Source organism: Camelus bactrianus, chromosome 13, assembly GCF_048773025.1.
Source record: "Camelus bactrianus isolate YW-2024 breed Bactrian camel chromosome 13, ASM4877302v1, whole genome shotgun sequence".
In the NCBI taxonomy this organism is placed as follows: Eukaryota; Metazoa; Chordata; class Mammalia; order Artiodactyla; family Camelidae; genus Camelus; species Camelus bactrianus.
In genome coordinates, this window is record NC_133551.1 from 57,377,623 (window position 1) to 57,438,162 (window position 60,540).

At 56.4% G+C, this 60,540-nt stretch overlaps 1 protein-coding gene across 12 annotated transcripts; it reads left to right on the plus strand.

The window, feature by feature from the left end:
* Positions 1-19,878: 19,878 nt before the first annotated feature.
* Positions 19,879-56,214, plus strand: ADGRB2 (adhesion G protein-coupled receptor B2). 12 transcript variants are annotated; one of them, XM_074376974.1, is made up of 31 exons: positions 19,879-20,317; positions 27,076-27,886; positions 38,639-38,722; positions 38,975-39,139; positions 40,315-40,479; positions 41,095-41,259; positions 41,355-41,522; positions 41,597-41,698; positions 41,851-41,957; positions 42,732-42,926; positions 43,100-43,168; positions 43,246-43,354; positions 43,678-44,008; positions 44,383-44,488; positions 44,682-44,725; positions 44,998-45,124; positions 45,564-45,667; positions 45,777-45,879; positions 46,579-46,729; positions 46,909-46,978; positions 47,373-47,439; positions 47,568-47,653; positions 47,957-48,055; positions 50,138-50,309; positions 50,557-50,652; positions 51,013-51,052; positions 51,730-52,349; positions 54,752-54,787; positions 55,053-55,151; positions 55,251-55,307; positions 55,721-56,214. In XM_074376974.1, exons 2-31 carry the CDS (start codon positions 27,091-27,093, stop codon positions 55,904-55,906), a joined length of 4,719 nt encoding a protein of 1,572 aa, XP_074233075.1. In that variant the 5' UTR covers positions 19,879-20,317; positions 27,076-27,090; the 3' UTR covers positions 55,907-56,214. The 12 variants fall into 12 exon arrangements, with proteins under 12 accessions (XP_074233075.1, XP_074233068.1, XP_074233070.1 ...); XM_074376967.1 differs by lacking the exon at positions 19,879-20,317 and adding an exon at positions 23,089-23,315 and having other exon boundaries at positions 55,056-55,151; XM_074376966.1 differs by lacking the exon at positions 19,879-20,317 and adding an exon at positions 23,090-23,315.
* The last annotated feature ends 4,326 nt before the right edge of the window (positions 56,215-60,540 follow it).

Here is a 60,540-nt window from a genome sequence, read left to right on the forward strand (position 1 = left end):
TGTCATGATGTGTGCATGGGTGTATGTGCCTGTGTCCAGCAGATCTGTGACTACACACGAGGGTTTCTGATTTCACATGCGATGCACTGCCAGTGCCCTTGTCTGGGTAACTGTGTGACTGTACCTCAGAGAGGCTGTATGTGTGTCCTATCTCTGTGTTGGAGCAGGTTCTGCGGGAATTCTCTATGGGATGCTTCCCAGAAAGCCTGTGAGTTCTGATGATCCCAGGGCCCACCTCCAGGTGCCGGGTCTCAAGGACAATCAAGCATCCTCTAGGACTCCTTGTGGGGGGCTTGGTTTCCCTTGCAGGGCTCCAGCCCCTCTAGTGGGACTTAGCACCATTGGGCCTCACTCAGGTAGAGGGAGAGAAATGAGAACAGTTTCTAAAGGAATGGACTCAGAGGTTAATGCCTCCTGATTGAAAAGCAAGCCAGGAGTTCCCTGAGAATGGACATCTTCCTCTCAGGGCCACAACTCCAGGGCCTGAGCCCTTCCCACTCCTGCCCCCACCATGGAAAACCTCCAGAACCAAGACTCATGCACTCAGTCCACAGTCTGGGACATAACACCATCACACACAGAAACCCCAGACCACCAGGATACAGTCATGCAGACACAAACATAGAGAGTCGTGAATATAAACACATAAAATCCTACTCAACTGTTGCCCCCAGACCTAGCTGCCCGTGCACAGTCCCCGTGCACACAGAAAATCACACACGCAGTGATGCCCACACACACCTGCACTCCCACAGGCCCGCACACCCATCACTCTCTGAGATGAGCTTAGTGCCAAGCCCGAGGGCCCAAAGGGGCGTCCTGCCACAGGTCCCCCTACTTCCCCCATCACTAGCCTGACCAGATGGCAGAGGCCGCCAGGCCTCAGGAGAGTTCTTCATCACCGCTAACCTGCCAGCTGACAGGCGGGTGCACTGAGGCCTGGCTCTGCCAGAGGGGGGCACGGGTGTAAATAAGGGGGTAATGAAGCTCACCAACACCCCCCCCACCGAGACCTGGATGTGCCCTTCCCCAGGGCCTCTCATTTTTGAGCAGGGAGAAGCTTCTGAGCCACCCACACACCCTCAGACTTCCACAGGACACAGAACACCTGGATACAGGCAGTGTCTGGCACCCCACCTTAGCACCCACTGCCAGACACCCCCTCTCCAGGCCCGGGTGTGAACTACTCACCAGAGGACTGACCTTACAGAGAACCTGGCCAGGCCCCTCAGCCCCTTCTCTGCCTCCCATCGTCTAGTGAAAGCAGACAGGAAACAGATCTGAGGGCCCCCAAAGCCAAAATATCTGCCTGTCAGGCTTTCCTTCTGTCAGTAAACGCAGCCTTCTGTTTGACTTTTATTCATTCAATCTTTGTCATTTGTTTATTTGTTCATTCACTCATTCATTTATTCAACCAGTAAGGACATTAAACAGATCATTACTCTCAGTCTGATGACCTGGCTGCCCTCCTGGTATCCTAGGGGTGCAGTAGCTGGGGAGGGAGAAAAGGGGGGATCTGGGCTCTGAGGGAGGAGAGCGGGGAAAGGAAGAGGGATTCCCATCTCCTACTTCTTCAGTCTCTCAAAGTGAAAGAAAAGGTGCTGCTTCTGCAGCTGGAGGGAAAAAAGCCAAGTCCCAGGGTAATAGATAACAATAGCGAACACTTACAGGCTCCTACTCTGTGCCAGGCATCTTTCTAAGCGCGTTACATGAATTAACTCAGTTCATCCTCAGAACAACTCTATGAGGCAGTTACTATTATTAACCTGACCTGGGGGGCACAGGGAGGTTAAGTAATTTCCCAAGGTCAAACAGCTTGTCAGAGCCACCCCAAGTGTCTAAAGAGCCTAGGGTGAGAATACAAAAGGTCTCTAGCGCTCCACCAGTTCCCCTCCTCCTCCATCCCTGGGCTCCCCGCAGCAGCAGGAGGGGCCTTGTGTGCATGTCTGTTGACACCCTGACACTCCGGTCCCTGCCTGCCTCACTCCTGGCAAATAGCCTCGCTTCTTCCAGCTGTCAGGCTTGAGGAGAAAGGCGATGGAAAGAGGCTACCAGGCCCTGGCAACTGGCTTAGGGCTGTCTGGGGAGAGAATTCTGGGGTCCTGGGTTGGGGTCTGGTCTAGAAGGGGGCTACAGTTCAAGGTGGGTTACAACCCTGTGGGCCTGTGGACCTTCCAGTTCTTCACCCCGTGCAGAAGAGGGCCACAGGGGGGTCATCTAAAGTGAGGGGCCCAGGGTAAGGGCTTCTGTTGTCTAGGTCTGAGAGTATTGGGGCTAGTAAGTGGCAGATCCAGGATATGATCCCAGGCTTTCCAGCTTGAGTCAGCTTTTAACAGACTGAGGGGGCCCAGGGGGACAGGTGACTCACAGGAGGGGCTGATGTTGCTGAGTTCTACTTCCCCATCCCCTACTTCCAACCCCAGCTCTGCCCCAACCAAATTCAGGTCCTTCCTACCCTGAGAATCCTCTGTGCCCTGCTCCATCTGGCTGCAGAGCTCTCAAGGATGACTTAATTCTCAATGGTATGGCTCCTCCCACCCAATTTCCATTGACACCCCTGCCCCTCCTGCAGCAGGGATTAGGGAAGGAGTGGAGGCTCCTGGGATTGAATGGGGACTGGAAACATCAACACATCCAGCTCCCTGCCTCTGTTTCCCTGGCCCCAGGATTCCTGCCAGGTCTCCAGAGGCTTTTTCCCATAATTACCCAGGCTAGGAATTTCAATCTCTGGTGCCAGCCAGGCCCTTGTTATGCAAATATAGGCAAATGAGATGCAAACGGAGCAGTTCCAGATTAACAGAGAAATCCCCAGCAGCTGGAGGAGTCACCATAAAGTCAGCTCACTCGAGCTTCCCCAAGCTCCCCGCCTCCGGTTTCTGTCCACCTGGGTCTGTCTGGTCACTCCCGTTACCACTCTAATGCCTCTCTTAGGGGGCTATATGCTCAGACACAAGGAGGGTCTGGACAAGAGGGGACACCAAGGCCCAGGCCCTCCATCACGTTTCCAGCTGAGAGCTCTGCCCTCTCCCCACTTCTAGAAGATCCAGGCAGGGGTGGCAGTTAGGGGCGGGGTGGTGAGTAGGGCTGGGAGAGAGGGAGAACTCTGGTTGACCTGGAGAAGAGAGAATTCACACACACACATACACACGGGCACACAGAGTTGAAGGTGAGAGTCGCCCCTAAGATGTACACGCATATGCACTAGGTCAGACACAAGCCTCACAGGTGCCACCACACACATCTGGCCTACCTCCTCCATCCCCCGACTGACCATAAATCAAGCCACAGACATCAACAGGCTGCAGTACGAGGGTGGGCTGTGTGCCCATTCCTGGGGCCTGGAGGTTAAAGGAGAGTGCTGGTGGAAGGACATGGGTCTGTGTGAAGACAGAAGGGAGAAGATCCTGTCCAGGGCATCTCCCTGGCAAAGGAGGCTGGGAGCATGTGGAGGTCTTGGCCTGAGCAGTGCCCACCTAAATCCCCCCAGGGGCAGGACCAAGGCTGGTGGCAGTGCCTGAGGGGACCCTGGCCTGCCAGCAGGTCCAACCAGCCCAGACCCAACTTCTAAAAATAAGAGTCGAGAATCTAAGCCCCTGGTTGGTTCTGCAGGAGCCTGTTGCCTTGGCAACGCCTTCTCAGAGGCCCTCCCTCCCGGCTGCCCCGTTTGGCTGCTGGTGTTTTTGCCAGTCCCCTATGCTGGCCCCTCTGTCCCATCCTCCTGGGGAGGGAGGAGGGGGTGTGGGGCTGGGGATGGAATAGCCGGGAGGCCCGTGGGGGCTGCAGCTGAGCACAATAGCCTGAGCGTGAGACCCATCTGGGGCTGACTCTGTTGGAGGCTGTCTGACTGTGGGTGTGTGGCTGTGTGTGCGACAGGACCCGTGTCTGACAGCCTACGTCAGGCTGTGTCTCCGTGCATCTCTCAGTATCCCTGCAGGCAACTGTGCTCTCTCTCCAGGGATCCAGGCCCCTGTGTGCAGCGGTGTGTAACTGGGTCCTGAGGGAAGTCCTGGCCTTGGCCTTTCGGTGCCTGCCCCTGCCCATGGCCCCCTGCCTCCTCCCCATGGGCTTCTCCTTAACCCTGACCACCCCCACTTTCCGGAGGGGGTGCAGCAGGCCGGGAGCACACAGGCACAGGGGCTCCCAGCGTGAGCCAGAGGTGGGGAGTGGTGACCATACCACGGTCAGCTTCTTCTAAGGTCTGCAGACAAATATCAAATAAGCTTCAAATCTGCCCCTTGGGGGGAAATGGGGGAGAAATCCACTCCTAAATCTCTGAGTACATGCATGTGTATGTGTGTGCTACAAGTCACTGTCAGAGGCAGAGCCTCCCCTCCCCCGCCCTGCCTCCCCTCTCCAATTAATCTCCAAGTCCTGTCAAATCTCCTCATAATCACTGCTCCAGCTTGCCCCTCCTCTCTTCCTCTTCGCCACCACCACCTAGCTCAGGCCAACCCTCTCTCTCACTCAGATGATGCAACAGACTCTGAATGGCTCTCTTGAGTTCCCAGGTGCTACACCTTACCTCACCCTATCTCCCATGCTCCATCCCCTCTGTAGACTCTGTGGCCACAATGAAGATCTTTCTAAAACACAACTCAGATTTTGTTATGTTACATCCCCTGCTTCAGACCATCCACTTTATTCTCAGGGCAAAGCGCCAGCTCCTCAACCTGGTCTTGTAGGCCTTCCCCAGTCTAGTCTGTGCTCACTGACTGGGTTTATCTATTGCCCCTTCACTGAGCTACACAAGCTACTAAGAGTTTCCAGAAGAGGTCAGGATCCCTCTTGCCTCTGTGCCTTTGCACATCATGTTTCCCAGCCTAGAACCAATCCTCCCTCCTTTGGATAAAACTTACTCATCCTGAGACTCAGCACAGGCATCACCTCCAGCAGGAAGCCTTCCCTGACTGCCCCCAGGCTGGGTTAAGGAGCCTTTCTGTTTTCATGACATCCTGAGCTGCCCCCCAGTGCTCACACATTCTGTACATATTTCTAATGATTTCCCCTCCTCTCACATTTTGTAGAAGATTTAGAAGAAACAGAAAAGTATTATTGAAATAAAAAATCACCCATAATCCTCTCAGATTAACTCTGTTTATTTCCTTGCAGATTTTCTTTAAATGAATTATTTTCTTTATAAAATTAAGAATATCCTATATGTGTAGTTTCTTCTCCTGTTTTGTTTTACTTATCATTATATAGTGAGCTTTTTCCCAGGTTATTAAAAATTCTTCAAGAACATGACTTTTAATGGTTGCATAATACTCTTATATATGGATATATCATAATTTATTTAACCAACCTTCTATTGCTAGACATTTATGTTGGTTGTGATTTTTCACAGTTATAAATAATGGTAATAAGCATCCTTATGTGTGGTTCTTTTTCAATGTCTTTGGTTATTTCTTGGATTGAGTTCCTAAAAGTAGATTAACAGGACCAAGGGGTCTGTCTGTTTTAAAAGCTCTTGACACCACAGCCCGATGGACTCTGTCCTTCCATCAGTGCAGTCTGAGAGTGCCCTGGATTTCAGTTCTCATCAACAATGGTGCTGTCTTTAAAAAAAAAAAAAAAAAAAAGCTGTATTAATTTCATTAGGTAAAACTGCATTGTATTGTTTTAATTTGCATGTCTTTGATTACTGGTGAGGATAAACCTATTGTATCTCCTCTTTTGTGTCATGCACAGATCACACAGAGCTATAATTATATTTTTACATCCTGCCTCTCCCTTACCAACCTCAGCTCCTAGGGCAGAGGCTGTTTGGGTCCAATTCTCTGTAGCAGGAGCAGGGACAGAGGAGGTGTTCCCAGAGTACTGGATGGATTGAATTGAAGACAGTGTCTTCAGCCTAAGCTTTGACATTGGACAGACCTGGAGTCAAGCTTAGATCAGAGGATTGAACTTGGACAACTTACTTCGCCTTCCTGGGCCTCAGTTTCCGCATACATTAAGTGGGTTTGTGTGAGTATTAAACATGATGAAGTATATGAAGAGGCATACAAAGGCCTGTGAGCAGTGGATAGTATTTGAGTTCTGCTCATGTTCACGTTCAGGGAGTTGGCTTTGCCAAGGGAGGAAGGAATGTGCAGGTACAGCTAACTTCCTTCTCAGAGACAAGATGGTACCCAGATGCCTCTTGATCCAGAGGTGGGCAGGGAGCTCAGACCAAACAGTCTGGGCAAGACTGGGAAGGGCCGCGGCAGCAGTCAGGCCTGAGTTCAAGTCCAGCTGAGACCCCCTGGTTTGTGTTCTTGTGTAAGTCTGAGAGGGGAATTGCTGGTTCTGTTCACATCCGGCAGGGTTTGTGCATTGTGGGCTGTTACCTATATCATTGCCTGGTGTGGTTTAATCACCATCACCAGAGAGGGAGAGCACCTCTGCCCTGGTGGCCCAGCATCTCTTCCTGAGATTGGCCCTCTGCCACAAGGAGTATCTTAGACACAAGCCCTGGCTCGGGGAACCCTCACCCATTCTGGCGCAGGACATGTTCCAAGACAGACATGCACAATTTCTCTGAACATTACCAGCCTAATGATACTGTCACTTGGAGTCTGGAAATGAGGAGAAATCGGCTTTTTCTCAGTAATTAACGTGAGTGATGGGCCTTGAGATGGAGTGGCAACCCCCCAAGTGAGAGCCAAGCTCTCAGGGAAGACAGCCAGGTCATCCCCTTGCTTCTCGGAAGGTTTGTGTTTCATTGCTAACCTCTGTTGGGTCTCCCTTAGATAGGCCAACACCCCCCCTCCCCAAACACAGACATTTTCCCTTTGTCATCCCTTTAGGGATCACTTTAGGGGCTGAGCCTTGATGGTAAGGAGGTTCCTCCTTGAGTCTGCCCATAGTCCTTCACACTGCAGTTCAGCTTGCTGTGCCATTGCCCTCCTGAGAGCTGCCTTTATTTTGCGGGGGGGGGTGGGGGGGGGTGGGTATCCTTGGCTTAGTAAGGGATTTTTTTATCTCATTTGTTGAAAGCAGAGGTGAAAACACCTGTGTAAGAGTGGGTTGAAGTGAGGTACTCCAGGCTTTGTAAGGGTGTTCAGGAAAAAAACCTGGAGGGATGGGGACAGCGCTTGGCTGTAGCAGACGGGAGGGCTGAAAGCTGACTCAGCTTTCCTTTCTAAGTGAAGCATCACCAGATTCATGAATATCTCTCTGGGTCCCTGCCTCAGTTTTCCCACCAGCCTCAGGGAAACATGTTTTTATCCCATCCCTTTGTCTTCTTTATTTGCCTTCTTTAAATCAGCTCCAGGATCTGCTCATGAGCAGCTCCAAGTCCAGTGGGACAGGCAGATGCTGAAATCAACAGCTCTGAAACAGAGTTTACAGTGTCACAGAAGGAGGATGAGGTTACAGAGGGGGCCCAGAGGAGAGAATTGGTGCTTCCTGGAGGAATCTGGGAGGTAGAGGAGGGGGCTGGGAAAGATGCATTTGGTAGCAAGAAAGGGGTGTTGGAAGGGCAATCCAGGCAAAGTGAACAGCATGGTCAATGGCTGGGAGGTAAGAGGGTAAGAGAGAGCCTGGCATGATCAGGAAATCAGGTCTAGATCCTGGGATGCAAGGTGGATGTGGAGGCAGGAAGAGAGGGAAATCTGGGAGGTCTGCAGGGGTCAGATGGTAAAAGGCAGTGAACGCTGAGGTAGGGAATCTGAACTTTATCCTGAGAGCACTGGGGAGCCATTGAGGGTTTAAGTAAAGGAGGAATATGGTGGGATTTATTCCTTTGGGTGATCACTTAGAGAAAATATGGACAGGGGATGAGGGATAGGACTGGCAGCTACTGCTACAGTGTCCGTGGTCCTGGAGGGCAGTGGGTTCCAGAGATGTTAAGAGGGGACATCAGATGGGACCCCCTAGCAGCTGTAGGTGAGATGGGTGGTTGCTGGTGGTCCAAGGTCAGAAACCCAAGGGAGTCTCAGCACAGTCTCCTCCTCCCAACCTGAGCTTCCAGTGGCTCCCGAGGCCCCAGGAGAATGTTTCAATTCCCTGGAGTGGCATTCCTGGCCTGGCCCTACCTAGCTCTGCGGCCTCATCTCCCCCACCACCCAGTGCTCTGACCCAGCTGGTTTCTCCATTAGCCATGAGCTCACATGACCCATTCCAGCATCTAAGTCTTTGTTCATGTTCATTACTGTCCCCTTCCTAACTCTTCCCCCTTCCCTGCCTCCCCAAATCCTCCCCACCTCCTCATTGAAGGAGGTCCTGTCTGCCTCTGTTCCCCTCTGTCCCCATAACCCATCTTCCCTCCCTTCCTCTATACCCTTCACTTAGCAAAGACCTGGGCAGACCATGTCATCGGCATAAACAGCAACTCAAAGATCCTTAAAGGAGAACTGTAGGCTTTGGCTCAGTTCAGGGTAGAGAGCTGGCTCCCACTCTGCGGGGCACTCTGACGGGGCCAGGCTGGGTGAGCAGTCTTGTCTGCAGCTACCTCTTGTCGGCCAATGGAGTTGTCGTTATTGCTCCAAATTAGGCACCAATTTGCCCGTGTAATTGTTTGCTAATTGGCATGAAATCCTAATGTAATTAGTTGGACCCCTTTTTGGGGAGCCTAGGGAGCCAGAGGCAGTGGGGGGCCACTGGAGCAGGGAGGGTCTAGGAGGCTGGGGAAATGTGTCTGAGAGAGGAGGCCCTGGACTGACATTAGGACTGAGACAAGGAAAGGTAGAGATTGCAGAATCTCCATCTCTCTGGAAAAGATGGTCTGGCAAAGATGCTGAAACCAGTTCATGCCAGCTTATGAGAGCCCATTGTTAAATGTTTAGGAATTTTGCCAACCAGTTGACTTCATGTTGGTCATTGAAATTGGCCATCATGGGAGGATTTACACCACGGAAATTGGCAAATGCTGCAAATCATGGTTACGCCTCCCTACTCCCTACCCAGAGCCAGTTGAACAGTTACCAGCACACCACTGAAACCATCTGAAATGTGATGGAAGAGCCGCAGAGATTCTAATCGTGTTAGGGCTGGAGGGTCCCTCCAAATCCCAACGCAAGGGGAAACTGAGGCTGAGAGGCCACCTAGGAAGTCTGTGACCCACCAGACTCTCAGTCTGGGCTCCCCTACTCCCCAGGACTGATAAACCTAAGAGGGCGGCAGAGTTGCTTGAGGATTCAGCATCCAGAGAGAAGAAGGAAGCACTAAAAGTGGACAGGTTGACTCTCATGGCCAGGAGAGAGCAGAGGGACCCCAGGGGACCGTAGAAGTTCATGTTGAAAGGGGCTCCTATCAACAATCTAGCCTGTTTCTTTGGCTCTCTCCCAGGTAGCAGGGTAGTTTGGTAAATTGAGGAGTACCAGGCAGGGTTGGGAGGAGGGGAGGCTAGTACCAGGACATTGTGGGGATGCCATTTTAGTTATGGCCCCCTATCCCCCACTGTCCATCCCTGGCAACCAGTCTCCCCAAAATTGACTCTCACACCTCAGGTTGCTCCCCATTCTCCTCCCTGCAGTCTGTCCTTAATCTCTTTTACTGTATCAGCTCCCAAGGTTCCATTTTCTCTAATCCCTATCTTTACCCAAATCTCTCCTGTTTCCTGGTCACTGTCCCCGGATGTCCTGAAGGCACCTTGATGCAGCGTGTCCAAAATAGAAATCATCGACTTCTCACAATCTTTCCCCACCTGAGTAAATGGCATGCTCCCCCTCGGGGCCTTTGCACTTGCAATTCCCCGTATTTGGACAGCTCTTCCTCCAAATATACGTCACATCCTTCAGGTCTCAGCTCAGTTGTCACCTTCCCAAAGCTCCTTCCCTGACTTCCTTACCGCAGGTCGCCCCCATTTTCCTCTATCTCTCTTATCCCCTCACCCGATACTATTTTCCTTCTTTGTACTTACCAACACTCACATTCCATGTATTTATGCTTTTGTGTCTGCTCCCACTCCCCCAGGAGAAGAGAAACTCCACATAAGCACAACAGTATGTGGTCAGGTTCTAGAAGTTCCTTGAGGTTCTAGATTGTATCCATTTAACCCGCTCAGTGCCAGCCTCAGTGCCAGGTAAGCTCTCAATAAATATTTATTGAATGAATGAATGATGGAATGAGCCTCTAACCTCTAACCAGTCACCTTCTCCAGTCCTTACTCCTCAAATCCACTTTCCAGTTGCCCTGCTGTCTTTCCTTAAACAGACTTGACTATGATTCTTTCCTGTCCAACATTCTCCTTAGATCTCTGTTGCTTTCAGAATAAATCCTACTTCTAGTTTAGCTTACAAGGCCCTCAGTGATGTATTTCCAGTCAAACCTCCAGCTTCACACATCCTCCCCCAAACATAACCATGTGCATGCGTGCACACACAGGCACAAAGCCATGCACAGGGCCTGGATATACTATTTTTGCTTATTTATAAGGCTCCCTCGGCCCTTAGGTGGTCCTCTGCTTCCTCTGATTCATTTATTTCTTTTCCTCACTTGGTCAATAGTGTTTTTGGAGCTTGGTGCCAGGCGCCTTGCTGAGCCTTACTGAGAGGAGTCAGCCTCCTCAAAATGCCCCCCATCTGTCAGGGAAGGAGAACCTGAAATCATCATCTCATCTCTAGTTCTCCTTTTTTGTCCTTTGGGCATCTTGACATCACCTCCCTGTGCCCAGTCAGGCCCCTGGAGGGTCCCCATGAGGAGGCAGCCTCTGGCTCTTGCCTGCCTCTGGCTATGGAACCACACATTATGGGAATGACCAGGAGTAACTAGATTTAGGGTCTTTACAGCCCTTCTTCCCTGCGGCTTCTGGAAGATAGGATGCAGGGTGAACCCTCACCATCAGGGCCCAACGTAGGGCCCGACAGAGTGACGGGAACATGGAATGATTCAGGCAGCCCTTCTTCTCTAGGACTCCTGAGCATCAGCCCTCTTCACCCCACAGGGTCTAAAACCCAGGGAGGGTTGAGGTTGTTCAAGTGAGTGAAATGTACACACAGACTTGCCTGTCTCTGGGTTTGCACCAGCAGGCCTGCCCTCTGAGCCTCGTGTCAGAGGCCTGTTTCACACTGCTGTCTGTGTTAGGCCTGCTTGGGAATGTACCCAGATTTGCCTGAGTTAGGGCTCATGTGCGCATGTGCCTGTTAGGAGCATGCACGCCTCGGGACCCAGGCGGTGACAGTCCGGCGGTCCTTCCTGCGCTCTAGCTTGAGTCTCCAGTGCCACAGGTCGGTGAAGATCTCATAGCCGTGCAGGTCCATTGCCCAAGACAGATGAGCTGCCCCCACGCCCTCAGAAGAGCGCAAGCGTGAAACGCCCTTCGGGCTAACCGCTCATCCTCCCCGGCCATTGCCTCCAAGAGCCCATTGAGTGCCCGTGGGTCAGCGAGCCGGGCCGGCGGGCCCGGGGAGCAGAGGGGCGGGGCTTGACTGGGGCTGGCGGCGACCCGGGGTCTCTGTGAGCAGAGGGCCCTTCCCTCAGCCTCCTGCGCACGCCCAGAGAAGCCCAGCGGCGGCGCGGAGGACACACAGGGCGCTCTCACGGACAGCCACTCCTGCACCCTCGCACAGACACACTGACATTCACGGGCGCCAACACCGGCGGAGACACAATGACACAGACACTCAAGCGCACAAACGCACAGACACGATCGCAGCCTCTCGAAGGGTCTGGACGCGGCACACACCAACAGACATCTTCCTACAAACACCACCTCCCCACCCAGGCTCACGGGGCAAACGCTCGTCCATATGTGTGCGCACACACACTGACACACCCTCAGTGACATAGCCAGCGAGCACCCAGACGCACTGGCACATTCACAGACACACGCAGGACCGGGAACACGGACACACACAGACACGCTTTGGCGGACTGGTCCTGGAAACACACACTCGCAGAGGACAGCCCTTGCCCACAGCGCGCACAGACACGCGACACGCTTTAGTGTACGCTCACGCAATGATGGAGACCCCGACACTGGGGCTCCCCGCCACTCGCTCGCAGCCCATGCCGGGCTCGCCTGGGCCCCACAGAGGCCCAGTCACAAAGCACGTCCACCCAAACACACGCCACCCACGCAGGCGAGCGTGAGCGGGCACACCAGCACCGCACACTCAACCACACAACGCAGACGCACTTGGGTCCCAGCTGCCTTTGAAATTCAAATCCGCGCTGCTTCACGCTGCTCTGGGACCATGCGATCCGATCCGGCACCCCGGCCTCCGCCGCCGCAGCCGCTGGCTCTGGACTCGTTACCGCCGCCCATCCCGGAGCGGAAATTAAGATTCATTTCAGGGGAGACCTGGGCGGGGCGCGGGGCACATGGCAGCCTCGGCGGGAGTGAGCAGAGGGGTGCGGGGCACCGGAGGAGAAGGAGCCCCTGCTCCTTTAGCTAGGTGACCTTGACCCGGTAGCCGGCAGTTTCTGGGTTCCCTCAGAAGGGCCCCTTCCTCCAAAAGGCAGGTGCAGAGGTGACCAAGTTGGTTGGGAGTGGGAGCACACCAGGATTTCAGCCTGGGAGTGTGTGTGTCCCTGGGGGCTTCCTGGAAAGAAGGAGTTCAAAAAATCTCCAAAGATAAGAATCACTATGTCAGGAGTACAGATCTGTAGACACACACAACACACTAATCCACATCCCTCATCTAGACACTATATATAACACCTAGGCCCACAACCGCCCACAGACACACACCAAATAGTATCACACACACACACAGGCCCCCTGGGGAATTGAAGGCCTGCCAACAGCCTCAAGCACACACAGAAACACACACCACAGGCTGGCACAGACATGGGACAAACACCACTACATGGACACACACAGGCCTGCAAATTTCACACACCCTGACTCACATGCCACCCTAAGGCACAGACACACATAGGCCTGAAAACACTTTCCCCTATACACACACATACACAGGCTCAAACACACTCTGAACACAAAGAAACACCACATACCCTGATCACACACAAACTCCAACTCCAAACACTGCCCTATCAATGTTCCCCACCTTCATCCAGACACTGAATAGATACACAAACCCCAGTGTCACACACCCGTGTGCATTCGATACCGTACGTATACCCACACAGAAAAATCAGTGCACCAAAACGCTACGCACCCTGCATACAAATACACGTGCACACATATACACACGCAGCAGAGATCCCCAGAGCCAGGCCAATGCCTCTGACGCACAAGGCCTAGGCAGACACACACAAAATCTGCACACAGTCACACCGTATACACACACAGACTCTTCTCCCCACGCAGTGACGCACACAACCACCCACACGTGTACCGGAGCTCAGCCCCACTCACTCCCACTCTGACATGCAGAACACTGGCTCAGCTATGCACCCCAGGGCCTCTTCCCTCCAATAGCAACTCAGGAGCCTTCTCCCTCCTCCTCTTCCTCCCCACCATCCCCTACCCCAGCCACAGGCCTTGCCTGCAAGCCTGAGACCCCCAGAGGTCAGAGCTGCCGGGGTTGGCCCTGAGACAGGCCCAGCCCCTCACCCGGCAGTGATTGCTTTACTGCCAGCCCAAGGTGATGTATGTTCCAGCAAAAGGGGTGTTCTCCTGGGGTGTGTCTGTGCATGGTGGCGTCAGTGGGGACTGCAGTCATGCCTGCCAGGGAAGTGTGTAGGTGTCAGCGGTCCTCTGCCATGTCCTTCCCAACATCCTCTGTGACTCTGGTGGCCTCCCCCAGATCTACGTGTCCAGCTTCAGCCTCTCCTTTCAGGGACCAGGCCCTGGGAGTTGGACCCCCTCAGATCTCTCACCCTGAGGGAGCTGGGCTTCTCTGGAAGATCAATTCTAATCCTGAAATAAATTATCTTCTGTAGTTGGTGCTTGGTCTGTCCTCTAGGGAGATGCAAGGAGGACAAGGATGAAGCAGGATGAAGGCAGGGCCTTAGGGACTGAGGGGAGGCCCAGGGTTGATCCCTGCCTCTCTCTAAGCCACAGTGTCCTCGTCTATGAAATTGGGGTAACCATACCCATTTGACGGGTTGTTCTAGGGGCTAATTGTGACAATAAGTTAAAAATAGCCACTGCAGTGTTAGGCCCACAGAGGGGTTCCATGGGATGGGCTGGTCCTTCTGGACCCCCTGCTTGCCCTGCTTGTGTGTCCAGCTTGGCACAAGCCCAGTACAGCAGGATTCAGGTGCCACAGAGCTCCCCTCGGGGATGGCGAGAAAACCTGGAGCATCTCAGATGGTGGGAACTCAATGACCCTCCAACTACCAGTATGCCCCATGCCTGCCAATGCCCCTGAGGGATTCTCGCCCACCCCCACCCTGGGGCAGGAAGCTGGGGTCCACTCTTCTCAGGCATCTCCACCCCTGCCTGTCCACCAGCCTGCATGTATGGATACGGGGTATGGTGCTGTCATTTCTGGGTGTCTGAAGTAGTTGCTGGGGCACCTTGCCCTTAAGGCCCACAGCAGGGCACAGGGGAGTGTGGGATTAGACCTCAGGGAGAATTTTCCAGGAGGAGTGCTTGGGCTGCCCCCTGTCAACCCGGAGGGATTGTGTCTGACCTCAGCCTAGAGCAAGAGGCAACAGGACTGATAGATGAGCCAGACAGGTCCCTGCTGCACCAAAAAAATGGAGGGTGTTATGTTCTGGGGTTGGGTATGTGTGGTTCATTATATGCCTGTGTGCCCCAGGCAAGTGTACATATGTCTGTGGGCCAGTGACTGTGTAAGTGTGTAGATATGCATCTCTGTATGTGCATGTATGTTTACACAGACCAGGATGGCAGAAAAGGAAGAGGTGCTTCCAAATAAGAGAAGTGGATCCGGAACCAGTTTCTCTGAAGGGAACATACACGCACACTGTCCCAGGCACACCTTGGCTCTGGCTGCCTCCTTCACTTCAGTAATCTCAGCAGATTAGAACCCAGCTGGTATGGGGTGGGGGAGGGGACACTGGGAAGGCCTCAAGGTCAAGGCCCCATTCTGAGTCATCTCCCTGTCTCCAGGACCTGGAACAGCCCACAGCCCCTGGTATGTCTGAAAGGGGCTCACATTCATGCAGACGACAGCTCTCTGTGTCTGGCATTGTGTGAGGCACTTCGTCTTTATCACCTCATGTGACTCACATCAGCTCTGCTAGGTTGGGAACATTTCCATTTTACAGAAGAGAAAACTGAGGTTTGGAGAACATAAATGACTTGTCCAAGGTCACACAACCAGGGAGGAACAGAGGCAGAAGTCCAGATCTGTGTGATCCCAGGGCCTGAACTCTTCCTGGTTCATCACATGGGAAACCTAGAACACTGTTTTATTGGACAGACATTGATTGAGGATCACAGACTGGAAGCTCTGTGAGGGCAGGGTCTGTGCTTGTCCTGTCACCATTCATTTCACTCAACAAACAGTTATTGAATACCTACTGTGTACATCGTGCTTCGTGCCAGGGGATCCAATGGTGAATGGATAGACAAAGTCCCTGCATTTACAGAACTCATAGTCCAGTAGGGGAAACAATTAACGTACATGGAAATAGACAACCTATTTCAGGGTAATGAGTGCTAGGAAGAAAACACAACAAGGCCATGGGATGCAGCGACTGGAGCAGGGGGTTGGTTGGGGTAGGGCTGCTTTAGAAGTGTCATCAGGGGAGGCCTCCTAGAAGAGGTGATATTGGAACTGAGATTTTCCGGATGAGAAGGAGTCAGCCACTGGAAGTGCTGCGGGAAGATGAGTTTGGAGTTTTCCAAGAATAGCAAAGAGATGAGCATAGTGTGGGGGTGGGGTGGGGTAGTGGAGCTGGCTCTGGAGAGGCTGGTAAGGGCCAGGCCCTGCAGGGCCTGGAAGGTCATGGTGCTAAGTGCAGTGGGAAGCCATTGGAGGCCTGAAGAAAGGGTGCTCTGATTTACATGTTAAAAAGATAGCTCAGTGGGCTCCAGAAGAATGGATTGGGATGGGGAAGTAGCAGTGAGAGCCTGGAGATTAAATAAGGGAGAGTCCAGGTGCCAGATGTTGCTGCCTTGGACCCTGGTATTGGCAGTAGGGATGTGAAAAGTGAATAGATTTGGGATATTTTGGGAAGTAGAAGCCTTGGGACTTTCTCATGGCCTGGATCGCAGTGCCTAGAACATAGTAAACACTCAATAGATGTTTGCTGAAGAAGTGAGTGAAGGCACCTTGTTGGTGCCAGGCTCTGTGGACACCCTCCAGTATGACGTGTATGAAGATCACCCACGTTACTGTTGACAAAAATACTAATTAATTAGTAATAAAATAATTATTTGTAAAAGGCCCTTCTCAGAAGAACCCTAAAGTTCTTCTCTATCCTCTGTCCCAGGGGCCAGAGAATGCAGGCACTGCCCCGAGGGCTGTACACAAACCAGGCATTGACCTTCTGGGAAGATTTAGCAAGGGAGCCATTAATCCTCCCTTTTCCCCCTAATCCATTGCACCAAGAAAATGACAAACACCCAGCCTGGGTGGCCACAGGCTCCTTACACATTTGGCATCTGCAGCAGGAAGGATGGAAGCTAGACATGCAGGCCTTCCTGCAGGCAGAGCAGGCCGGCCAGTCCATCTTTTCAGGATATCCCACCAGGATCAGTGACATCCAGAGCACTGAGGCATTTGTCGTATGAGCTCTAGGGCAGACCCTGGTGGAAGATTGTCACATGGATTTGAGTATCTTTGGGGAAATGTTATGAACTTCTGATATGTGTCTGGGGTAGGAGTGGGGGGCTGGAAGGAGACTTGGTATCCAGAGCTATGGGTTGCTGTAGGTGCCTGGCTGGGTGGCTAAAGGGCAGGGGCTGAGGGAAGGGTGCTCCTAGGTCCCACTGGCTGGAAAGAAACCTGTCCAGGCTCTGGGCCAAATAAATCATTGGGAAAGGAAGAAGAACATTTTCTCATCTGTTTAAAGGGCAATGAAGCATAGCGGTGGCTGGCCCAGCGGGAGGCAGGGCTGAGGCCAAGCGGGTAAGGCTGGGGCTGCTCCCCTCCTCAACCCACTAGCTTCTCCTGTGCTGCCCCTCTAAGGGCTGTGCTGCCTCCCGACTGGGCCACTGTTGGTGCTTACTGTTGACAAAAACATGAATTAATTGGTAATAAAATAACTATTTGTAAAAGGCCCTTCTCAGGGGCATAGCTCTTGCTAATCTCTGTTATCCTACTGGGGCCTAGGTGAGATCATTTATACCATTTCACAGATAAGGAAACAGAGGTTCAGAAAGCTGAAGGGACTTTCTTGAGGTCCCCTAGCTTGGCAGTATGAGAGCGGTTAGAGAGCCTGACATCATGGTAGGATTGGTCCCTTCCATCACATCAGCGGTCCCAGAAGGGGCCCCGAGGGGACTCAAGGGCTGGAGTCATTGTCCTCGTCCAGTCTGTGGGGTGGAGGCCGGCAGGAGATGTTTCTTTACTCTGCACAAACCCTCTGCACTCAAGTTCTGGCTGGTGCCCCTTGCCTTGCCCAGGTTTTGCCCCAGGCTCCCTGGAGGCCTCTCCTGGGGCTAAGACTTGTTCTTCCCACCCCCGCCTGGGCTGTCAGAGAAGTAATTTCTCTTCAACCAGCTGGATTTGAATATGGAAACGATTTGTAATTACTCCAAGCCCTCCTGGGCGGCATTATCAGCAGAGTGAGTCTGGAAGGGCAGGGGCTCCTGGGAAAGGAGGTGGGGAAACCCTGGTGCAGGGAGGCACCTCGGGGAGAGCCTTCCAGAGGTTCGCCCTAATATATAGCCTGCTTCTGCACAACCCCTGGGAAGGCCTGCTCTCTCCACCCAGCTCCCACAGCCCCTCCTGCCTTGCTGATCTCCCCACCCTGCCCCAGGGAGCTCCCAGGTATGGGGTACCATCTCTGTCAGTCCCTTACTCTGTCTGACCACCTGTCTTTTCTAGGGCACACATTTTTGTGGCTGAAAGAAAGAAGTCTGGGGGCTATCAGGGAACAGAGAAAACAGACAAAACCTTGCTGTCTAACCGGAGCCAGCCCTCCCATTACCCTGCACCCAGCTGGATCCTGCAGGGAGGGGGAGGACCTCAGGGATCCAGCTGTATCACATCTGCAAGAGACCTTTCTTTGGATGCTGGGTCTCTAGTATGTTGATGTTATGAATATTCATAGAGAGGAAGGCAGGCTCCCTGTAAGGAGTGGAAGGGGCTGGACCGTGGAGGACAGGGTCCTGGAGGCTTCTGAGGGCCTGTCTTTCCATCCTTGTGGGTATCCCATGTCCCGACCACTCATGTCCTGACCTCTCTCCCCACCTTTGCCCATCTCCTTAAGACCTCAATCCCAGCAATCCCACTGCCCCTCACAATGCCTAAGGAAGGAGGCCTGGGATCTCGCACTGCCCTTGGGGTGGCTCTCAATACACCATGCAGATGGTAAGGCCCACCTGACTTGGCTTTCACAGCAGTGGCTGAGCCCTGGCAGGGGTGTGCTTGAGGGTGCCCAGTAAGAATTCAAGAGTGCCTAACAGTGCTAGGCCCAAGGCATAGGCCTCCTTGGGCTCCAGCTGGGAAAGGAAAGGTGCCAGCCCTCCTCCCTGCCTCATAGTCTCATAAATTCCCTTAAGGTGACGGGTGAGATTCCTTCATCACCCCTTATTACCTCCTTCCATTAAAGTCGATAATCTCCCACAATCACTCACGACAAATGTCACTGAGACTGCTGGAGAGGGGAAAGATAGAAGGGAGGAACAGGGGGCTTTTTTTCTGGTACTGCCCCTGGGGAGCCTTGCGTCTTATCCTGCCCTGTCTCCAGGGAGACACAACTCAAGGGGCTTCAGTGGAGAGATGGGAGTGGGATTGGTTGGACTGGGGGCTTCTTTGCTCCCCAGATTTGGCTCCTTCCTGGTCAGAAAAACCTTCAAAAAGTAGAGTTCCTGAAACCATCCCACCCTCACTGCAAAGCTGCCCCCTGCTGGCTCCTCCTCGGACCATAGCCGTCTGATTAACCCACTTGTCTTTGGCAGAAGTGGTGCGTCCCTGGACTGCCCACCTTCCTGGTGGCAACATGCCCAGGCCACAAGCCTCCCGACCAGGGCCCTGAACGATGGGCATCGCCCTGAATACCGCCTTTACCATGTGGGCTCTGGCCCCACCCAACCGTCCCTGGGCGCACCGCCGGATGGGGAGGGGGCGGGTCTCTACCTCTCTGCCGCTTCTACACAAACAGATGCAACATGGGGGCGCCCCTGGCACAGGGAAAGGCACTTGTGGGACTAGACAGGCACTCAGGAAAACATGTAACACACTGCACACGTGTAGCATCCTCGTGCCTAGGGATATGCAACGTTGCTGAGTTTACACGAGAGTATGCACCAAACATACCACACTGCAGTGTACATTTGTGGCTCCCACATACAAGTGACGCACAGCATTCAGCACATATGTGGCACTTGTAAGCTTGCACACATATAGCATTCCTACCCACAGGAACAAGCAACATGCATTCAGGACCTGAGCACATGTTATCGCACTGTTCATGTGTGTAGCAGTTGCATGCACAGAGCCAGGCAACAATGCAGTGCACACATAGGGCACCTGTATGCAAAAGCATATGCAAAGTTCAGCGCACACGAGTGGCACCTGCATGCACGGGGATATGCAATTTGCAGTGCACATGGGGGAGGGGGCAAATGCTTCAGCCCTCAGGGCCGGGGAGACCCTGGCTGAGCGAGATGCCTTCAGCCTGGGGTATCGCTGGAGGGGTGCCGCGGATCGCTTCATCCTGCGGTCCAGGAAGCCGAAGGCGGGGCGGGGGCTTACCCGGGGCTTCTCCCGCGCCGGCGCCTGGGGCCCAGGGCGGGGAGGGGGAGGGTGTGCTTGGCTCGGCTGGCGCTGCTCCCCCTTTAACAGGAGGCGGCGCGCATCGCCCCCGCCCCCCGCCCCTTCTCCCGCGGCTCCTCGCGCCCGGCCCGGCGCGCGCCCCCTCCCGGGCCCGGCCCGCGCAGGCGCCGCGTCCCCCCTCGGCCGTCACTCGGCCCGGCGCGCGCTGCGGGCAGCGGCCGGAGCGGCCGGAGACACCCGGTTCGGCGGCGGCGGCGGCATTTGGAGACAGAGGAGGATGCGGCGTCGGCTTTTAGAGCCCGGGGCTGCGGCCGCCGCCCGCGAATAGGAGGCGGCGCGCGGCGCGGGCGGTGCTCGGGGCGGGGGAGCAGGGAGCGGGGGGTGGGGGGCGGCGTGGCGAAGAGGCGGCGGCAGGAGCCCGCGCCCGGCCCGGCGCCCGCCCGCCCCGCGCTGCTCCGCGGAGCCTTTTCTGCACCCGCCGCTTCCCGGAGCGGGAGCTTCGGCCCTCCGCGCGGCTGCAGCGAGCTGCCCCGCGCCCGGCCAAGCCCCCGCCTTAGGGATGGCAAACTTGCGCCCCGTGGCCGCCTCCGCCAGCGCCGGCCCCCGCTCCTGCTGCTGACGGCGCCCAGGTGAGTGCTTGGCCCCAGACCCCGGCGCGGTCCCGAGTTTCCGCACCAGTCCAGACTGGGGGCGCTCCCCTCGCCTACCTCTGCTGAATTCTCCCCCGCCCGAACTGAGTTCGTTCGGTATCTACCCACTCCTATCTCTTTGGGAACTTACAAGCCTGGGGCCAAGGTCCCCCTCATCTCTTGTGAGTCCTTTTTCTGCCTCCCTTCCCCTTCCCCATCTCTGCCAAAGCCCCTCGCCCTCCCCCGGTCCTGACCCAGACCTACCTCCATCGCTGTCTCGAGTCTCTCCCCATCTAAGCCTGGATCCCGGGGTGCGCCCCCATTCTTGATTAGAGCCCCTCTCTCCAACCTGCAGCTCGACTGTGTCTCTCCCTTGAATCCTCCCCCATCCTCGTCTGGATGCCGGACCCTGCTCCTCCCCTCCACTTCATTTCTGCACGGAGTCCTTTCTGTCCCTATCCATGTCTGCCCATAGTTACTGCCTTTCCCCTGCGCCGGTTCCCCGACCATGCTTCCCCTCTTACTTCTGTCCTGATTGCCCCCTCCCCCATATCTGCCCGGTGTCCCGCTATCCCTCGCCAATCTCTGCTGCAAGTCCCCTCCCCCTCTGCCTGGACCTGGGGCCTTGCCCCCCATGTCTGCTCCGAGCCCCTTCCTCTCCATCAGAGATCTCTACGGGCCCCGCATCCTTGGTTCCCTTGTCCATCTTTGGTCGGAGTCTCTCTATCCATCCCCCATCCTTCTCCTCCCACCCCCGGGGCATGGAGCCGGGCACCAAACGCACCCTCCCGCAGCTCCGGGGGCAAGCATTTTTTTGGGGGGGGCGGGTTGTAGGTGGTGGAGTTGGCGGCCACTCCCGCAGTCAGCTCCGTCCGAGGGAAGTCCTCCGCGCCACGGCGGGTGCAGAGCGGGCGAAGGGTCTGGTGCCTGCGGGGGGAGGGGCTCCCGGGCCGAGAGATGCTGCCCGCTTGCCCGCCTCACCAGCTGCTGGCCGGGCCCCTGGGTGTCCTCTGGCGCCCCCTGCCCGCAGCCCTGGACCCGCCGCCCCTTTTCCTCCGGCGGGCAGCTCCAGGTTTCCGCAGCGCACCCGGAGCAGCAGCGGTGGCTGCGGGACTGGCGCTGGGAAGTCCCTGGGGAGAGGAGGTTGGTGGGCGAGGCCGGGTGCCCTCTCGTGCTAACAGTGCCAGAACAGTTCCTGGTTGTCTGGCCATATGCTCTGGGGATGGGATGTGGGGTGGGATGGAGAGTTTAACCCAGCAGCAATTCAGGAGCCCTTTGAGCTATCGGGCACAGACCAGCAGGACTGACCCCTGGATTTGAGATGGTCTATCTGGGCTTGTTTGGGCTTCGGTGGGTGTCCCCAGGGAGCCTCTATTTGTCTCCGCCAGGGCAGTACACACTAGGTGGAGGCTGGGGGCAAAGGTGGGCTCTGTCTGGCTTGGGCTTGGAGTAGGCAGTGAGGGAGTCCACCTGGCCCTGGGACAGAGCAGGAACCTAGGGATCATCCCCTGAGCCACATGGGGGAGGGTCAGTGTGGACTTTGTGCAGGGGATGCCCTGGTGGTGGTGTGGGGGCATAAGGGAGGATCTTCCCTGGACTAAGATTGGCAGAGAGAATTCCCCCTCTTCTTCCCTTTTCTGCCTTCTCTTTTCCTTCTCCTCCCCTCCTCCCCCCATCACTCTTCAGGAAGGGATAGGTCCAGACTGGGATGTGTGTGTGATAGGCATTTGTATAACCCAAAGTGAGTTCCCAGCTTGTCTCTTGTCATCTTCCCTCCCTCCCAACCCCCAGGTCATGGAGCTGAGTAAGTAGCTAGGGACTCGGCTTTTGGTTGGATGACCTGGGTTCAAAAGCTCTGTGACCTGGGCAAGCTACAGAACCTTTTTGAGCCTTAGTTGGCCCTCTATAAAATGGGTCAGTGGTAATAGCCTTACATCACTTCTGGGAGAAATGATACTAGATTGTATAGTGTCTGGCACCTAGTAATGCTTAACAGTGATAGGTGTGTTGGGCTGTTTCTCAAGGCCAACGTCAGGCCCCTTTCCACTCCACTCCTAATCCCAGGGTAGAAGTGCAGAATGGGTTTTAGTGACATCACTCCAACCTCCAGGATAATAAAGCTAGAAGATAGACAGGCCCATATGGGTCTCAACACCCCACTAGACTCCTCTGGGATCAGCTCTGGCCAGAGGATCATCGGTGAAAGGCCAAGGCCTCTGAGGTCCTGGTTCAAGTGTAGAGGCTAGGGAGGTGGAGGAACCCAAGTCAAGTCCCCAAAGGTAGACTCCCTTTTAGGGGGGCCTACATGGAAACTCAGTCACAGAGGATCACATGGGGCACAAGGGAGCCTCTACCTCCTCACAGGAGAGATGCCATCAGGAACTTTCTAGGGCAATTAGTGCTCCAAGTCAGAATTAGGGGGTGATCTGACCAGAGGGCCCCAAGAGTTTGAAGAAACCTCGCTTTGGAGGACAAGGAGGAGAGGGGGGCCTGAATCTGTGACTTTCTGCCAAGCTGGGAGTCCTCTGGGCGGTGTCGCTGGGCCTGGGCCCCACTCGGGAGTGGTAGCCTCCCAGCCTCCCAGCCTCCTGCCAGCCGGGGCAGCCCTGACATTGGGGAACAAAAGCTTTCGGTTCCTGTAGCAACGGCGGCTCCAGCTGCTGCAAAGTTCCGGGGAGGCGGGCGGAGGGCGGCTGAGTCACCGCCCCCTCCCCCCGCCACCCGCGCGGCACCGCCCCCGGGGGCTGGGGGCCGCCCCTCGTCCTGCTCCTTGTGGTGGGAGGGTGGCCCCCACCCCTCGGGCCAGCCCACCAGCTCCAGAGGCCGGATGGAGGGTGTGCGCCCTCTTGGGTGCCAGAGCTCCAGCAGAGGGGGATCCTTGAGGACCCTGCCCCCACGGCTGGTGCTAGGGCAGGGGACCCGGAGGCCCCGCGTGGGGGGTCCCTGGCCGTGCATTGGCCTGGGCTTGACCGCACAGCGAGAGCCCAGGAGGCAGAGGGTGAGTGACGGGTGGGCGAATTGGAGCTGCCAGGTGGATAAACGCGACGGATGTGCTCACCGCCGCGCCCCCTCCCCCAGCCGCGGCCCCTCCCCAGTCTGAATGCCAGGCTCCTGGCTCTAGGCCGCCCAGTGCCCCTGCTTCCAGCCTGCCAGGAGGATGGGGTCATTCTCTGCGATCCCCGGAGACCCAGCTCTTGCCCTGAAGTGCCCCTCCCCACCGCTTGACGACCCATGCTCCCTCCCATCCCAGTCTTGTCTTGGCCTTTCCAGCTGCTAGAAAGCCTCGGATTCCCTCGTTGGTGCAGAAAGGAACCCCAGGCCTGTGGGGTCTGGGATGAAGTGGTCCCCAGTGTGCTTGGGCAGAGGGTGGGATTCTCAGATTTGCCAGGGGCAGGGGGCATGCGGTGAAGGGAGCCCATGGCTGGAGGAGGGGATCCCTGAGACCCTGAGATTACTCCAAGCAGCTTGTCACCTGTCTCATCCCAGAGAGGTCCTGAGGGAGGCGGCCTTCTGATTATCCTCCGCATCAACCTCCTGACTGAGGTTCTTCCTCAGAGCTGAGCTCCATACCCCTCCTGTCCAGCTCTGTGCCTGGAGGGGTTTGTGGTCTTCCTGGGCTTGCAGGTAGCAAAGCTACCCTGAGGTTTAACCCAAAGAGCCTTCAGAGGCAGCACCCTCCACCGCAGCAGGAAAGAGGAGAGACTGTGAAGTTCTGAGAAGAAGGGGGAGAGGATGGTGTGAGGGCTCTCCCTGTGCCAGGCCCTGTGCTGGGAGCTCACCAGGAGGCTGAATGGGAAGGTATTTGTAATCCTGAGGGCAGGGATTGTGTCACCTCTCCACAGAGGGGGAAACTGAGGCTCATGGAGGCTACTCACTGCTAGTAACCACTTGAACTTCCTGTGAAGCAGGGATCCTTCCAGGTCCCTTCCCAAGGAGGTGCTCTCTGACCACCTGGAATTGGGCTCTTTGCCTTATTTTGTGGATGGATAGTGATCTAAAAGGGAGTCCCTAAAACATCTTATGTCACAGGAAGAACAATGAGGTTCACACATACCCAAGGTGAAATACCAGAATTGGTGTGAAGGGGATGTCTGAAGGAGACTGAATGGAAGAGGGGACTTGGATAGAATTTAGAGGTGGCTCAGTCCTGAATAAGTCAGGTTGTGGCTCTGGAGGATGTGGACCTAATGCGTCTTGATGGGTTGGAGCGATAGAGTAGGGAGCAGTGGAAACTCAGGAGGTGGGGCTGGGAGCCTGAGCCCTCAGTTTCAGGAATACAGAGGAAGGAGCAATGGGTGAGATCCTGCCTGATACTTGGCTGTCATATGCTGAGCTTCAAAGAACCAAACACCAGTGTGTGCTCACACTAGAGAGTACGTTTGCACTTGTGCGCGTGTGTACGAGTGTCTGGCACTTGACAGCCTTGTACACGTGAGTATGTGCACTCTGTGTGCATTGAATTTACTCACCTGTGGTTTACACCGATCTCTGTGCATGTCTGTGTGCATGTGTATCTCTTCACATGCAGGACACCTGGCTACACACGCATCTGTGCATCCATGCTTCTGTATGCATGTGTGCAGGGCCCAGGAATATCCAAGCCCACACGTGTTGGTGTGTTTGTGCTTGGAGAGTCCCTGCCTGCTCTTAAGTGAGGGAGGTGAGGCCACTTTTAATGAGCCCCCACCTCCCCTCCGCTGAGCTACAGCCATGGCCTGAATTTTTCAGCCTGCTTAAAAATAACTGGGGGCAGCGGGGGGATTGGATGTCACTCATCATCAGTGGCTGGCTTCGCTGGTGCCACACCAGGTTGGGCAGGCTGAATGGTTTGGGACAGGGAGGATGTGGGGTGGGGCAGGCCAGGGGTCTGGTCCCTTTTTCAGCTCTGGGAGGGTGGGCAGTGGAGACACCCCATCCCGGTTTCTGCTGAATAAATTCCAGGCGGGTCTTTGGAGGATGGGGTGGGGTGGCTTCTCCCCAGAAAGTGGGCCTGCCTTGAGCCTACCTCCGCACCCCACTGTGGCCCAGAAGGGGCAAGTGCGCATCTGTAATTGGGGTTAGGCCTGGCTCAGAGTGGCAGCATGTGGGATCTGGGACAGTGAGGAACTCCCTGGATGCTACAACGGGATTGGAGTTCTGGGGTTCTCATTTCCTGTCCCCCGACCTCCAGCCACTATTTAGATTCCTGAACAGCCATGGGAAACCTGTCCCCTGGGTCCCTGGCTTCAGGGGAGCTGTGTCTTGGGACAATCTCACCACACCTGAGAATTATCCTCTGTTTGTGATTCAGTTCCCAGAGCTAATAGCTTGTCCATCTGGTCTGAAGCCTGAGTAGCAAGGAAGGGGACAGTGCAGAAGGCTATGGGTGGAAGATGGAGAAAGCGGGCTGGGGCCTCAGGTCCTGGACTCCAGTCCTAGCTTGGTTTCTCTGGGGTGATCTTGGGCAGCTTGCTTCCCCTCTTGGAGCCTCATCTTTTCTTCTTTAATATGGAACAACGAGGCTCTAGGGACCCGTCCAGTGCTGTGAGTGATGCTTTGGACATGGAAGAGGCAGGCACTCCTGGGGGCAGGGCTGGAAGTGGGGCTGAACCAGCCCAGGCGCAGAACTCTGCTCTCTGGGCAGCTGGGGTGGAGGATGTGCAGGCTATGGGAAGTGGCTCTGCCCTGGCCAGGTGGGTGGGAGGGCACCTGCAGTCCCCCCTCCCCCATTCCGTGTCCACTCTGGCCTGACTGCCTTGTGTGTCCGTCAGCATAGGGCTTGGGTCCCAGTTGCCCTCCCATACCTGGCGTACATTCACACCTGCTGGGAGCTCAGCTCAGTGCTTTGGGGGCAGGTAGAAATCAATAGACGCTGATCTCCAATCTTAGGAGCTTGAAGACTCATGAGATGACTGAGCTAGCCCTAGGGAGATAGCAAGGGATAGAGATCACAATTGGGTGATGCAGACTTTCCTGCTGTGGGGGCTGTGGGAACTAAGAGCAGGGAGATGGCTTGGTAGCCTCCCCGGAGGGATTGCAGGCCCTGAGCCAGGCCTTGGAGGATAATCCCATGGTGGGAGTAGAAGAGGGTTAGAGGGGAACAGCCGCACCCATTTTGCAGATGTCTGACCCCCTCGTTTCCACCAGGAAAGCCACAGCAGCAATAATCATCACGTTCATACTCACGATGCCCTCCTGTGGGCGTGGTTCAGGTTGGGCGCAGTCCCTGGCACACGCAGGCGGTAACTCCTCCCCTTTCTCTCCCACTCAGTTAAGCAAGTGAGTGAGAATGACATTGTTCCGGGAATAACTTGAATTGCTCTGATTTATAAAAAAGCAAATCATCGTCAAACATCGCTGCTTTGACGATTACTGCTGGGTTATGTGTGACATGCCTTGCAGCTGATCACGACACATGGCGACTGAGAGCAACAGCTCTGGAGAATACAAGTTGGGTGGTGGGGATGGGGCTGGATCTGAACGTCAGGCCGAGATGTTTGCAGTTGATGGGACTGACAGAGGAACCACAGAATAATAATCACAACTGATGTGTCTTTTAAGAGCTTACAAGATTCCAGACACTCTCCTGAGTGCCTTCATTTAACAAGAAAGGAAATTGAGGCTCAGGGAGGTCAAGTCCCTTGTCTAAGATCACACTGGTGGACCTGGGTGACTTATCACGGTCTTAACCACGGGCCCGTGACCTGCGGCTAGCCACAGGAGATTCAGAGCCCATGTTGGCTGTGCTTGGGGCCACTGACCACTGTCTCTCTCCACAGGGCAAGGGACATAGGATGACCCCAGCCTGTCCCCTCTTACTATCTGTGATTCTGTCCCTGCACCTGGCCGCCGCCTTCGACCCTGCCCCCAGCGCCTGCTCCGCCCTGGCCTCGGGCGTGCTCTACGGGGCCTTCTCACTGCAGGACCTCTTTCCTACCATCGCCTCGGGCTGCTCCTGGACCCTGGAGAACCCAGACCCGACCAAGTACTCCCTCTATCTGCGCTTCAACCGCCAGGAGCAGGTGTGCGCCCACTTTGCCCCCCGCTTGCTGCCCCTGGACCACTACCTGGTCAACTTTACCTGCCTCCGGCCCAGCCCCGAAGAAGCAGTGACCCAGGCAGAGTCAGAGCTGGGGCGGCCGGAGGAAGAGGAGGAGGCAGCGGGGTTGGAGCTGTGCGGCGGCTCGGGTCCCTTTACCTTCCTGCACTTCGACAAGAACTTCGTGCAGCTGTGCCTGTCAGCCGAGCCCTCGGAGGCCCCACGCCTGCTGGCGCCCGCTGCCCTGGCCTTCCGCTTTGTTGAGGTCTTGCTCATCAACAACAACAACTCTAGCCAGTTCACCTGCGGCGTGCTCTGCCGTTGGAGCGAGGAGTGCGGCCGTGCTGCTGGCAGGGCCTGTGGCTTCGCCCAGCCAGGCTGCAGCTGCCCTGGGGAGGCGGGGGCTGGCCCTGCTACCACCACGCCTCCAGGTCCTCCTGCTGCCCACACCCTGTCCAATGCACTGGTGCCTGGGGGCCCAGCCCCACCTGCTGAGGCCGATTTGCACTCGGGGAGCAGCAATGACCTGTTCACAACAGAGATGAGATATGGTGAGTATGAGCAGGGCCTGGGACTGGTAGGTGTGTCCAGAGGGCTGATGGTGCCCATCTTGGCGGGTCCTGGGGCGTTCAGGTAGTTGTCCACCCATGTCTCCTCTGGGTCCAGCCTGGTCCAGGTGTTGGGGTCACCAAAGTGGATTGGGGTTAGATCTCACTCTTGTGAAGGGTTTGCAGTCTTGAGTGGATGAATAGGGGCATAGATCAGACAATGCAGCATGGTAAAGCCAGGGAGGGGACCCCTAACTGGACAGTCAGGGAAGGAAGTAATACAGGAGCAGAGATCAGAAGGACAAGTGGAAGTGAACCAAACCAAAGGAGTGGTGAGGGCAATCCAGGCAGAGGGAGCAGTATTTACAAAGGCCCAAAGCTGGGAATGACTGTGGCAGGCCCTGGCACTGCAATTGACAAGTTTGCCTGGAGGCTGGAGGAGGCAGGGAGCAGGGATGTCTTCTGCCCACACGGGTCAGTGATTTTTGGCTATGGCCCCAGGGTCAGGGCAGAGGGAGGCGCAGAAGAATGTGCCTGGGTGAAGAGGCCTGAGCTTCGAGGCTGCTTTAGAGGGCTGGCCTGGCTCAGCTCCCAGTGTCCCCTGTGTCCCCACTCTGGACCCACGTCTTCTTCTGGGACCAAGGCTGCCAGCTGCTAGAGCTTCCTGCTGACTGGGCGAAAGCTCTCCGAGCCCTTGAGTCCTGCCTGCTCCTGCTCCCACCCCAGCTCCCTCAGCCATGGCCACCTTCTGCCGACCCTCCTTCCTGCAGCTTCAAGACTCCAACGCCCTCAACTGGGTCCTACATGCCTGCTGAATAGGGCTGGGCCAGGGACTGGCCAGTGGGCCTAGGACATAGGGGTGGTAGGGAGGCAGATCTGGGATCTGGTTTCTAGCTCTGGTACTAACAGGGAGTTCCTGCCCCTCTCTGGGCTTCAGTTTCTCCATTTGGGATACTAGGTGCTGGCCTACCATCATGAGGTTGTCACACGGGAATGGAAGTCAGAAGGGGCATCTGGATCTGACAGAGTGTTTACAGGGGATATTGTGTGAGGGCTGCTGGGGTATTGGAGGCATATGATCTGTTCCCATGCCTCTTGGGAGTTGGGAGCTGCCTTTGTTACCTTGAGTAGATCCTTTTTTTTAATATATCAGTTTTTTCATCTGTAAAATGGGAAGACACCCCTGATTTAATTAGAAGGGGTGTTTATCATGCCAGTGGCTTCTCCCAATGCTTTGGGGGAAGAGCTTCTTGGTCTCCCCCATGAGACATCTGGCATCTTGCCCACCCATGGCAACTGCCCAGTGGCCTTGCTCTGGCTTCTCCCCTAGGCCAGCTTGGCCTCTAACAGCGGTCGATGAAGCTGTCCGAGTGACAGCCAGGCCGTGGGCAGGGTACGGGCCCTGGAGGCTGGCCTGGGATTTAGTGCCTGCAGGAAGAAATTGAATTTTGCTTCTTTGTCGAACATCGGTGGAGAGTGCCAGGCGTATATCAGGTGGTTTATGGTTCTTCCTGCCTGGCCACAACTGCCTGTCACTCTGTGGGGGCCTTCCCCATTGTGCTCGGCAGAGGGCTGGTTCTTTTGTCTGGCTTTCCCTGCAGTCCATCGGCCCAGTGGTCTGCAGTGGATGGAGCAAGGCTCTGCCCTCCTGGGCGGGCACCATCTGGGCAGGCTGCCATGTGGAGCACAGAGCCAGGAGCAGCCAGCTGGGCTTGGCTGAAGCCGGAAGCAGGAGTTGGTTGGGAGCCGGGGTGTCTTTAGGGGTCAGAGGGGGCTGGTGACAGGAAGGGCACCATCGTCCCACTGTCATCAGAGCCTCTGCAGGGGCCTCTGGGACTGAGGGTGGGTGGACATTGGATGCCGGTTGTCCCTGGCCAAGGGGCCTGGTATCTTCTCTGAGCAGGAAGCCCTGGGCTCCCAGCTCATGCCCCTTGTCCTGCTTGGCATGTTTCCTGGCTGCTCCATGGGGTTGCCTGCAGGGAGGGCTCTTGTGGGGCATTGTGGGGTGATGTGGCATCACAAGTGGGCTCACAGGGTGCACTGGTGCCCAGAACTGGGCTGGCACAGCCCTTCCTCTCCTGTGGCAGGCAAGAGGCTTTTCCTCTTTGCCACTTCTTCCCTCTGCCCAGCCTCTCAGGGGCAAGAGTTGACAGGCACACAACTCAGTTTGTTCCACGCAGCGCGTGGCATCTGAGGGCCAGTGGCATCATCAGGGCCTGAACACTTTGCCTGGTGGCAGCACCACCTTGGCCAAACCCTGGGCCTCACCTCCATGCTTCCCTCTACCTCCTCCCCACTGGGCCAGTTGGACACATGTACCAGCTGCAGGAGAACTGGCTGGCACATGGAGCTGCCAGATTGAGAACAAGATTGGTGGGATGGTGGTGAACAGGAAGAGTGAGGCCCTTGTCCCAGCCCCTCTGCCAGGCACTGGGACAGCGGAGTCAGGCTCACCTCTGGGACATCCTGGGTAGGACCAATGGCAAGGCCAGGCAGGGTGGAGCTGGGTTGGTACTGGCAGAGTGGTGAGGCTGGGAGCAGAGTGCCCTGGCCCGCCTCAGAGCTGAGTGTGTTTGACAAGAGGGTACAGGCCCCTGTTAATTTCACACAAACTGCTTTTGATAGATCTCTTGTTATTTTTGGTGAGTTGAGCCATAAATTTGTGCCATCTTGCTGCTGCAATCTGTTAAGTGGGGGGAGAGGAAGAAAGGGAAGGCAGGCAGGAAAGAGCTCGATGGAGGACGGGCACGGAGGCTGGCTGAGGCCGGGGTAGGGGGGTAGTTGTGGAAGTGGGATCAGCTGCAGAGCCCCGCTCCTGGGGGCTGGTCGCCAACCTGCAGTTCCTGCCCACCGACCCTCTGGTCCTGAGATGTGGCTGTGTGGGGTGACACCTGGGAGAAAGTCTTTCACTCTTACAGCCTCCTTCCTCCTTTGCCACACTCCCTGCGTCCTCCTCAGGGGCACTGTCCCACCCTTGGCTGGTTGCTGCTTAGCCACCCTCCCTGTCATCTAGGCTCCATTTGGGAGGCCTGACCACCAGTTGAGTCTGGGGTCCCCTGAGTGTCAGGCCTGGGAGGCAAGAGTGGGTTCAGATCCCTCCTCTGCCACTGCGGCTGCATGACTTGGACAAGGCGCTGGCCCAGTGGTTCCTCCTGATCTCTCTGGGTGTCACTCCCCTGATTCAGCCCCCAGTGACTCTCCACTGTGGCCCAGACTCCTGGGCCTGGCATTTCAGCCCCACCCCTGACCCAGCTGCTACCTGCTTTCTCTCTGATTCTCTCTTACTCTCTCAACCCGGGCTCATCACTGGCCCCGGAACCCCCTGCTTTCTGGCTTCCCTGCCTTTGCTTGGGCTGTTTCCCTCACCTGGAATGCCCTTCACCCCAGTTTATCCTTTGCCCCATCCTTCCAAGCATAACTCAAGTCCTGTCTCCTTTAGGAAGCTGCCTCTCACCTGCTCAACCCAGTCCTAGATTGGCTTTCTCTTCCTTGCCCAGGCCCTGCCAGCTTCCTCTGGCCAGCTTGGTCTGGGGCAGGAAGCAGAGCCCTATCTGCCTGTATGGGACTCAGACATTGGGGAGGCAAGGCCTCTCTGAGTGGGGTCGTGGGGAGACCTAGCTCATGTGGTACATTTCCTGGAAGATCCTTCCAGCCCATATCTATGCTGCCAGAAATCTGTGTGCTCCATCACAGGATGGAGAGTGAGTGGGGCACAGACTCCCCCAGACATCTGAGTGGGGATCGAGTCCCATCCCATCCATCACACATGTCTTCATGTCTTTATCAGAGTGGAGCTGGTGCCAGGCCTTGGACCGGCTCCGAGTGAATGAGATCTGAGGTGAATCAGACACACCTTCTGCTGTCTGGTCGGAGAGAGTGACCACTAGTGTACAGTGGTGGTCAAGGCCACAGGCTGAAGTCCAGCCCTGGGTTCAATCCCTGACACCACCACTGACTAGCTATGTGACCATGGGCAAGTTTGCTCCCCCCAATTTCATCACCTATAAAAGGGGGATAGCAGAGCTCTTCTGCAGAGTAATGATGAGGATTAAGCAAAAGAAGGTGGGTAAGTGCTTGGCACTGTACCTGGCACGTGGTAAATCCCTAATAAATAGTTGTGTGTTGTCATAATTTCATGTGATAGGTATGATGTGCATAAGCCAGATGTCAAGGGAGGAGGAAGAGTGAGGGATTAAACCACAAAGAAGGTGATTCTGAGTTGGGTTTTGAGGAGTAAATAGGAATTCACTAGCCTGTGAATCTTTTCTTTAAAGCAAATTGCTTTTTAAATTGTACGTATTAAAAAGAAATTTCATATCGTCAATGGAAAAAGAGTTTCACTTGTCTGAAATAGACGATAACCAGAAAAACAACCACACTGAAAACAGTGATATTATTAAATTCTAGCTAGAAGCTCATCTCTCCTGTTAGAAAGAGAAGTTAGCACGTGATGGGGGTATGTTAAAGTCTCAGACTGCACAGAAACCTTCTTTCTCATGCATTTGGAAGGATTAAAAGGAAGGTGGCCATATACTTTATCATCTGAACCAGAACATTTTCGAGATTATAATTACATCAAGGTGGCAGGCGCAAACTGCACTATCACAGGCAGACTGGCAAATAGTCACTCTATTAAAGAGAGACCTGGAAAGGGGATCACTTCCTCAGACCACGGCCTAGTGTTGTTTCATGGCACGTTTGTGAGCCTCCCCAGATCATTTCCTGGTGCAAGGGGAAGGGCTTTCTAGGTAGAGGAAACAGCCTGTGCTGGGGCATAGAGTGTGAACATGCTGGGTGCAGGGAGCTGTAGCAGACTGACGTCTACTAGAAAGTAGCCCCAGAGGTGGGAGATGGGCCCGAGGCTCTGACTGCTGCCCCCAAACGCTGGGACCTCACCCTGTTGGCCAAGGGCTTTCAGACAGCGAGAAGTTGGCATCGTGGGGGAGGCAGAATGAGTCAGATGTGGTCCCTGCTCTCTAGGAGCTCCTGGCCACATGTTGGAGGTGGCAGGGACCCAGCTAGCTCTGTTGGGAGGCTGGGCAGATAGGCCAGTAGCTCTGGGAGGAAGTCATCAGAGGGGGACTGGCATCCTAGCTGGGGGTACCTAGTTGATTTGGACTGCAGAGGTAGAGCCTGGAATTTACAAGAGCCACCTTCCTCTGCCCCTGTCCCACTGGGATCCTAACGCACTACTGAGGGTGAGAGCCAAGGAGGGACATGACAGAAGTGTTTCAAGGGGATCGTTTGATGCTTGGGGCTCTGGGGCCCGCATTAGGGAGGACGCAGAGGGACCAAGGAAGGGAGGACTGCTTTGTAAATTGCACTGCTCTCTCTCCGTGGAAGTGATGATTATCGTGGTTATTTTTAACACATTCACGACAAAGGAGGCTGAGGGGGCTGGACTGTGTAGAGTTTAGGGGGCAGGTTCTGCAGAGCATGGCATAGCAGGTGTGTGCAGTTCTGCTCAGTTGGCGGAGCGCCTGTGCCCACCCAGTGCCAGGGGTGAGACTAGAGGCCCTGTGTGGTTGGGGTGGAGGAACCCTCAGGGATATTTGGCCCATGTTTGCTAAATGCCCATCTTGTGTCTGGCTGCTCAGAGTGGGGCCATCTGTGCTAGAAGTTCAAGGGAGACTGAGACCCTCCCTCAGGACCCAGGAGAGGGATGAGCCCAGGAGACTCACAGCTGCAGCAGGAGAAGGAACCCACACACCCAAACCTCTGTGCAGTCAGCCTAGGGAGGCTTCCTGGAGGGGGTGGCACTTGACGTCTAGAAGATTTTGGCAGGCAGATTGAGGCTGAGGAAGGGCATTCCAGGAGGAGGGGACACCATTAGCAGATGAGTGGCGGGAAGAAAGCATTTGCATGTTCAGTGGATAATGACAGGGGTGGCAGCCCCTTTTCATTGAGAACTTATTATGCTCCAGGTGGACCATATCTCTCATCTTTTATTCTCATGATGAACCTGTGGTAGGAAGCGTCATCTCTATTTTCAGTTGGACATTTTGAAACTCAGAGAGGTGAGGCGACTTGCCCAAGGACACACAGCAAGACTGTACAGACTTGGAAATCAAAACAACATCTGTCTGGCTCTCAGATCTGTGTCCTTCCCATTGGCCCACGTGGCCTCCCAGTGTGCTTGGCTGCCTGGTTGGGAGAGGGAACCAGGACTGAACAGGTCAGCAGGGGCTAGGGCATGCCAGGCTCAGAGGTTTACACTGTGGCTGTAGCAGTGGGGAGCCACTGAAGTTTCCTCAGCAGAGCGTATGTGGCTGGAGCTGGGCCCCAGGGGATCACTTTGGAGGCTGCAGAGAATCAGTCTTACCTGGGGAAGAGGGGGGAGTAGATGTGCAAAGGAACAATGGGAGAGTGGTGAGAAAACAGGATAATAGAGGCAAGTATTGGGGGGCTTTGGTGGGCAAGGGAGTAACTTGAGATCCCGTGGGAAATAGGAAAGGCATCTGTGAGGAGGTCGCAGTTGAGCTGCATTTTGTCAGAAGTGGCACAGTTCAGTGGAAAGAGCACAGTCTTCGGAATCAGGCAGGCCAGGGTTCGAATCCTACATTGGCCTTTCTCCAGGATAAGCCCTTGGAACCTGTACCTCATTAGTGAAATGGGAGAGCCCATCCTAGGGGGGATTAAATGAGGCAATGTGGAGCACGCAGTGACTGGCATGTGGGATTTGTGTATGAAATGTTACCTTCTTCAAAACAAAACAAAACAGAACAATTAAGAGATCATCCAGGGCTGAGTGGGGAAGCGGGTCCCAGGCAGCAGCCAGGTGGGAAGGCTGGTGGCTTGTAGGACTGTGAGCATCAGAACCCCTCATCCAGTCAGCTTACGGTGCTCACTGGGCAGGACGCTTGGGACCTGGGGGTGCTTACACCCCTTCCTGGACCCTTCCTTGTCCTCTTGGCCTAGCTTCCTCTCACAGTCCCGCTGCTCTGGGCCCAGAGCTGCCTGGGGCCTGCACGTGGTGTATGCTGAGTAATTGTTTGTCTCAGTAGGTGACGTCTCTGGTCTCAGGTGTCGTCGTCCCCCCAGGGAGAACTGTCTTTCACCGGTGGGCAAATACATTGCTGGTCTCTCCTCTGAGGGAGGCAGGGTTGGGAGGAAGGGAGGGTAGTCAGTGCAGGCCCCAGCTATGTGGCCTTGGGCTTGTCCCTTCCCCTCTCTGGCCCAGCCCAGGAGGCTAGAAGAGGACTCGAGAGCTGGACCTGGGACATGGGGTGGATTCTAGAAACCACTGACACCACCTCTGGTGATATTGTGGGGCTGGCCAGCAAAAGTAGAGGGCGTGGGTATCACAGGAAGCAATGTGGGTCCACGACTACCAAGTCAGGCTGGTCTCTCCCACGGCTGTGTTTGATGGGGTTACTGAATGCCAGGCTCTGGGATGGAGTGTGGGGTGCCACAGACAGTAGTAATGGCCAAGATGCCAAAAAGAAGCTGGATGAGAAGACTCCTGGCTAGATATGCAACAAGTCCAATGGCATCTCCAGCATGTTTAATAAATTGGTGTCAGACTTGGGGATGGTCTAGGTGGAGGGCTGCAGGGCAGAGCTGATACTCTAGTGACCCCCAAGGGGTAGGGGGAAGCTAGGAGCAGTGTGTTCATTGGTGTTTATTGATGTTTCTCCCAGCCAGATTCTGTGCCTGTGTCCACCATGGTCAGGGAAATGGTTCACACACAGCTTTCCTTCAAAAAGGGCTCTTGGGTGAGGGGAAGTTCAGACACTCAGAAGATGGACTCATCTGTGGTTAGAGGGTACATACCAGAACGGGTAGCCAACTCTGCTAGGGGAGTGAGGGATAAGGAAGACTTATATACAAGAGGTCATTTGAAGTGGGGTTTGAAGGTTAACTAGGAGTTTTCCAGGCAAAGAAGGTGGGGAACAAGACGATTTGAGAGATGATGACCCTATTTTGGACATGCTGAGTTTGAGGGCTTCCGTCAGGGGACCTGTTCAGGAGGCAGGAAGCTATACAGAAGAGTAAAGCATGGGGCATGGGCCTGGGGACAATGACTTGGGAGCAGCCATTCAGGGGGGATTAGTGAAGCCTAAGGGAGAGGGTGTTATACTGTGAAAACAGGATAAAGTGTGGATACCAGATCGGGGAAGCAGCAGGAGGATAGACAGTCAAGGAGGCGGGGGACAGAGGAGCCAGAGAGGTAGGAGGAAACCAAGAGAGCCAGGGAGGGGAGGGTTTCAAGGCCGGAGAGTCCGCAGGGCCTAGTGCTGCTGAGGGGTCAAGCAGGACGAGGCCTGCAAAGTGTCCCTAGGATTTAGCAACAAGGAGGGCACTGATGACTCTGTCAAGAGCAGTTTCAGCAGAAAGATGTGGTCAGAAGCCAGACTGCAGTGGATTACCAGGCGAAGTGACCATTTGAGCTGGGACGTGAGTGGCAGGTAAGAAATGGGAGTGCCAGCTGTGGACCACTGAGGGTTGGTGAAGAGAAGCTGAGGGCAGTAGCCAGAGAAGGCAGGAGGGTCAAGGGAGAGTGCCCCTCCAGACCAGAAGAGGCCCAGATTTGTTCACAGGCTGCCCGAGGAGAGGAGAATGCTGACAAAGCACTGAGGGGAGAAAGGATGATGGATGGAGGTCTCCTGAGAAGGCAGGAGGGCTCAGATGCAGGACCAGGCTGAGGGGCTGGCCCTTCTGAGGAGAAGGGCTACAGGAAAGTGTGGGGTAGGGGAGGTGGGGCGAGAAGTTGGGGGGCTCCCATGCCATGGCCTCCGCTTTCTCTGTAAAGGAGCTCCTCACAGAGAGGGAGTAGGCAGAGATGGGCTTGAGGGGAGAAGGCAAGATCTGGCCCCATGCACCCAACGGATGTGCGGCCCTGAATCTATGGTGGTGCCAGTGGGCACAGCTGTAGATTTCTTCAGCAGCCTGGGTGTGGACGTGGAGAAGGCGGTTTGTCATAGGGCTCTGGGGCTGGGGACTGGCTGAGCGGGTGTGGTAGAAGGGCTGGGTTGAGGGGGTTCAGGAGCTGCCAGGTGTGGCACCAGCAACTCTGTGGTCCTGATACAGGTAGGGCCCAAAGTGAGGCCAAGGGGAAGGGGGATGGCACATGCTGTTCAAAGGGAGGGGGCCCAGGGGACTGAAGGGTGATGGCATGTGAGGGTGCAGAAGGGGTGCAGGTGGTGAGGGGAGGGGAGATGGTGAAAAGAAGCCAGATAGTTACTGCCTTCTGAGCATCCCCACATCCAAGCAGGGCACTGAGGGCTTCATGGCTTCTAGTCAGGGAATCCTCAAGTCAGCCCTCAGGGTAGCGGGTTTTCTGAGTATTGGTCTACAGAGGTCAGAAAACAGGATCAGAGAGGCAAAGACACTGGCCCAAGGTCACACAGCTGTCCACACCCCAGTTGGGACCAGGGTTGCCTGACACTGAAGCTGTCTGGGGTTGGGGGGAGGGAGCCTAGGTTTCAGAGATGGTGGAGAAGTTTTGAGTATGATGAAGATCAGGTCCTGGGACTGGTGGCTGAAGTGGAGGGAGGCCTCAGGAATGGATGAGACAGAAGCTGGGCTGAAGGGCAGCTCAGGGCCCCCCTGGACAGCAGGTTTGCTCAGAGTGGTCACTCTTCATCCTAGTCAAGAAGAGCTTTCTCTCAGACGCAGAGCCTAGACTGGGCGGCAGGGGCCAGGAAGAGGATAGGCTGGATTCCTTCAAACACAGAGTTCCTGTTCAGTGCTGGCCTGGCTTTCAGAAATGGGAGAGAGCCTAGGGGTCGGGGAGAGGAGTACCTTCTAGTCTGAAAGCAGCATGGGCTGAGCCCTGTCCCAAAATGCTGTTCTGGTCCCACCTGCCCAGCAGCCTCTACCTGGGCTGGGAGTTTCTCCTCTGGACTGATGTCTGCCTCCATCGCCACTACCCAGCCTGGGGGAGAGGGCCCAGATGAGCTCATGTCTGAGCAGGAGGAGAATGGGAGCTCCCAGCCCCTCCTCCAGGGCTGGTGGTGCTTCCAAGGCTTAGACCAGACATCATAATCAGGGCGGCCAAGAGCCCGGTGAGGCAGGGGCCAAGGCAGCAGCAGCAGATCCGGCCACAGGGCCATGGGGAGTAGAGTCTGCTGGATGTGAGCACCTGCCCTAGGCCCTTGTGTCTCAGTGGAGTTTTGACCTGTGCCTCCAGGTCATAGTCCAGTGATGCTTGGGAAGCAGAATCCGGAATCCATATCCCAGGCCCAGCCCCTGACTTGGCATGAATCGTGTCCCAGAGGCAGGCTTTCGGGGTGGCCGCTGCTGCCCAGCTTGGCTGTTTGTCAGTCCTAGGAGTCATCCCTGTGAGGGAAAAGAGCCTGGACTTCAGGCTAACCAAGCTGTGTGATCTTGGACAAGTCACTTCACCTCTCTGGTTTTCAGTTTTCTCATCTTTAAATGGAGGGGAATGGTCTCTTATTTCCCAGGGGAGGGTTAGAGGTGATAGGTGTGGACAGCACTTGGCACAGAAGCCTTCCAGAACTCATTAATAGGAGTTGCCATTCCTCTCCAGTCTCCCCCAGTCTGGCTGAGGCAAGAGGAAAAGATTGTCGTGAGGCCGAGGGTGAGCCCTGTGTGTGGCCTTCTGAGCCTCAGTTTCCTTATCTGTAAAATGGTGGTGGTAGGGCAGGGGGCAGGACATGATGCTCTCTCAGCATCTCCTGCAGTTTGTTCCAGACCCACAGGCTGAGGGCGAGCAAGGCTGCCCTCTCTGCGCCACACTGGTAGGACAGAGCTGGCCTCTGCTGAGCCCCTGCCACCACCTCCATGTTCCAGGTGAGGAGCCGGAAGAGGAACCGAAGGTGAAAACCCAGTGGCCGAGGTCTGCAGATGAGCCTGGGCTATACATGGCGCAGACAGGTAACTCGGGCCCGCCTCTTCCTCTGTGGCGGGGGCCCGACTATGTGATGTCTGGTGGCATGTGTGCTTGGCGTGTGCCCGTCTGTGTCTACGTCCTGGAGCTCATTCGTGTCTCTCTGCCACGTGAGGCCTGTGGGCAGGGCGGGGTTGCCTCCTGAAGAGCTTGTCACTTGGGGTCAGGGTAGGAGGATGTCCATGAGACTGAGGGCTTGGGAGATGCCCCCTGCCGCCGACGCTGTCCCTCTCTTGTAGGCGACCCGGCAGCTGAGGAGTGGTCCCCGTGGAGCGTGTGTTCCTTGACGTGTGGGCAGGGCCTGCAGGTGCGGACCCGCTCCTGCGTGTCCTCCCCCTATGGGACCCTGTGCAGCGGGCCCCTGCGGGAGACCCGGCCCTGCAACAATTCGGCCACCTGCCCAGGTATGCCCGTCCTCCCCGTCTGGTCTGCCTGCAGGGTCAGGTCCTGCCTGGGACTCGGGCAAGTTCATCTTCCACAGATGGTTGGTTGCCTCCTCCTTTCATTCAGCAAACTTGACTGTGCCTAGCCCCACACAGGGCACTGGGGACACAGATGAATCAGACCAGGGCCCGCGCTAGCTGGCTTGGTTCTGGACATATCACTCCCCTGATGCCTACGTTGTGGTAATCAAGGCTCGTCTTTTTACCCTCACCGCCCTCCATGTTCCCTGTGCTCTGGCTACACCAGCCCCTCTTGCACTTCCCACCTCCCTGCACTTGCTTATTCTCATCCTATCCCTGCCCTGCCTCCACCTTGGCTATTAAAGTTCAGCCTGTCCTTGAAAAATCTAAGGTAGATGTCACTTAAAAAAAATGAAACTTTTCCTGACCATCCCCTCCCTCATCTGATTCCCCATCCCACTCCTCAGGGAGCCTCCCCTAGACCCTGAAGCCTTCCTCAGTTTGGCATGGAGTTGTTGAGAATGCGCATGTGCCTGCGGGGACAGCCTATTCGCCAGGAGGGTGCGGCAGCTTCAGCGGGTCCTGCTCCTTGCAAGGGAGTGAAGTAGTGCCTAGGCCAGACCAGCTCCTGGCTGGGAACTTAGAGTAGGGCTACCTGGGAAGGGGTCTTGGCAACTGGGTGTGTGCCAGGAGCTTGCAAAGGGCTGGGGCAAAGCTATGTTCTAGAATGTGAGCTCTTTGTGTCAGTGTCTATGTAGAGGTCCATGTCTATTTGTATGTCCATGCGCTTGGGGTCGGGAGGGGCATTCTGTTGCCCCAGGCCTGCCATGTTGGATTCTTGCTCTAGGTCTGGGGACAGGGAGGAGTTGGGGGGTGAGGTGGGGTAGATTTGAGTCCTTTCGCGGGCTTTCCTGTGTCCCCAGGAGAGGAGGAACCCTGGCTCCCCTCCTGGGTTGATTCTAGTCTCCCCTTCTGGTGTCCACAGGTGGCACCCAGTGTGAGTTGGGACTAGAAGTCTGTGTCTTTAACCTCTGGCCCAAAGGGCGGAGTCCTGAGGCCCAGGGCAGAGCCAATGAGGAGTGGTGGCAGAGCTGCCGGAGCTCCTGATTGGTGGGCGGATGGCAGTGGGCGGGGCTAAGGTGCAGCCCAACCACCGCCCACGTGCTTCCTTGCAGTGCACGGCGTGTGGGAGGAGTGGGGGTCCTGGAGCCTGTGCTCCCGCAGCTGCGGGCGGGGGTCCCGGAGCCGGATGCGGACCTGCGTGCCCCCCCAGCACGGCGGAAAGGCCTGCGAGGGTCCCGAGCTGCAGACTAAGCTCTGCAGTATGGCCGCCTGCCCGGGTCAGTAGCACCCGTGGGCTTCCAGGCGGGCGCTGCTCAGTCGGGTGGGGGTCGGGAGAAGGGAGGAAGTCAGGTCCAGTGCCCTGCCCCTGGGGGTGGGGCCATAAACTTTGACCAAGCATGGGGAGACTGGCAAAGTCTACCTGCCAGCGTGGGAGGTGATGTGGCCCAGCCCTTACTTGGAGTTGGCACCCTGTGACCCCATCAGAAGGGAGCTGCTTGCCAGTGCCCCTTCCCCTGAGCCACCGTTGCTGTTCATAGCACTTTGGTGCTCATGGCCAGCTGGGCTGTGAGGGGACACAAAGCTGGGCTTAAGTGTGGACAAAGATCAGAAGATAGCCTGGGGCCCATTGCAGCTAGCCAAAAGAGAGCGTGAGCCTCAGTGTTGTCTGGAGAGGGGTCCTGCGTTCCTGGAGCTGGTGTCAGGCAGGCAGGCCCAGGCCCAGCCACCACCAGCTCACCCAGCCCCCCTTCATCCACCCCTCTCCAGTAGGCCTGGCCCCATTCAAAGTCTGAATACCTAGGAGGCTCTATCATCTCCCTGCGGTGCTCTGCCCCTACCTGTCCCCACACCCCTTGCTCAACGGCCAACCCTGCTTGTGTCTCCCCATGCAGTGGAAGGCCAGTGGCTAGAATGGGGTCCCTGGGGCCCGTGCTCCACGTCCTGTGCCAATGGGACCCAGCAACGCAGTCGGAAGTGCAGTGTGGCGGGCCCAGCCTGGGCCACATGTACGGGGGCCCTCACTGACACCCGAGAGTGCGGCAACCTTGAGTGCCCTGGTGAGTGCGTGGCGCAGGGGTGGCAGGTGGCAGCCCTAGCCCTGGGTGGGGGGAGGTGCCTGGGGCCACTCACGTCCCCTCTCCACTCTCTGTAGCCACAGATGGCAAGTGGGGCCCGTGGAACGCGTGGAGCCTGTGCTCCAAGACGTGTGACACAGGCTGGCAGCGCCGCTTCCGCATGTGCCAGGCCACAGGCGCTCAGGGCTACCCCTGTGAGGGCACCGGAGAGGAGGTGAAGCCCTGCAGTGAGAAGAGGTGTCCAGGTACTGCCCGCCAGACTCTGGGGCTTGGGGGACAAGCGTGTGGGCCTGGCTGAGCCCCTCCGCTGTACCCACAGCCTTCCACGAGATGTGCAGGGACGAGTACGTGATGCTGATGACATGGAAGAAGGCAGCTGCTGGCGAGATCATCTACAACAAGTGCCCCCCCAATGCCTCAGGTGAGGGCTGGGTGGCCCTCCCCACAGGCCCCCACCGCTGCTGTTCTTGCCATCTGAGTCCCCAGCCTCTTTGAGCCTCCATCCTGAAGTATGGAGTGAAGTGGGTGAGAGCTCGGCCCCCACACTCAATCCTCTGTCCTGTCCCCTGGCAGGGTCTGCCAGCCGCCGCTGTCTCCTCAGTGCCCAGGGCGTGGCCTACTGGGGGCTGCCCAGCTTTGCCCGCTGCATCTCCCACGAGTACCGCTACTTGTATCTGTCAGTGAGTGCGCCCTGCTGGGCTGGGGCGATGCAGGATCTGTCCTAGACTTTGGTGGGGGTGGAGGGAGTTGATTCTGCTCATGCCTACGTACCTTGGCATACATATGCTGTGCCCACTTCCGGCTGGCTGTGCCTCTCCTTGTCTGGTAAACTTCTACTTATCCCTCAATGCCTGACTCTCAAGTGTCTTCCCTTATCCCTGGTGCCTACCTTTGTGTTCCTACAGCCCCCTCAGCTTCTCAGTCATTAGGTGTTATGAGTGCTCATCAAAATGTGTCCTGTTAGACTGGGAGCTCCTTGAAGGCAGGGACAAAGTTGAAATTGTTTTTGTGTCCCCAGTGCCCAGTCCAGGGCCTGCCATGGGGTAAGAATGTTGTTAGCGAATGTGGCCTGTATGTACTTGTCTGACTGTAATTGGTATTTGTTGTGTGCTTGGGGCTTGTATTTGAGAGAGAGAGAAAGAGAGAGAGTTACACTCCAGAGTGCAAGGACACCTCTGGATTAGGGAGGTGCCTTGTCCCTGAACTGTGGTTAGCATCTTTTATATGTACATCTGAGCTCCATCCTTCTCTATTTCTATTTCAGTCTTTTTTGAAGTATCTTTGGGGATTCTCTCTCTTTATGTGTCTCTTTCTTAGACTCTGTCTCCCCACAGAGCATCTCTATTTGACCTTTCCCCCTGGATTCAAGCAGTGGGTGGACTGGAGTGGGATGGGCCAGGGGCTGGTCACAGTTCTTGACACTCCAGTGACAGGGGCCCATCTGTCCCCTGCAGCTTCGGGAGCACCTGGCCAAGGGGCAGCGCATGCTGGCAGGCGAGGGCATGTCACAAGTGGTGCGCAGTCTGCAGGAGCTGCTGGCCCGGCGCACCTACTACAGTGGGGACCTGCTTTTCTCCGTGGACATTCTGAGGAATGTCACCGACACCTTCAAGAGGGCCACCTATGTGCCCTCGGCTGATGACGTGCAGGTACCACTCTGCCCCACAAAGAGGAAGGAGGGCTGAGGGTTCAGAAGCCCTAGACTGAAGAGGGAGGCCGGGCCCCTATGGCAGAGTCTGCTGGGGGCGGCAAGTGTGGCTGTGGCAGGGAAGCTACTGTCCCTGAGGCTGGGACTCCCTGACACCCACTGCTCTCTCCTCAGCGCTTCTTCCAGGTGGTGAGCTTCATGGTGGACGCAGAGAACAAGGACAAGTGGGACGATGCTCAGCAGGTGAGGGGCTGGGTTTCCAGGCTTCTTCTCCCATGACCCACCCCTACCTTGGACTCTTACACCCTTTCTGTCTCCAGGTGTCTCCTGGCTCTGTGCACCTGCTCCGGGTCGTGGAGGACTTCATTCACCTGGTGGGCGATGCTCTCAAGGCCTTCCAGAGCTCTCTGATTGTTACAGACAACCTGGGTACAGGGAGACAGGCAGGGGAGGGGATGCTGGATATGGCCGAACCTAGTCTGCCATCGGGGAGGGGTGGTTTCTGGGAGTTCTGCCTTTTTCTCTCTGTTTCTCTGGGCCCTGCCTTTCCATCATTTAACTCCCTATTTGTACTCCTCTCTCCATGTTTCTTCCTGTCCTCCATTTCTGTGTTGTTTCTGTGTATATGTGTCCCCCCTACCTCTGTGTTTGCACTATCCTTGGTGTCTGCATCTGCCTTCCTGCTGTCTGTCTCCCCCACATCTGTCTCTTCCCCGGTGACCTTCCCCTCCATCTCTGTCTCTCCGTTGCAGTGATCAGCATTCAGCGAGAGCCCATCTCGGCTGTGTCCAGCGACATCACATTCCCCATGCGGGGCCGCCGGGGCATGAAGGACTGGGTGCGGCACTCAGAGGACCGCCTCTTCCTCCCCAAGGAAGTTCTCAGCCTTTCCTCCCCAGGGAAGCCAGCCTCATCTGGGGCAGCAGGCAGCCCTAGCAGGGGAAGAGGCCCAGGAACCGTGCCCCCTGGCCCAGGCCACTCCCACCAGCGCCTCCTCCCGGTGGACCCTGATGAGTCCTCCTCCTACTTTGTAATTGGTGCTGTGCTCTACCGCACCCTCGGCCTCATCCTGCCGCCCCCCAGGTAAGCACCTGGGAGGGGCAGATGGGGCTGTTGAGGGTCCAGGGAGGTCCAGGTGAGAGAAGGAGGGCTGAGCCTGTGTTGGCCATGGAGCGATCCCTCTATAGCCTCCTGCAGCCTTGGGGACCCCTTGCCGGGTTCTGGACACAGGTGCTTCTCTGAGATATCCATGCAGCTCCTAGAGGCTTTAGAGGGGGTCCAGGGGGTATTGGACTGAGCTCCAGACCTCACCCAAAGTCCTCGGCCCCACTGAACTCAGCCTTCCCCTGGCCTTGGCCCCCTTGTAGTCTCCTGCCCCTGATCCAAAGCACCTTCAGGGTTCCTGACTGGGTCTGGGTACCTGCTGGCAGGAACTGACCTCAGCACCTGTCCCCCAGGCCCCCATTGGCCGTTACATCCAGGGTGATGACAGTGACTGTGCGGCCCCCCACCCAGCCACCAGCTGAACCCCTCATCACAGTGGAGCTCTCGTACATCATCAACGTGAGTGGGGGCCCAGGCAGGGACCCTGGGTGGACCCAGCAAGGGCAGCCAAAGGCCTGTCTGATGGGGAGGTGGTTTTTCCTGAGAGCAGGCTGAACCTCTGACCTGTGTGAGGCTACCATGGCAGGATGGGTGGTGGTCGGGGGTGGTCAGCTCCCCACCCCACCCTGCACTCATGTCTTCTGCTTCCCAGGGCACCACGGATCCCCACTGTGCCAGCTGGGACTACTCCAGAGCGTGAGTTGGGTAGGGGCTCTCTGTGGGGAAGGGTGCAGCCCTGGGACTCCTCCCTCAGGAGGGGATGTCCTGCCTGGAAGGCCAGTGGCGGGGGTTCCTTGGTACCATCCTTCCCCAAAGGGATCAAGGGCAAATCCTGGAGTCCCACTGCCTGCCTCTTGGATGTGGCCCTGCCCTGAGTTTCACCTGTCCTTGAGCAGTGGCCAGTACTGGGGCTGGGACTGGGGCTGCAAAGCTGGGCTGAGGCTCACTCCACCTCTCCCCCACCCAAGAGACGCCAGCTCAGGGGACTGGGACACCGAGAGCTGCCAGACCCTGGAGACCCAGGCAGCCCACACCCGCTGCCAGTGCCAGCACCTGTCCACCTTTGCTGTGCTGGCCCAGCCACCCAAGGACCTGGTGAGTGGGAGGAAAGGGCCTGGACTGGGCGAGAGAGGATGCTCCTAAGTTGCCAGCAGTCATCTGGGATGGTGTTGGCGGGGACCTGAGTGATCCCACATGGTGTTTAAGTAGGTGTACTGGTGAGATTGCACAAGGATGTGGCCCTGGGATGCTCACAGTGATGACACACGCCCAGGGGTGTATGGTGGTGGGTGATTGCATGCATGTACACACGTGTGTGTGTCTGGAAGAGCGGGTAACAGCATAAATATGCATCCACATATGTGACTAGATCTGCTCCGTGCACGTGTGAATGCAATGGGGAGTCCCCTACTGTGCGTGGGTATGACACGGGGCAGGTGCCAGTCTGTCCCAGGCAGGAAGTGGGGAGGGCCAGGGCCCCCCTGCAGCTACCCTGTCCCACTGACCCATCTGACTGTCTGCTCCTTGACCCTAGACCCTGGAGCTGGCGGGTTCCCCCTCGGTCCCCCTTGTGATTGGCTGTGCTGTGTCCTGCATGGCGCTGCTCACCCTCCTCGCCATCTATGCTGCCTTCTGGAGGTAGGGGGGATGCGGGGTGGGGCAGGGCAGGGTGGGTTGGGAGGTGGCCTACCACCCCAGGTTGGGCAGGGCAGCTAGCTCCTCTGTCTCTGCCCCCATGCCCTCCCAGGTTCATAAAATCTGAACGCTCTATCATCTTACTGAACTTTTGCCTGTCCATCCTGGCATCCAACATCCTGATTCTCGTGGGCCAGTCGCGGGTGCTAAGCAAGGCAGGTGCAGGCTCACAGGGGTGCTGGGGTGTGAAAACAGGTGTAGGGGATCAAGGTAGAGTGTTTGCAGGTAATGGTGTGTGTGTTCGAGTGTATGAACTTAAGTGCCAGATGTGTGTAGACACTCAAGACGTGTGCTGGGTGAGGGTGTGTGTGGGAGCATACATGAGGAAGTTGGAGTCGGGGGTGGTGTGGACACCAGAGACGGATGTCTGTGTACATCTATGAACGTGTACGTGAGCCGAACACCCGTGTGCGCATGTGTCGGTGGTGCTGGCAGGCACATGGGAGCCCAGGTGAAGCCTCTTGTGCCACCTGCCTGCTTCTGGTCTGTGCTGGCCATCCCTCATGCCCCCTTGGCTTTCTCTGTACAGCGCCAGCCCTGCTGGAGCCAGGCATGGGGCCTGCCCGGCCATGACGTGGCAGGTGCTCCTATTTGTCCCCCTCCCTGCCAGCCCCGTCTGTGCGTGGGCTGTCTGCCCGCCCGCCTTCCGGATGCCGAGTGCCGTGTGCGTGTCACCGGGCCTGTGTCGTGCTGTGTGTGGGTGCAGGAAGACGGGGGTGCCTGGCAGGGCTCTGTGGGGGGCGGAGCTCGGGTGGGCGGCCGTGGCAGCGCCCGGCAGCAGGCGTGGGAAGCCCGACGCCTCCCACTTTGGCAGCTGCTCAGGGCCACCCCCTTGCCTTTCCCTCTCCCTGCAGGGTGTGTGCACCATGACGGCCGCCTTTCTGCACTTCTTCTTCCTCTCTTCCTTTTGCTGGGTGCTCACCGAGGCCTGGCAGTCCTACCTGGCTGTCATTGGACGGATGCGCACCCGCCTCGTCCGCAAGCGCTTCCTCTGCCTGGGCTGGGGTGAGCAGGGCCCATGCTGGACCCTGTCACTGGGCCTTGGGGACAGGGGCAGCAAGAGAGGTTCAGCTTTGGCCCTGGCCCTGAGCTCTGGGCTCAGGGCTCAGCTGGGCTGGGGGTCTGGGAGGATGAAGGACCTTGAGGACAGGCGGCCATCTTACTCAGGCTCCCCGCTCCCCCAGGTCTGCCTGCCCTGGTGGTGGCTGTGTCCGTCGGCTTTACCCGCACCAAAGGATACGGTACATCCAGCTAGTACGTGGGCCTCCCGGGTTGGGCAGCGGGGATTCATGGACCTGCTAGGGCTCTCAGGCTGCAATCCTGTCCCATGCCTGCCGTGGGACTTTGGGCAAATTGTCCTGGGTCTCTGAGCCTCAGTTTCCCTGACTGTAAAAGGATGTGTTGGGATTGGAGAATCCAGGCCTGGTAAGCTCAGGGATTGGCCCTGTTCAAGGCCCATGGTAGCCCCAGGGCCTCTGTTAGAGGGGAGGCCAAGGCTTAGCGGGAGCCAGGGGCTCACTCTCACCTTGTCTGGTTCCCGGACCCGTGAGTGATGTGCCTTGGCAGCTCAGGGAGCATTGAGGGATGGTGTTTGAGGGTGGGAGCGAGACACTGGGTGTCTGATGCCCCTTCTTTCCCCCCACCCCAGCTGCTGGCTCTCTCTGGAGGGTGGCCTGCTTTATGCCTTTGTGGGCCCTGCGGCTGTCATTGTCCTGGTATGTGCCCCTTTGGTGTCCTGGGATGGGCATGGCCCCAGGCAGTCTACCTCCTCTACCTGGAGCCTTCCCTGCCAGGAGGGCACCTGGTGATCCTGTCTTTCCTTCCCACTTCACTGGGCCCCCAGGTCAACATGCTTATCGGAATCATCGTCTTCAATAAGCTCATGGCTCGTGATGGCATCTCAGACAAGTCCAAGAAGCAGAGGGCCGGGTAAGGGGAGGGGGGGTCCCTGTGACTTGGCCTCACGGGAAACGATGTAGGGAGGGAGGGCCACGGCCACTCTTGGAGACTCAGGGCTTGATGATGTGACCGGGGCTCCCTGACCTTGTGCATCAAGGGTGCAGGCAAGGTGGGCACCTGGCGTGCTCAGCTGTAGCCCCTCGCCCACCCTAACCCACCTCTCTCTCTCTCATCTGCCCTCCCCCTCCCACCCCATTTGGGGCTCACACTGCCCCATCTCTTCCCACTTCCCATGTGTTTCCCCCCTTCTCCCATGTCTGTGCCGCCCCCGAGGTCGGAGCGGTGCCCCTGGGCCAGCCTGCTCCTCCCCTGCTCAGCGTGTGGAGCGGTCCCCAGCCCCCTGCTCAGCTCAGCCTCGGCCAGGAACGCCATGTTAGTTGTGCCCCCATTGTGCCCCCGGGGGGAAGGGGGGTGGGCGGGGGCAAAAGAATGGGGGGCAGTGCCCATGGTGGGGGGAGGAGGGAATCAGTCCAGTGCCCTGGAAAGCTTGCCTTGCCCGGCAACTGCCACATACTCTCAAGGGCTTGACACATGGTGGCAGAGGGGCCTCAGGGAGTGAATGTCTGTGCCTCTTGGGAAATGCTAGATTCCTGTGCCCACCCCTTGCTCCCCACCCCCCGCCCCCTGCTTACATTTATCCAGGCACAGCCACACACTCCTTTTTACACCCCCAACCTTCAGAGGCTTATAGAAGCTTCGGCCCTTAGAATTTTTGAGCCCATGGAACCTTAGAATTAGAATGATAGAATCTTAGAATAAGACAATCAGAAGCTAAGAATGTTAGAATGAGTGAATAATAGAGTCTTATCATCTGTCATAGAATCTGAGACTTAGAATTTCAGAGGCATTGAATCTCACAATCAGTTGGAGGACAGAGAAACTTGGAGGTAGGGAATTATTTCACAGAGGCATCCCCTGGCAGCTGAGACTCTGAAAATCCCAGCCGCACAAAAGTAGAGTGAATGAAGGAATCCACAAGGGGTTCAGGCCCAACCTCCCACGCAGGGCTGGAAGTCCATCTGAGCCTCCCTGACCAATGAGGGGTCAAGCTTCGTGTTTGCACACCTCCAGGGTTAGGGAGCTCACTGCCTCTGAAAGTGGCTAGCGCCATCTTTGGGAAGCTCCACGTGGTAGAAAGCTCCCTCTCGCTTGGGCTGCCGTCTGCCTCTCTTACCCACTCTCTCAGTGGGTTTTAACTGGCAGTTAAAACCTTGGGCTTCGGAGGCAGCCAAGTTGGATTTGCATCCCAGCTCTGTCTCTGTCTGCCCAGCTGGGCACCCTCCAGTGTCCTCATCTGTAAATTGGGATAATAATCCCTATGCCTGTTTATTGGTGTTGTTTTGGTCACAGTGTGACTAATGTATGTAAAGTATTCCGTGTCGTGCCTGGCAGAGAATTGGTGGTTAATCAATGGGAGCTCTCATGACTGTGATTAGGCCCACTTTTTAGTCTTGGCTCTGCCCCCGGGGGCAGTGGAGACCAGTGTGCCCGCCTCCTGCCCGGCTGAACATCCCCGAACCACTCTTCCTGGGGCAAGTCTTGGCCACCTGCCCATCTCTCTGCCTTGTCCGGAGCTGTTCCCACCCCTGCCTGGCTCTCCCACTGGGCCTGTTCATGAGACAGAGCAGGCTGGGTGTGGCACCTGGCCCAGTAGGGCAAGACTGCCCAACTGTGCCTTGTAGCTTGTTACTAGGCTGGCACTGGTGCCCGGATGCCAGGGCCCCTCTGCTTTTTTTTCTCTGCCCTCCCTTGCCATGGAGGCAGGGGATGTGTGGGTTTGGCCCTGACCGTGGCTTTGACCCCTAGCCTCAGCTCTGATCTTTCTGCCCAAGGCTCTGAGCAGCCCCTGGGAGCCTGGCACCTCCTCCTTGGGGAACTGAGGGGGAGGAGCCTCAGCCACCCCAGGCCCCATCTTCTCCCCAAAGATATGTGTTGTGATGTCCTCCGTTCTCTCTGCGCTCTGCCTGTTTAATCTTCCCATGTGTCTCTGCCTGTCTCATCTCCTCTCTCACCATGTCTGTTGTCTTTCTGTGTCCCTCTTCCTCTCCTCCCCTCCTAGAGTCTCTAGGGATGCGGTCCAGACCTGCGATTCTGTGCACACTGGGGCTGAAACTCACAGCATCTGCATCTGTCTCCCTCTTCTTCTCTCGCACTATTTCTTTCCACCTTCTCCATCTCTGTCCCCTGATGCTGCCGCTGCCAATGGCTCAGTTCCACTGTCAGTGTCTTTCCCTCCCACCTCTCCTGGTCCCCCCAGGGTCTCCGCTTGCTCTGTCTTTGTTCTGTTTTTCTGCTTCCGGGGTGATACCAAGGTCATGTAGTTGGGGGCCCTGTCTGTAGTAGGGTAACTTAAGGGCCCCAGGCTGAGTGCAGGCCCTGGCTCAGCCCAGCTTGTGCATTGGAGTGTCACCCTGATGGACCCTCTGCTGATAGATCCTCCACTGCCGTCCCCAGGGCCTCGCTCTGGAGCTCCTGTGTGGTGCTACCCCTGCTGGCACTCACCTGGATGTCTGCTGTCCTGGCCATGACGGACCGCCGTTCGGTCCTCTTCCAGGCCCTCTTCGCTGTCTTCAACTCCGCACAGGGCTTTGTCATCACGGCTGTGCACTGCTTCTTACGCCGAGAGGTGGGCTGGGCCTCTCCTACCCCATGCACCCCTGACCACTCCAGTCTCTTGCTTCTCCCCATGGTAAAGACAGGGAGGATTGAGGCTCCAACCAAGACGCCAGCTTGGCCTTGTCCTCAACCTCCTGGGGCCCCTTCCCCCATCCCCTAAGCTGGATGTGTTTTCCTTCCACACCTGCCTGGGTGCCGGGGATGGGAGGCACTGCCAACCGTGCCAGGGGCCTTGAGGCAGAAAGACCCCCCCCCAGGTCCAGGACGTGGTGAAGTGCCAGATGGGTGTGTGCCGGGCCGATGAGAGTGAAGACTCCCCCGACTCATGTAAGAACGGGCAGCTCCAGATCCTGGTGAGTGAGGAGGCCTGGGTAAGGCACAAGTGGGTTCTGAGTGCCACCCCTGGCCCCCTGCCCACAGCCCCTTACCTTCCTCATCCATGGCAGGGAGGAGACAGAGACTAGGTTTGGTTCCAGCTAAGCCACTGATAGCTGGATGAGCTTGAGCAAGTCCTTCCCCAACTCATTTTCCCTCCAGTCAGGTGGGGCTGGAGGAGACCATGTCTGGGGCTCCTCTGCTCTGTTGGGCAGTGTGCCAGGGGCAGAACCTCTGGGTGGGTAGGGTGGGGTCCGGGTCCCCCACCCTGATACATGGATCTTCTCTCTGCCCATCTGTTCTCTCCGCCCATCTGTTCTCTCCCTCTCTGCCTATAGTCAGACTTTGAAAAGGATGTGGATCTGGCTTGTCAGACAGGTGAGTGTGCCAGGGCAGAGTGGAGATGGGCCCCAGAGCTGGGCAAGAAGGGAGAACCCCCAGCCCCACCCCCTGAGGCCCTGACAGGGATCTGGCTGTGGGGTCCAGCTTTAGAACCAGGGAGCCCTGAGTTGGATTCAAGGCTGTGAACATCACTCACTGTGTGACTTTGGGCAAACAGCATACACTTTGAGCCTCAGTTAAGACAGCTGTAAAGGAGGGAAATCTGTCCTCCTCCCATGGTGGGTGGGACCCTTAATGAATTAGGAGGCATCAAGTGCCTAGCACAGTGCCTGGCACAAAGCGGCTGTCATATTATTCTGTCATTTCCCTGATTCTGTCCAGAGTCTTCTTCAAGTTCTGTCTCCTGGGGAGGAGCTGCCCAGGGAGTGGGGAGGAGCCGGGCCCTTTTGACAGCCTTGGGGCCATAGGGTCAGAGGTCAGGACCTGCCCCTGGGCACTGTGGGAGCTGGGCCTTGGCTTCATCCTAGTTCCTGCCTGGCTGTGGGCCTCTGGGTTAGTCATCTTCTTAACGCCTGTGTTAGCCATGCAGCCATCACTCCAGGACTCAGTTCCCCTACTGCCCAGGCTCAGGGGCTTGGTACCTGCCAGCCTGGGCAAGGGCATCTGGGGACGACTCCTCCCCAGGACTTACCTCCCTCCACTCCTGCCCCCAGTGCTATTCAAGGAGGTCAACACTTGCAACCCGTCCACCATCACGGGCACACTGTCCCGCCTGTCCCTGGATGAGGACGAGGAGCCCAAGTCCTGCCTCATGGGTCCTGAGGGCAGCCTCAGCTTCTCACCACTGCCTGGGAACATTCTGGTGCCCATGGCAGCCTCACCGGGGCTTGGGGAACCGCCACCCCCTCAGGAGGCCAACCCCGTGTACATGTGTGGGGAGGGCGGCCTGCGGCAGCTGGACCTCACATGGCTGCGGCCAACCGAGCCCGGCTCTGAGGGGGACTACATGGTGCTGCCCCGGAGGACTCTGAGCCTGCAGCCCGGTGGTGGGGGCGGAGGAGGCGAAGATCCCCCGCGGGCCCGGCCCGAGGGCACCCCCCGGCGGGCCGCCAAGGCACTGGCCCACACTGAAGCCTACCCCAGCTTCCTGTCTGTGGACCACTCGAGCATGGGGCTGGGTCCTGCCTACGGGTCTCTACAGAACCCCTATGGGATGACCTTTCAACCGCCACCGCCAACGCCCAGCGCCCGCCAAGTGCCCGAGCCAGGGGAGCGCAGCCGGACCATGCCCCGCACTGTGCCCGGCTCCACCATGAAGCTGGGCTCCCTGGAGGTGAGGGGCTGTAGGGCACGGGGTTGGGGTGGGAGGCCTGCCCCCCTGTGCCTGTGACTGTGTATGAGTCGCAGGCAGCAGCTGGGAAGGGACAGCCGGCAACGACCTCTATGTCCCAGGGAGTGTATTCACGTTGTGTTTCGCCTCGGTTTGTGCTCAAGGCAGTTCCAGCGGAACCCTGGTTTCTCTGAGCTCTTCACACGGGCTTGGACTTCACATGCTGAGGGTGCACTTCTCGAAGCACTCACATTTGCTTTAGTGCCTGCTCTGGGGTGACTGGTTAAGATGGGCCCTCCTTTAAGGGGCCTGTGGCTTCCTGGCCAGGTGCTGTACTGTTGGGGAGGCCACGTCGTAGGGGCTTAGTGCCTGGGCCTTTGAGTCTCCCAGACCTGAGTTCGGATCTGGGTGCTGCTGATCAGCAATGAGATCTGGAGTGTACTCTACCCCGAGACCCAGGTGATCCCTCTTCATCTTCGTCTCTGAGCCCCCGTTTCCTCATTTGTAAAGTGGGGATAACATAGCAGCCTCTTGATAGAGTTGCTGCAAGGTCTAATTGAAATGGAACATTTTCTCTGTGTGGAGCAGGTAGAAAGTGCTAGATAATTAGGGATTGCTGGTGTTACCATCCCTGAAAGCAGCCTCAGGCACTGCCCGTAGGCCTGTGGTAATTGCCCCTCTCTTCCTGAGAAGTGTAAGCCGCTCTGTCCCTGCCTGTGTGTTTTCTGTGGCTGCCCCACCTTCTCTCTGGCCTCTTCAGGCCTGCTCCCTGCAAGGGAATTACTGGCAACAAGCAGGTGGTAGTGGCCACTGTAGAACTTTAGAATGTTCTAGAACTTTCTTTGGAGGGATGAGGAGGCTGTGGATGAGCAAAGGGGCAGGAGCCACAGCTCAGACACCATTGGCTGCTTATGTTCGGCCTCAAAAACCTGCTCCCCATCCTCAACCCAGAGAAAACTAAGTTAGCAGCTAGGTTTGCAAGTTTAGTTTTTCTCCCAAAATGTTTCTTGAACATTTGGTGCCTGCTCCTGCTGCAGATGGCAAAAACAGGAAGGCATAACAAAGAAAGCTCGACAGGGGCATTGGGGAGGGGAGTGCCTAGCGTCATGGCAGGTTTTGTTCTGTGGACACCTGCCTGTGTTTGGATCACTGGGGAGGGGTTAGTGCTGGGCTCCTTGTGTGGGAGGTCGCAGTAAACGTGGCAGCATCTTGAGGGGTCAAGGATGACATCTAGAATTCTGGTGTGGGCAACTGCAGTGGGGCAGGAGCGGAGGAGTGGGTTTGGGAGGGGGAATTTCGAGTTGATTAAGTTGGACACAGCCGTGTATATAGTTCCTGTCGGCATCAGGGCATGGAGTGGTGTCCTGCTGCCTCCAGAAAGTGGTACATGGCAACAAGGAGGACACGTGTACGTTCATGGTGAAGCGCAGGGGAGGGCCCAGGGCAGAGCACAGAGGGCCTTGAGTTGGAGTAGCCAGGTGGGTGGTGGAGAAAGAGCAGGTGGGGAGGTGCGAGGACCGGGAGAGGGGTGTCACGGATGCCAGTGGTGGTGAGCATGCCTTGGGTGATCTAGATGGTGGTTTTAGCAGCATCCTTGAGAACCTTGGGCCAAATCCCTTCTCCTCCCTAGACCTCAGCTTCCCCCTGGGTAGCCTGGGAAAGTTGGCCTTGGTCCCATGAATGCTCCCACACTGACATACTAAGACTTTAAGGCCTCCTTCTTGAGCAGCACCAGAGGCTACATAGGCCCCCATCTGGGCCTTGAAGTTGGTCTTGAGCCCCTGAGAGGCAGGAGAGGGATATGTGGGAGGGAGGCTAGGGAGTCAGGGCCCAGTTTGGCAGGAAAAGGGACAAGGTGGGGTCAAAGGAAGGTTTCTGTAACCCTGAGTCCTGTACTTGCAGGACAAGTGGAGGTTTCTGGGGAGAGAGGAGCAGCCTGTTGGTGGCAGAGAGGATGGAGCAAGATAGGGCAGGACAGAGGGGTGGAATCCAGGGCGCAGAGGAAAGAGGGTCTGCTCTGTGATTCCATTTGGGGATCTGTGTCCCTGTCATGTTGGAAGTCTGCACTGTGACTTCTGACCCATGTGCAGTTGCTCGTCTACACATGTGCCCCTCAGTGGGTGTCTGCCTCAGGCCGTGTGCACTGCAGGGGCAGCAGGGAGCGTGGGCCTGGGGCCCGAGCTACAGACCTGTGGCAGGGAGTGCCTCAGCACCTTGTCTCCCAGCCTTAACCTGTTTCCTCAACTTCATGGGCTGCCCTTTAAGGATTCCTAACTCCTGGGCCTGGACTGGGGGAAGGTGCAGTGGACAGACCCTGGGGTGCCAGAGATTTCCTGTCTCTAAAGCACCTGCACATGGTAAAAAGCTTTCTTCTCCTTCACTGCCTCCTTGTTGCTCCTTCCCAGCGAAAGAAGTTACGGTATTCAGATCTGGACTTTGAGGTAAGGGCTACAGTGTACGTGTGTGTTGGATTGTGTGTGTGGGGTGGGTGGGGGGAACTGTCTGTCCCTGGAGAGTCCCCTTCTAAAATTAGCCCAAGCCTCAGTGCAGAGCCTAACCCCATGACATCCCCCTCACTGCCCAAGCCCAGCCTGTAGCTCTGGGGTGAAGAGAGAGTCAGGCCTTGGCTCAGAAGGGCCAGCAGCAGGCAGGGGTGTGGGGACCCAGGATGCTGAGTGCCCCATGCTGACGCCCTGTGGCTCCCAGAAGGTGATGCATACCCGAAAACGGCACTCAGAACTCTACCACGAGCTCAACCAGAAATTCCACACTTTCGACCGCTACCATAGCCAGTCCACGGCCAAGGTGAGGGCCCCTCTTGTAATTGCTCCTGCCCGAAGCTCGGGGCCCAACCTGGTGCAGTGGCCCCTGGGGTCAGACCCTGACCCGTGGCCCCCGTTGCAGAGGGAGAAGCGGTGGAGTGTGTCCTCGGGTGGGGCGGCTGAACGGAGCGTGTCCAGCGTAAGTCCCTCGGGCTGGGTCGGGGGTGAGGTGGGCTGCAAGGTGCTCCCTCCATCCCTGCCCTCCTCTCCAGCCTGGGCAACCTCAGCCTGCCTCACCAAGGGCCTGCCTATGGCATAAGCAACAGTCTTGGGTTTTCAGGAGATGATGGGGTATTGGTGGGGGCTCCACCAGGATCTTGAGGAGGGTGGGCAGAAAGGAGACACGGTCTCTGGGGGCCACTCTGAGCACAGGGGTCAGGAACCCAACCCGGGAGCCAGGTAGATCTGGATTTGAACCTCACTTTGGCACCTGATTTCTCAGTAACTTTGGGCATCACTGGCCTTCCCTGGGCCTCTTCAGTTTGTTCTTCTGTACAATGGGTGAGAGGGTTTTGGCCCATCTCCACGGGCCTTTCCCGCTCTCCCCCACAGGAGAAGCCCAGCCCAGGGGAGCGTCCAGGCTTGTCCCAGCAGCGGCGACATCAGAGCTGGAGCACCTTCAAGTCTATGACGCTGGGCTCGCTGCCCCCTAAGCCTCGAGAACGGCTGGCCCTACATCGGGCAGCAGCCTGGGAGCCCACAGAACCGCCGGATGGCGACTTCCAGACAGAGGTGTGAGTGCCACGCCGGACTGCCCACTGCGTATAAATATATATATCTCTCTATTTTCACACTCCACTTTGGAACTACCCAGGAGCCAGCGCCCCCTCCCCTCTCCCGAGGGCTGGGCAGGGAGGCACAGTGGACTCAGCCAGGCTGGGGGTGGCCAGACACACACGGCGAGGCCAGGGGGCCAGGGCCCTTCCCTGTTTCTCAGAGGCCCCTCAGCCCCTGGAGCCCCATCTTTGCCCCCAGCCTGTCTGTCCCTGTCCCGGGCTGGGGAGGGGGGAGGGGAACTTTGTTGGGAATAAACTTCACTCTGTGGATTTTGCTGCTGAGCTGTTTGCTTCCCCCAGGGGAAGGCTTAGCCCTGGGACCCTGACTTTGTTCCTCTGTCTCCTTGGTTCCTGTCTCTTGGTCTCGTCAAATTGGGAGGGGGTCAGGCTGACCCCGACTGGGAGAGGGCAGCCTGGGCTCTGACCTCATCTTTGCTCTTGACTCACTTGGTGACCCTGGACCATCCCTTCCCCTATTGGGGCCTGGGGTAAGCAGATTGGGAATGTGGGGTGGGGCCCCTTGAAGCTGGCCTTCCCCAGTGGCTGCCTTTCACTGGGACCTAAAGGCTAGACTGTCTGTGCTGGAGCTCAGGCAGAGCTTAGTGACTTCAGTTTCTCCATCTGTGAAATGGGGATGGTAATAGACCTACCTCATAGGGCTGTTGGGAGGATGAAACAAATTAACTCATGTAAAGCGCCCATGGTGTGCCTGCACAGAGGAAGCTCTTTAAGTGTTAGCTATTGTCTGTGGCACTCTGTCTCTTGCTGTGCTCTGTGCTAGGAGCTCCTCACACTCAGCCCCAGACCCCTCACAAAAACCTTGCTGGAAAGGTGGCCTATTTTGTGGATGAGAAAATGAGGCCAGAGATGGGAAGTGACTTGCTCCAGGCCACAGTCAGAGGCAGGACTGGGACTTCACCTTCATCAATAGCCCCCTGGTAGGACTGGAGTCTTAAGCTCAGCCTCTGGGGATCTGACCATCCTGGCTGCAAGGGAGCAGCAGGAGCTGGGTGGCGGGGGAGTCCCAGGTTCCAGGGCTCAGGGTAGGTGTGAGGTGGAGGGGCCAGGCTGGTTTGGTGCCAGAGGGCGATTGCTAGGGCATAGCCTTTACATGCCGGGATAAGTGGACCCTGCTCAGTTCCTGGAAATCCAGGAAGAGAGTGTGTAGGATCAGTGTGGAAACATCTTGCTGTGGCCCTTCTGTGGTCAGGCAGCCACAGGAGCAGAGGCCACAGGTGCTGCTCTCGGCTTGGTCATTTAGCAGCTTGGGCACCTCAGGGCACCTCGCCCCCAGGTACTCTGAGACCCAGATGCAGGCTCTCAGAGAGCTGATTGTCTCTAGGGGTGGCCAACATGTCAGAGGGAGGGGTTAGGTGCTGTTAGGAGCCCAGATGGGGAAGAAGGAAGAGGGACTGGCTGCTGGGGTGAGGAGGGTGGTATCACAGCTAATGGCCTCCTGGAGGGGCTGGAGGAGTGGTGGCTGTGGTGGTACAGGCTCCCTCAGTCTTCTCTGAGTCCTGCCAGCTGTGGGCCTAGTCAGGGGAGGGAGCAGACCCCCCAGCCCCAACCGCAGGTGATCGCTAATTGCCTGGGCTTCCCTCCCTTTGGGCAGCCCCAGCACTTATGGGTATGAAGTGCTCACTCATGCACCACCTCACTTGAATCCTTGAGGTAGGTATTGTGACTTTCCCATTTTACAGATGTGGAAATCAAGGCTCAGAAAGGGACATGACTTTCCCAAACTCCCATGGCTTGGAAGTGGCTATATTGGAACTTGTGGCATGAGGTGGCAGAATCCCAGTACCTGCCAGCTCAGGCAGAAGGAAACTTTGTTCACTTAGGAGTTGCAAGCTGCAGCAAGGATGCGGTGGGCAGTGGGCAGTGGGTGGGTGGCTGGCCTTGAGTGATGAGAGCCAGGGTCAGGATGCGGCCAGATCTCCCATCCCTTCTAGCTTCTGTGTCAGCTCCATTCTTTTAGGAAAGCTTCCTCACTCCACTGAGCCCCCCAGGCTTCCTTCTCCCAGCTCCTATTACTCAACTCTGCCCCCAGAGGGAAAGAAACTTTCTCTTGAACTGCAATCAGAAAATCCCCAAGGAAGGGGTCTTATTGGCCCCAGGGGGTGGGGTGCTGTGATTGGCAGCCCCCTTGAGAACCTCAGGGGAAGGGGGGGAGTAGGTCTCAAAAAGAGGGGGGCCTGTTCCCAGAAGGCCAATAGGCTCACACAAACAAAGCCCCCATCCCTGACCTAGTGCCAGCCGACCCCACCCCACATCCTGGGCCAGGCCTTTTTCTGAGGCACCACCTAAAGCCTTCTGAGTGCTTTTCTTGTGTTCCTGCCTCCCTCCTTCCTGGCCCTGGGCTCCATGGCCATCACAGGGATCTTTTGGGCTGAGCCATGATTGTACATTTTCCTCCCCTCTTGTAGTTTCTTGCTTTGCATCTGGTTTGAGGAGGAGGTTTAGTATTCACCTTGTTGATTCTGCTCCAGCAGCAACCGCAGCTGCAGCAGAGGCTCCCGGGGGCTCTGAGATTCACCACTTCCATGGTCGGGGCAGAGTTTTCCTGGGTGGAGGGCTATCCTCCTCTCTGCCCTCAGTCCCCACTCCCCTAGGCACTGACCTGCCGTGTCTCCTCAGACAGGTCACTGGGCCCTGTCTGATGTGGGCTTCCTTATCTGTAGGCCTGATAGCCCTTTCATGTGGGCTAATATCTAACAACCTGTCATGTCTTTCCTGGACTTGAATTTCTTATCTCATTGTCCTACTTATTTTCTCTGCCTCCTAGCCCAGGTGTGATCTTTCCAAATGCAGATCTGTCCAGGCCACTGCCCTCCCTGCTCAGAAGGCTTCCAAGGACCCTAGAATTAGCCTAGAATGCAAGGCCCTTGGTGATGTGGCCCTTGCCTACCTCTCCTGGCCCATATCTCTCACCTCCGTGCGTTTGCACATGGCATTCCTCCTGCCTGGAATTTCCATCTGCTCATGCTGGCAAATTCCCCTTCTGATCCAGACCCAGTGGCCCCCTCTGTGAAGCTGCCTCTGAACGCCCTGCCTCAGCAGTCAGCACTCTCTGGGCTCCCGCAGCCCTGGTACACACTTTCACTCTCACACTACTCACACAGAATGGCTATCATCTATTTGGGTTTGTGTATTTAGCCGAGGTTTCCATGTGGAGCAGGCATCAGTGACTTTACTGGGTGAACAGATGGAATGCACAAATCCCTCCGAATGTTGGTTTCCTCATCTGCAAAATGGGGATAACTATAATTCTTACCCAGCCTTCCTCCTGGGGTATCCAGAACGTGACTTGAGATTATTCCTGGGGAGAATTTTGTAGGTGGTATCCACCCCTTTCCCCAGTTATACTTTCCTGGCCCTTGGTGCTGTCTTAGACCCCAAGTGGGAAGCCAGCCCTGGATGCTGTCCAAGGTGCTGAAAGGGACCCGTCACCCTCCCAAGAGATAAGGGGTCAGCCTGAGAAGCTCACCCAAGTAGACCTGCAGCCTTTCCTTGCTTTCTGGGCTGTGGTAAGATCATGGGTGATCATCTGACTTTCATAAGACCATCCCTACTTTCATAAGACTAGACCCTGGGGAATGTCCAACAAAATATAATGCAATTATAATTACCTATGTAATTTAAATTTTTCTAGTAGCTATTTTTTAAAAGTAAAAAAAAAGGTGAAATTCATTTGAATAATATATTTAACCCACCACATCAAAAATATTATCAATTTCAACATATAATCAATATGGAAATTACCAGCCGGATAGTTTACATTCTTTTTCCATACTAAGTCTCTGAAATCTAGCATGTTTTACATGTACAGCACATCTCAATTCAGTATGGCCACATTCTGAGGTAACCGCGTATAGCTAGTGGCTATCATATTGGACAGCACAGCTCTAGACAGAACAAATGTGGTGACCTTTGACAAGTCAATTCAGTGACCTCTGTGAAAAGGAGGTACGAGTACTGCCTGCCTCGCTGGGACATAGTGAGGGTTCAAGGAGGTGATGTAAGGAATGTTCCTGGCACAGTGCCAGCACCAAGTAGGTCCTAAGTCAATGTTCCTGGAATCCAGGTATTCAGGGGACACAGGTGGGCAGGGGAGGGGTGTTGGGGAAACAGGAGAAGGTCCTGAGGAGACCTGTGGATTGGTATCAGGGCTACCTCAGCAGGGCTGGGGGAAGGGTGTGCCCCCCTCCCCTCACCCCTACAACCAGCCCCACAGCCTGTCTTCCTGCCTCCCACCTGCAGCCCCAGACCTGGGAGGAGGGAGGCAGGTTAGGACTGGCACTTGAACAGACACATTAAAACTCAATTGGGTTTAATTCACTTCTATTAGACACCAATTAAAAGGAAATTAGGTGGCCCAGGTGGCCTGAGGGAGAACCTGAGTGCAGGATGCTGCCAACTTCTGTCTCTCTGATTTCTCTTGAGGTTTCCTCTTGCCCACCCTGGCAGCTCATGGGGTCCCACAGTTGAGGCTTTTTAGGGCCAGTCCCCATTACCCCCCATTATTCCTCCCTGCACTCTTCCAAGAACACTCCTACCCTTTCAGGCCCTCAAAACATGTGCTAAGTATCCAGGGCA

Bases quoted from the DNA above. Each gene is read 5' to 3' on its own strand.
- ADGRB2 (XM_074376966.1), top strand. From the start codon at position 23,145: ATGGAGGGTGTGCGCCCTCTTGGGTGCCAGAGCTCCAGCAGAGGGGGA. The intron at 44,009-44,382 runs GTAAGCACCTGG...CCTGTCCCCCAG, and splicing joins CTCATCCTGCCGCCCCCCAG to GCCCCCATTGGCCGTTACAT. The intron at 55,152-55,250 runs GTGAGGGCCCCT...CCCCCGTTGCAG, and splicing joins ATAGCCAGTCCACGGCCAAG to AGGGAGAAGCGGTGGAGTGT.